The sequence below is a fragment of the Hippopotamus amphibius genome, chromosome 5 (assembly GCF_030028045.1).
Source record: "Hippopotamus amphibius kiboko isolate mHipAmp2 chromosome 5, mHipAmp2.hap2, whole genome shotgun sequence".
Classification (NCBI taxonomy): Eukaryota; Metazoa; Chordata; class Mammalia; order Artiodactyla; family Hippopotamidae; genus Hippopotamus; species Hippopotamus amphibius.
The window spans coordinates 138423387-138495475 of record NC_080190.1 but is presented as its reverse complement, the minus strand read 5'-3'; the positions used below and the strand labels follow the sequence as shown (position 1 = coordinate 138495475).

The 72089-nt window shown below is 39.6% G+C and overlaps 1 protein-coding gene and 1 pseudogene across 5 annotated transcripts; both read left to right on the top strand.

Annotated features, from left to right (window-relative positions):
- Positions 1 to 11679: 11679 nt before the first annotated feature.
- LOC130854062 (phosphatidylinositol N-acetylglucosaminyltransferase subunit P-like) lies at positions 11680 to 12103 on the top strand (annotated as a pseudogene).
- A 21097-nt stretch (positions 12104 to 33200) lies between these two features.
- Positions 33201 to 65840, top strand: YWHAZ (tyrosine 3-monooxygenase/tryptophan 5-monooxygenase activation protein zeta). Of its 5 annotated transcripts, XM_057734185.1 has the most exons (7): positions 35943 to 35958; positions 36396 to 36482; positions 37485 to 37789; positions 59465 to 59588; positions 60914 to 61077; positions 61157 to 61252; positions 63333 to 65840. In XM_057734185.1, the coding sequence occupies exons 2-7, from the start codon at positions 36419 to 36421 to the stop codon at positions 63390 to 63392; spliced, it is 813 nt and encodes a 270-aa protein (XP_057590168.1). In that variant the 5' UTR covers positions 35943 to 35958; positions 36396 to 36418; the 3' UTR covers positions 63393 to 65840. The 5 variants fall into 5 exon arrangements, with proteins under 5 accessions (XP_057590171.1, XP_057590170.1, XP_057590169.1 ...); XM_057734188.1 differs by lacking the exons at positions 35943 to 35958; positions 36396 to 36482 and adding an exon at positions 33201 to 33342; XM_057734187.1 differs by lacking the exons at positions 35943 to 35958; positions 36396 to 36482 and adding an exon at positions 34507 to 34640.
- Positions 65841 to 72089: the final 6249 nt, after the last annotated feature.

Genomic DNA, 72089 nt, shown 5'->3' with positions numbered 1-72089 from the left:
TTCTGAGAGATTTGCTAAATCAGCACCCTTACCTTATAGTCAAACCTTACAGACTTGCTGCAGAGGAAATCCAATCTTCCAGGCTTAGAGAATGATGACAAGAAGCAAATTCAAGAACTATCTTGCAACTTGAAATTGATTTTCAAATCAGTTAATTTTCTAATCGAATCATATTGATGTATAAAAATCACACACACAAAACAAAACAGGAGGAAATTTACCAGAACTTTAAGACTGATCTGCTTAAAGGGAATTTTATCCTCTGTTCCTTTAAAATTTACTTCTTGCATTTTCCACAATGATTACGTAATACTTTGGTCATCAAGATCAAAGGGGAAAGTTTGAAACTGAAAAAAAATATTTTTCTATCTGCACCTGTAATCCTTTTCCCCTGTGTGGTGGGATATCCTCCTAAACATTTCTGAGCTTGTCCAAATTCCACTTTATTGTTCTCAGTAGCAATTTCCTAGGCAAACTAGAAAAGAAATTGAGAAACAAAAAAATACAAACCACTTTTTGTAGCAGATTTCTCTCCACCTCTACTACAAAGCAATCTAAATACCACATCTTTATTCTCAACATTTTTCTGGGCAAAGAGAACCCAGATGTTCTCTTTTGTTTCACTTAAAGGGGGAAATGGTAGATGGCCTCCCCTCCCCCTTTGTCTCTCCCCCCAAGTAATTTGGCCTCCTCCTATCATATGCTGTGTATTTAAAGCTCTAAATGGTCCCCTGCCTTTTACCCAGGAAAATAATTTCTGCATTTTTAAACCAATTCTGCCAGCCAGTCAGGATAAACAGTCTTTTTAGAAGTTGGCCCCAGATTCTTCCCTCTGTCTCCCTTGGGGCGTCTTCAAGACAGGGAAGGGAAGGGGAGGGGAGAGGGCACACGACAACTTGGGGAGCTGCAGCCCTCTGGCATCTGAGCCCTCTGGCATCCAGACACTTGAAGAGGAGGAAGATGATTTCTTGGCCAGGTAAAAGGGCATCTGTCCTTAATCAAGATACATCCCAACCTTCTCCAGAAGTCTGCTGTGGGAGAGAAGAGGCTGCCTGGATTCCCTCCTCCTTCTCCAAATCCAGGAGACCCAGTGCCAGGATGTGACCTTGAGAAGTCTCTGTTCCAGTTCCTGGGGAGGGAGATGAACTGGATAATCCCCAATGCCTCAAAAAGCCTGTGATTCCAATTCCAGTTTATCCTAGTAGACTTCAGGGTATATGAGGACACATGGGAGAACCTTCTCTCTGGCCTCATTAGTGAAGAAAGTTGTGCTTTTCCAGGGCTGGTTTGTTTTTTTTATCTGAGAATTGTGACTCTTGTAACAGTTCCTGCTTCTTGCTAGGAGGCTTAGCAGCAAGTTTGTAGCCTCCCTGTAGCAAATATCTAGGGCTTTAAGGCATGTATTTTGTACATTAATCTCACTCTAGTTGCCAACTTCCTTTACTACTTTTATTTTCCTTTGTGTCATTTTTCTTACTTGTTTTATAGTACTGTTCTTACTTGTTTTGTCTTGTTACATTGTGTGTCCCTTTTAAAGCTTCTTAACATCTTTTTTGGAACACAGTAGAATAAAGTTAAATCAAATCCGAAAATATGGATGTTAGGGGTATTTGTTTTTCTCCTTATCTCTGTCTTCTTATCAGTTTCTCCTTAAATCCGAAAGTAGATCCCAACTCTGTCGTTCCAATTATGCAAATATCTTAAGCTACAAAAAAGTTAGTGTTATGAAATTATAAATTTCCAGCGAGCAGGGTGATGAGGGATAATGCAGCTGCGGTAGGAGGAAAGAGCTTGGGCAGGCGTTTTGTTTCCAGCTCTGCCCCGTACCAGGTGTCTGACCTTGGACAGGGCCCTTCTCTCTGGATCTCAGTTTCCTTGTTTATAAAATGAAGGGGTTGGACCAGGTCACCTTTAAAATCCCTTCCAGCTTTGAAATTCATTGACTCTCTGACCCATTGTGGGCGCTTAATAAATAACAAGCACAGAGAACCTCAAGAATGACTTGCATTTAGACACATCAGTCAACAAATATTTACTTAGCATTCACCTGGAATGTGGCCGCCTTGAGGGGCAAATCAGACACAGCCCCCTGGGGGTCCTGTGGAGACCCAGACCTAAAGGGGAGACCTAGGCACTTGTTTGTCCCCACTGCCTGAGGGTTCCAAGTTGTTACAAGATCACTTAAAGCTGGAATTCCTTACCAACATAAAGAAAAAAAGGCATGGGGTAGGGGAAGGGGTGGGGGGGGGCAGGAGTGGCATTCGTGAGAAGCAGAGTTCATCTACTTTTAGAGGAATGAAATTTTGTGGTCCTTTAGTGTGGAGGGGGATAGAGAAATTTTTTTAATTAAGTAAGATCATGTTTAATTTTAATATTAAGTCAAAAGTAACCTATTTAAGAATAGGAAAGATATGTGTAATTTAGTTTTGCCACAAACTATTGTGCTTCATATATTTTCCCTTTAAAATGAATCACTGTTAATTATAAATATGCTAATTGACTTGTATTCTAAACTCTTTGCACTTTTTAACACACACAGAGTTCTAAGCTGCTAATAGCATCTTTCAGGGTTTGCCAGTTTATGAGGAATAGAGTGAAGTAAAGGATAAACCATCAACACTATGAAAAAAAACTTGTGTCCATTAAGTGTCCTGTAATTATAAGAAGTACCCATCCAGGACTTCCTAGGTGGCGCAGTGGTGAAGAATCCGCCTGCCAATGCAGGGGACAAGGGTTTGAGCCCTGCCCTGGGAAGATTCCACATGCCACGGAGCAACTGGGCCCTTGCACCACAACTATTGAGCCTGTGCTCTAGAGCCTGTGAGGCACAACTACTGAGCCCATGTGCCGCAACTATTGAAGCCCACGCGCCTGGGGCCCGTGCTCCGAGGCGAGAGAAGCCCCTACAAGGAGGAGCCTGCGCACCACAATGAAGAGTAGCCCCTGCTCTCTGTAACTAGAGAAAGCCTGTGTGCAGCAACGAAGACCCAATGCAGCCAATAAATAAAAATAAATAAATAAATTTATAAAAAAAAAAGAAGTACCCATGCATTTTCAGAAAAAGGCAGAGAAAGAAAGGAAGGAAGAAAAAGCCTTGCCGAACACACTTTTTGCCCCACACAATAAATTTCTCATATCCCTCATTTTTCTAAACTATTCCAGGAAGAGTCCTAACACCAATTGCTTCATTTTAATCATCTCAGAGGATTTCTCTTAGGACACGTCTTCACTTTTCTAACGGCCAGGTTGTCGCGTTCTTCCTCGTAAGTATCTACCGCGGCAGATGCTTGTTTTACAGGGTAGACATGAGCGGTGTCAGTGGTGGAGCTGCGCAAAGGACCTGCATCCCAACGAAGGAGGGATGTGATTTGCAGAATCCCAGACCAAATATCTGGACAAAACACCTGAAAACCTTTTCCTGTCCTGCTCCATTGAAAACTATATCCACAACATCCGTGGCCAAGTGTGCTTTGTAATTCCAACAAACTCAGGAGCATCAAAAGGGATGCTCACGCCTTCTAATCCAAGAGCTTTGCAGTGTTCTAACTACTTCATGCCTCTTACTAAGCATTTCGATTTGCTTCCTCCCATGCTTCATCCCAGGTGGAAATGAACTTGAAGTCTTTTTTAAAAAATTGTACTTGTCAAGGTGATTACCTGAGGGGTAGCTGGCAAAGGGGCACTTGGCTTGAGACAGGGCCTCTGTGATATTAAAAAGGCTGGAAGCACTTCCATTCTTTGTTTTTGTTTTGGTTTTTTTTAATAAATTTATTTATTTTATTTTTATTTATTGACTACATTGGGTCTTTGTTGCTGCAAGTGGGCTTTCTGTAGTTGCGGAGAGCAGGAGGCTACTCTTCATTGTGGTGTGCAGGCTTCCCACTGTGGTGGCTTCTCTTGTAGTGGAGCATGGGCTCTAGGCACATGGGCTTCAGTAGTTGTGGCACATGGGCTTAGTAGTTGTGGCTTGCAGGCTCTAGAGCCCAGGCTCAGTAGTTGTGGCGCATGGGCTTAGCTGCTCCATGGCATGTGGGATCTTCCCGGCCCAGGGCTCAAACCCATGTTCCCTGCATTGGCAGGTGGATTCTTAACCACTGTGCCACCAGGGAAGCCCCACTTCCATTCTTTGAAGCTCCAGGTCTACTTCTCTTTTAATGAAGGCAATTGAAAATAGGGTACAAAATGGGGGTATTTTTTAAAATGCTTAGTTTTAACAAGGTGAAGCTTGAACACACAAGTGCAATGCAATCAGTAATAATATAATCAGTAATAAGTAATAATAAAAAAGCAATGCAACAAAATGAGGCTAGCTAATTACAGAATCTATTAAGTATTAATTCATTCTGGTGTGGTATGTTGTGTGCCTCCAGTCAAAGTTGTATGAAGATCATTTTGTTTTAATTTAGTCACAGGCATTTCTGTGACTGCATGTTTAACTTCATCTGAAGATAAAAGGGAGGCTCTTAAACATACACTTGAGGCCCCTGCCCCATGCTCCTCTCCGCCCATCTTTGGATTGTGGCATGAAACTGGCTTTAAAGTCCTCAAGGCCACCTGCAGACAACATCCTCATCAGGTACAGTGATCCTTAAAGCTAAGAAACTAACAAGTGGTCATTCATTCCTGTTTTCTTTCTTTTTTTATTTTTAATATTTACTTATTTTTTATTTATTTGGCTGCACTGGGTCTTAGTTGCAGCACACGGGATCTTCTTTGTGGCATGCATGTGGGATCCAGTTCCCTGGCCAGGGATGGAACCCAGGCCCCAGCAATGGGAGTGCGGAGTCTTAAGTGCTGGACCACCAGGGAAGTCCTCATTCCTGTTTTCTTAAATAGCCTCTTTATTTTTTAGAAATCCCTAAGGATAGAACCACACCTCTTCTATCAATTTCCTAGGGTTTTCAGTGACACTGTTTTATCCTATGCATGCTTTTCTTTTGAAGACAGCAACTTTCCTATGAATAGCTTTTTATATTGCTTATCCCTTTCTTGGATCTCCTGGAGCTCTGGAGAGCACCCAACTAGATGATGTCAGGAGGAAGCAAGTTTGGGCCACGAAAAGAGCATCCTATTGTAGTCTGCAACTCACTCTCCTCCCCACTCTCCCCCACTGCATCCCTGTTTCCTGCAGAGTCAGCAAACCAGAGTCATCTCTCCCTGCCTTTTGTGGGGCCTCCCACATTGGTGACTGATATCTGTGAACTTTGTTTGTTCTTCTACTCTCCGTGAAACAAGCTAGCCCAAACCTCCTTGGGGTGTTGGTCTCATATAAGCCATGACCCCTCTATCCATTCATCTGTAAATATTTTAAAAGATAACAAACACTCCACTAATTGCTACTTGAGCAGATTCCCTTCCCCATCGTTCTCTGACTCTAAGAGACTTTTCTCAGAGCCTGCCTGCTTGACAAACCACCACACTGATCTTAATAATTAAAGCACTTCCTGCCAGGATGCATTTTCAGTTGCAGACTGCAAGTGTTCCAGAAAATATAGATTGGTCTAGTCATTACCCCTCCCCCACTCCCTGGATCAGCAATGAAACATTGTTTGATTTCTTGAGGCTAATGATTAGATGCTCCTTGCAGTGATACTTTAAAAACAAAAACAAAGCAGCAGCATGGGAGTTCTAGATCAAGTACACACGGAAGAGATAAACCAAAATGCAGGGTATTACTCATTGAAAGGCTCTTTTAATCCTATTTTAAAATTTTATTTTGTTAGAGAAATAGATGAAAAGCTTTAAGAATGTCTCATATTGTGTTTATTATTTTTAAAATATGTCCGGGGGGGGGCGTCAAGGAAGGGAGGGAATATGGGGATATGTGTATAAAAACAGTTGATTGAACCTGGTGTACCCCCCAAAAAAAAAATTAAAAAAAAAAAAAATGTCAACACAAAACATCCCCCTTCCCCCTCGGCCTGCCCTGCTTTTTAATTTGGAGAGAAGTGCTTCAAAAACATGAAGCAAACAATCACAAATACTTCCCTGTTGTGTCTTCATCCTCTAGATGCTCTGCGTTCGCCCTCCTGTGAATACTGTGGAGCAGTCAGGTGTAGTCAGAAACACACAAGCAGAAAGGCAGAGCTAGGTTCACATTCTGACCCCAGCATCCTCAGCAGTGAGACCGGGAGTAAGTTGCTGACCACTGCATGCCTCCATGGACTCCTTGAGCTTCCGTGAGAAGGCAAAAGAAGAAAATACCTGGATTTACTGACATAAATTCATAGCAGACAGGGCTAATCCCCATCCCTCTGAGATGGTGAAGGTTCTGGAGAATGTGATGAGCTTCTTTAAGGGCCTTAGGTTGAGGTACCGTCGAAGGTACAAGTACAACCATGAGGAGGAGCCCTTGACATTTTGCAGTGGGTGCCGTGGTGCCCTTACCAGTGCCCCATCCCCATCTTCAGGTCCCTCAACCTGGTTGCCAACTGCCACTCACCTGCAGCCGCCAGGTACAGTCACTGGACATCTCTTCTCCGTTCCCCTCCCTGGGGTAATGAGGCGTCAGAGAGCAGGTGTGGTTGGTGCCGCCATGTATCGGTGGACAAGAACCCTCAACCCTGTAAGGCAGACAGGAAATATACTCAAATTATTATGAAATGGTTTTTAAAGGAGACCTCACTCTAGCTTTTGGATATTTCTGAGGAGTATTTTTAAGTAGAATGACCAAAGCTCTCCTTATAAACCTGATAAAATTTCATGTTTGCTAACTGCTGGTTTTCCACTGTTAACTTTCCTGAGAGACGACTCCTTTTAACCCTACCCAGAACCCTATACAAGCCCACGTTCACTGTGCGTACTGATCCCTCTGTCACATGAAAGTCTTGTCCGTGAGCTGCTCCTTTTCAAACTTCCCCCTTCTGATGTTAAGGGTGGTAAAGATGAATTAGGTTAGTTGTACTAGTGGGTGGAGATATAAGCTCTTATCAGACTCTCAGGGAGAGCTGCAATGTCAGAAATAGAAATAAATTGGGATTCTCTGCCTTGGGTTCCCTTCTGGATGCTTCCCCCTGCCCCACTCCCTTCTCCTGCCAATTCTCTCAGCCTCATCAGGGTTAGAGTTTGTGAATTTCTCCTACCATGGCTTTGGATTTTTCTACCAATTCATTCTCTTTTACCTTTTTCTCTTGTTGTTTCTTCCTTGTTTCCTTTCATTGCTTTTTCTTGTCTCCTTTTCTGACACTGGCATTCTTTCTTGCCTTCTGATTTCTCATTTCTCATCTCTTCCATAAAAGGAATAACCTTCATCGCTGCTGACCAAGTCTTTCTATTTTTTGTTCTCTGTGGGCTCGTGCTGAAGCTCTATTCAAAACTGCCAGTGTACACTGGGCCCTGATAAAGCCAGAGAAAGCCGAGAACCCACCCCAAAGATAAACAGTCACTTCCTTCTTGGAAGGGCCATTCGTAGTCCAACTAGTACGTCTTTCATCAAAAGCTGTGAAAAGCAAACTATTTCCATACCAAATGAGCTCCATAAAACCAGCCTCCCGTGTTCAATCAACAAATATTTCTTTAGCCTCACAGGGCCAGGTGGTGTGAAAGGTAAGGGAGGACTCAAGACACCAATATGCCTCGATTTCTGCCTTTGAGAAGACAGAGGAGTAAACAAATACTAAAAGACCCACCAATGCCACCCCTTCTCCCATCACCCCTGCCCTCTTCCCTGTATTATTTTTCTCCATATCACTTATCACCATCTCACATGCCCTATATTTTACCATTTTACCATCAGTTTCCCCCTAACTAGAATGTAAGCTCTGCGAGGGAGGGATTTTGTCTCGGGACACGTGGCTGAATCCCTAGCACCTGAATATTGCCCGGCATATGAAAGCTCAGACAGATATGCTTGAATGAATGAATGAAACACAACATGCTGTGTGCAATGTTAGAAATGCGGACGAAGAGTTATGGAATTACAGGGTCCCCATGGAACTGAGGGTCATTGTGTGTGTGTGCACACCCGTGTGCACGCCCGTGTGCATAAAAGTCAGATTCAAAGAGAAATTTGATGCTTTCGGAATGATGTAGGTAAAATATTAAAGCATTCAGAAGAGCCTTGGTCATCTGGTGCTGGGTTGGAGAGCTACAAGGGAGGGGGACATTTTCCACCCTTATTAAAACTTACTAAAGTGTTTGTTGCTTCATTGAGTTATATTAGAAATGCATACATTTCATTTGGAAGGAGAGGGAATGGGGAACATTCTCAGTGCCTCCTCAGGACACAAAAGGAAAGCTAGGTCACAGCGGTCAGGCAGGCAGCAAGGGCTTGAGAACTCAGGTGTGGGGAGTCCTGGTTTCTTCCGTGTCTCTGCTGTGGGTCCTTGAGCAAGTTACATGACATCTCTGAGCCCCACTTCCTCAAAATTTGTAATGACATCTAGTACATAATCCCTTGTAGAGGTGTCCTAAGTATTAAATGAGGAAATGGATATAGGGTGTTTAACATGGCGCCTGCCTATTAGGCTCACAATAAGAAGGTAGCTCTTCTTGCAGTAAGTTCACAGCAGGAAGAAAACAGAGCTCATACCCTCGCACAACCATACTGCTGAGGAGTAGGAACACCTCATCGCTAGGGGTCTATATGTAGTTTCGGGTAAGGTCTAACCAATTTTCCCCTGGCTCTTTATTTTTACATAAAATGGCACCAAATGCAATATAAAGTAGGGGCCAATAAAAATTAACACGCCCTCCTATTCCCAACTTTTTCCAAACCTAGTAGAAAAGAGGTTTCTCTCCTGCTGCTGAGGAGCCGTGATGACAGTCTTCCACTCAGACGATGGTTACGTGGGTGACTAAGTCATTATCCTGTTCCTCCCTCCTCCCCACACTCACCCCTTTCTCAACCCCCATTACTTCTGCTGAAAAAGCTTTTAGAAGAAAATTTTAGAAGCTGCTATAGTCATCAATTTAGAACCTTTTTTTCCCTTTCCTGAGTGCAATATATTTTCTAATATATTGAAGAAAACACCTTTTCTCTAGGGCAGCGGAAGGGAATAAAAAGGCACATGATGAAAGAGAAAAAAGGAAGGCCTAGGAAACAGGAAACCCAGCGGAATCCACTGGCTCTGGCTGGATTTCCTGGGGTGAGTTTCTGGGGGTTGAGTGGCTTTGCCTGTGTGTGGATCAACCTCTGGAAAAAACGGGGTTTGCTTGGCCAGCTTGGGCACTGGATAAAATTTTGGACCCATAAGGTAAACCTGAGAACTCTAGATTCTTTGTGACTGTTTCATCTGAGTCAATGTTATCACTTATAAAACTGAACTTCCTTATTGCTATTTTTGATAAGAATTATGGGGCTTCCCTGGTGGCGCAGTCGTTAAGAATCTGCCTATCAACGCAGGGGACACAGGTTCCATCCCTGGGCTGGGAAGATCTCACATGCCTCGGGGCAACTAAGCCCGTGTGCCGCAACTACTGAGCCTGCGCTCTAGAGCCCGAGAGCTGCAACTACTGAAGCCTGTGTACCTAGAGCCTGTGCTCTGCAACAGGAGAAGCCACCGCAATGAGAAGCCCACACACTGCAACGAAAGATGGCCCCCCAGTCTCCACAACTAGAGAAAAGCCTGTGTGCGGCAATGAAGATCCAACACAGCCAATAAACAAATAAATAATAAAAATCGTTCCATTGTTTATGTATGTGCCTTGCTACTTGGGTTTGGGAATTTTTACACATGGTGGACACAGCCATAATCAACCCAGATCGAGGTATAGAACATTTTCAATTCTCCAGATGCTCTCCTCTTGCCCCTCCCAAGTCAAAACACCCCACCCCACACCCTGAAGCCCTTGTTCTGACTTCTGTCACCATTGATTAGTATTGCCTATCCTTGAACTTCCTGTAAGTGGAATCATATAGTAGGTACTCGTTTGTGTCTGTCTGCTCTCACCCAGCATTATGTCTGTGAGATTCATGCAAGCTGGTGCATAGAGCAGTAGCTTGTTTGTTTGTTTGTTTGTTTTTCATTACTGTGTGGGACTCCTTTCTGTGACTACATCACAATTTACTTATTCTCCGTTGTTGGCATTTGGGTTGTTTCCAGTTTGGGACTACTATGGATAAAGATGCTGTGAACATTTGTCTACGTGTCTTGGACGGACTTAAGCACACTTTTCTCTTGGGTGTTAGAAGCTGGATTCCTGGGTGATAAAGGAGACACACATTTAGTTTTCAGTAAATCCTGCTGAACAAGTTTTCAAAGTGTTTGTCCCATTTCATGCTCATATCATGACTCTATACTACTTCCTGCCTTAACTGAATAAGGAGTAACTGTTAGTTATGAAACAACATATTCTTTTGGTTACTCTGCGTTCTCAGCCTCATGTACAAATCAAGATTCCACCAGTTACTATGAATAATAGTTTGTACCTGTTATTCCCTCTGCCTGGAACACTTTGCCACTGGGTATTCCCTGGCCAGTTCTTCCTTATATTCAGGTCCTAGCCCAAAGGATGCCTCCCCAGCAAGGTCTTCCCTGACTGCCCCGCTCAAGTGAGTGCCTCTGCCTACCGAGCTGGTCACATGCTATTTCCCCTCCTGCTTCAAGTCCTTTTTGGCACTTACCCTATTCATTCACCGGTTTAATTATTGTCTATCTCCTCTCACTGGGACTGAAAGCTCTGTGAGGGCTCGGTATTGTCTGTCACACAGTTTGCTTCACTCAATACAACCTGTACAACCAATAAAATATTGCCGACGTGACCATGTGTGACACCCAAGATTAGGGAATAAATCATATGGCATCTGCCCTGCTCTCTCTCAGATCACTTGCTGTGAGGGAAGCCATATCATGAGGACATTCAAGCAGCCTGGAAAGGCCTGTGTCTTCTGCCAACAGCCCACATCACGTGAAAGAAGAACCTTGGAGTCAGCACCTGCAGCCCCAGTCAAGCCTTCAGATGACTACGTCTTGGTTGACATCATGAGAGACCTTAAGCCCAGAGCCACCCAGATAAACCACTTGCAACTTCCTGACCCACAGAAACTTTGAACACATTCACATTATTGTGGTTTTAAGCTGCTAAGTTTTGAAGTAACTTGTACACAGTAATATGTAACAAATACCCACACTCAGCAAGTATTTGTTGAACAAATGAGTGAATAAATGAGTGAGTGAATTAGTGTAAGGGCAACATAACACATAGCCTCACACCATCTGCTTGAATCTGGTTGCAATGCACGTGCCACGGGCCTCTCCACTCTCCTGAAACTTTAGTTTAAGCTTATGATCCTAGAGCAGGGCTTCTCAACCTTAGCACTCTTGTTATTTGGAGCCAGAAACTTCTGTGTTTGAGGAGCCATACTGTTCATTGCCGTAGGATGTTTAGTAGAATCCCTAGTCTCCACCCACTAGATTCCAGTAGAAACTCCTCCTACAACACAATAGTCACAACTAAAAACGCCTCCAGACATGGCCAAATGCGCCCAGGGGTACAAAATCACCCCTACTTAAGAACTGTTGTTCTCAAGTAATCATTGAAGAGAGATTAGAAGTACAATACTAATTGGGTTCAGGGCCGGTACAAAATTTTACAATGCTTTTTAAGATACTTGATTTACAAAAATTCAATCAACACATAACTTATTTTTTCCAAAAACTAAAAAATTTTTTTTTCCCTCTCTTGCCCTCCTGCGGCTCCCTGGTCTGCCCCTGCACAGGGGACCCGGTGCTGAGATTAGCTAAAGCCACAGGGAAAATGGTGGAAAATTCACCATAGCCAGTGCCAGAAAGATCGATGTACGGCTTTGTTCTTTTCTTAAGCTCCCAATTTGGCTTCATACTTTATCTTTTGTGGGCTTTTATTCCTGAATTGTGGCTAAACTCCTTAGACTTAGCCTATTAGCCTCAAAAATACACAGGCAGTTGCATTGCCTGTGTGTGGCCTCATTACTATAGTGATTTGTTACGTGCTCTTATTTGGAACAAACGTGATGACTACCTCGCCACTCAACTCCATTCATACAATCACAGATAACTATGCCGAGAATCAACAGCAGAGGAAACACCAATAAGAGGCCATCCCAGCGTGAAGAGATATGCCTATTAGTGAAGTAAACCACATGTTCTTTCTTGCAGCCGAAGAACTTTACACCAAAAACTGAATTGGGCATAGACTAAGACCAAACATTTATTATAAATTTTTGACATAACAGTTTGGACCATAAAAAAAAAATGAAACAAAAAATAAATAAGAGCTTAGTTAAGCCAAGTACATCTATATATAAAACAATTCTTCCTTATAAGTAAATGGCTCAATTAACACATATTGTTGCTAGGTGTGAAAAAAAGACAACACCGTGACCAAGTCAAGTTCAACCTCTGGCTTTAAATAAAATATTGAGAAGGTGATTTGTCCTACAACTCTCCCTTTGGAAGAGGAACAGAAGTTACTCTTTTTTTTTTTAAGTATAGTTGATTTACAATGTTGTATTTATTAGTTTCAGGTATAAAGTGATTCAGTTATACGTATATATATATTTTTCTCGGATCCTTTTCCCTTATAGGTTATTACAAAGTATTGAGTATAGTTCCCAGAAGTCACTATTTTTTTAAATATTTAATATGTATTTATTTATTGGCTGCATTGGGTCTTCATCTCTGCACACAGGCTTTCTCTAGTTATGGCAAGTGGGGGCTACTTTTAGCTGCCACGCGCGCCGGCAGGCTTCTCATTGTAGCGGCTTCTCTTTTTGCGGAGCACGGGCACACAGGCTTCAGTAGTTGTGGCATGCAGTCTCAACAGTTGTGGCTTGCAGGCTCTAGAGTGCAGGCTGAGCAGTTGTGGCACAGGGCTTAGTTATTCCGAGGCATGTGGGATCTTCCTGGACCAGGGATCGAACCTGTGTCCCCTGCATTGTCAGGTGATGCCATCAGCGAAGTCCCCCACCCAGAAGTCACTCTTAAAGTAAAGCAGTACAAGAAACCAGTGTTCCTCAAATCTACCTGTTTACTTCCTGTTCCCTCTAGCCTGGAAGCATTCTTGAGAGAGCCCAATCTTTATCAATAGTACCCCCAACTCCCTGCAGTCTGGCATTCCTCATCCTGTATAGCAATTATCACCATCAGATATACTGTATATTCTGTTTGTCTTCAGTGTCTGCCTCTGCATCATTAAAATGTCAGTTTCAGAAAGGCAATGATGCTGTTGATTCTCTGCTGTACGCTTACACCTGCAAGTGGTGCCTCGCACCAGGCAGGTGCTCAGTAAATGTTTGTGGGATGAGTGAATGAGTGGATGTGGTGGATCAAAGGCCAAGGAGGGCTCAAAGTGCTCCCTTGGGATGGGACAGGGTGGGAGGGGGACTGCATGCATATTGTATTGTACTTTTCGCATTTTGAGTCGTGTGAAAATAATAGTTACTTAAAACAATTAAAAAGTGAAAGAAAAACGTGGTCAGTGCCCCTCTTTCACCAAATGGGGCAAATCAAGCCTGCTGCACTGTCTCAACATTACTTAACCTGAGTGTCATATGCAAAAGGTTTGTTCACCAGTCTCATTCACCTGCAGCGCAAAACTGGCTGTGTTGCTATTACTGTTTGCACAGCATAAAATGATGAATTGTTTTGGATACTCATTCCTCATTTGAGAGCCTCTTGGCCTCTTTTACATCATGCGTCAGTGTTTCTTCAGTTCTTTCAAGTATTTTCAGCCATATAAAAGGAAAAAAAAATCTATCACTATGTGTCCTGTACAATTTTGAAGAACAGTTATTTCAAGCATATTATAGCTACTTAACTTGATAGCTCCTTTCTGAGAAAAAAGAAGTGTAAATCAATGAGTTTAAATGCATCATGGAGATATTCTAAGATGATCCTGTGGTGAATATTTTTATTGAAAAAAATGAAAAAGAACTTACAAAAAATGAATGAAAGGACAGAATAAAGAAAAAATCCAATATTGAACCCAAGCCTCGTGATTTGTACCCATTTTTCTTTTTTTTTTCCCACATGATGGTTATTCAAGTGTTGAGCACATCTTTTGTGTTTTCCTTTACACATCTCCTCTCTAGGTAAAAAGCCAATAGTACTTGCCACTGTTCCCAGGGGGAAATATTAGCATCACTGGGATGGGTGCGGGATCTGGGGAGACTTTTGCAAACTCCAGAGCACGTCTTGTCTCGCAGTGGAAGCTGACGTACCTCAGGGTCAGGGGAACCTCACCGTTGCAGGTTAGGTTCTTTGGAAGTAGATGCTGAGAAAGACTTAGGGATACAAAACCTTTATTGGGAGGTAAGACCTATAAAAGGAAATGGGGAGAAAGCAGAATTGGGCAGGCAGTGCCGTCCAAAGGCCCTCAGACTTGACAGTCTGCCAGCCCCACGAGGAGCTCAGTCCAGGGGTTGCCTGCCAGAGGAGTCCTGCGTCGAGGGGACATGGCTAGGCTAGCACCACCATCTTGCTCAACCCTTGGCTAGGGATCCCCCCAAGAAGACGGTGACCTTGACTTGAAGAGCTGAGGCAGATCCTGAAGGAGCTGATAGCGGCAGGCTGTTAGACAATCACATGACCCGCGGCTGAGCAGCAAGTCATTTCTTGAAGAGGGTTCTGAGCAACCCATGTCTGTCTGCCCCGGAGGGAAGGAATGGGAGAATATGACAGATATTTTAGAGAAGTGTTGGCAACCCTTGATGATTGGTTAGATGTACAGAAAGAGGTTAAAGAGAACCCTGACAACTAGGACAGCACTGCCATCAATAGACATAGTTTGTTTGGTATATAATGTCTTCCCATCAGACCCACAGCTGCTTTTTACTGAAAGTAGCTCAATTATTTTTCTGTGTAAGTTGCCATGACCTGTACCTTCTGTGTTGAGTGACCAGCCATGCTCCTTAGCTGCAACATTTGGGGCTCTCCCGGGGATTGATCCAAGGCCCCAGAAGGCCACATGCACGGTGGGGGTGGCTTGATGTGAAACGGTCCTATTTTGAACTGGGATAAACTAACTCAATACTCTTGTTAGTTTCGAGGCGGGGTTGAAGCAAGTGCTCAGGCTGCATCCCAGAGGACACTGAGTGTTGTTTCCCTTCTCTCCTGCTGCACTGAGCTGGCCAGAGAGCAGTGGACATCCACCTTGTTGTTGCCTGAAGAGGCAACATGTCCTTTGGTACCCAGTATCCTTGTGGGCAACTCCTGTCATCACAGGTGATCTGGGGATGTCACTTCCTTAGAGCCTGTTCTTTGAATTTCAAACAGACAATGCAGATGGTTATTTCTTCTTTGCAAAAAGTGCATGAAGAGATGAGATTTGACCCTGAGACTCTAAGAACTGTCCCTTAGTTTTTGGTTTGGGCAACCTTCATAAACCTTGAGCACATCCAGCTTGCCTCCTCACCCCCGTGGTGGTTTTTCCCACAGCAGGAGCTGTCATGTCTCTAAATCCTGAATGCCAGGCTGATCTGCCTGCCGCATTCTTTACTTGCTGCAGGTGATACAAAGAACTGACTCTAAGAGTTCACAATCTAATTAGCAGGACCCTATCTCTAGCAGACCTTATTTAAAGCTATTCTGTATAAATAAAACAGAATAAAAAAGGTGAAAAAGAAAAGAAGAAATAAGAAAAAGTTACAAGGGTAATATTCAAACTCATTCATTTCTTTTCAATATGTTAATTAAAAATCAGAGTTATACCAACAAATACCGATATTCATTCTCTACACTAGTCCTTGGGAATTTGTGGATATTTTTAATTGAATGGAATAATGAGTTGGAAGAAGTCAGCTTCTAGATCTTAGAGCCTGTCAGGGAGAAAACTTAGAGATGCTAAAAAGATAACATATTGTTCCAGTTTATATGTGCTACAATTCCAATGACTAGATTAATAATATCTGCAATGATATCTGCAAACACAAATGAGGGGTTTAAGGCAAGATGAGATATAGATTAAGTAAGGATTAGAATGCAAATAAAAATAAAGATGGGAGGCAGGAGATCATAGTGGTTAAAATACCAGTGTCAGAATCTGGCTTTGGTTTGAATTCAAGCTCTGCCCCTTAACTAACTGAAGAATCCTGAGCAAATTACTTCACCTTTGTGGGTCTCTACTTGCTGTAAAATAAGAATAAGGAGCCGATCCAAGATATCAGCTTCCAGGGCTGTTCACGTGGACGAATGTTCTCCAATGAGTCTAAAACCAGTGTCTATGTCCCCAGGGTAAGCCGCAACCCCTCCCTTCAAACCCAGCCCCAGCAGAGGTTTTGCAGTTGGATCTGCAACTTTCATATCAAACAACAAGTGGATTACCTGACAGCAAGTGCAAAACCAGGCTATTAAAAATTTCCTGGTATAGAAGCATCCTGCTCTGGTCATTTCTTCAGGTCTCCATTCTCTTGTGAAGGCCCCCATATATATGTAAAAATTCAATAAAATTTGTATGCTTTTCTCTTGTTTAAAAAAAAATAAGAATAAGGAAACCTATCTTACATTAGTTTTGTGAGACTTCATATGTAAAGCACTTTGCACACAATTTGGCATGTAGTAGGTGTCCAATGAATGAAAACGATCTATAACAAAATGTAACCTAAAGTTAAAACCTCATCACAATGATCACTTCTAATTTTTAAGTGGTTAACTTGAGTTGTAGACTAGGAAGACTAAAATATGAGAATAAGAGTTATTATTTATTGAACATCTGCTATTAGCCCAGCATAGTGGCAGACACTATGTACATATCACCAATTTTTCCAATGATATATAATTTTATATCTGCTATTATTATCTCTCTTTATAGATGAAGAAACTGAGGATCAGAAGGTCAGAGGGGTTGCCAGTGACTCCATAACCTAATCTCTATTCACTCTGCTATATTGCCTCTAGGAGTCGTGATGCCATCAAATTAATCTATAAATAAGGTTAACTTCTTTTAAACAGTGTAACCCATTGCTGACTTCCATATCAGATGTGCTTGTCAGATGTGCTTAATGGACTCTGGCCTCGAATCTACTACTGGTCTTCAATCTACTGGATTGAAACGAAAAGCAAGATGGAAGTTTCCCCTACCCTCCATCCATCTCTAGTGCCACTACCCTACTGGATCGTGGCACTTACTGACATTCCTAGGAGAGGCATGCCATGGAACACATCTTTTGCAACACAGAGAGGCTTCTCAAAGTTAGAGGGAGGAATGATTACCATTGAGAAGGATCAGAAAAATTACTATGAAGACTTATTCGCTAAAATGCTACCATGCTGGCTTGCAGAAGTTAAGTCCTTTACATTCAGTTAGCAATATGACCACCAAAATATCATGTTCACTTTAATTCAATAAAGATGAGCAGTAAGCACTATGTTTTTTAGCTATTCTGTTGTATATCCTTTTTTTAAACAACTCAGTACTAGACATGGAAATCCAAATATATACACCAAATAAATTAGGAAAGTTGTTCTCTCTCTCTTTTTTTTTTTAATGAGTAGCGACTTTTGTTTTCCTAATGACATAATACCCTTTGAAGCTGGGAAGAAGCACTTCAGAATTCCTTTAAAGGTAAGCTCCCTCAAAATATTTATTTGGTGTTTTTTAAACATGTACCTAATAAGTAAAAAAAAATTAAAATGTGGAAAAGACGATATACAAGTAACAGGTAAGCACATGAAGAAATGCTCAGCATCATTAGTCATTAGGGAAATGCATTTAAAACTGCAATGAAATACCACCACACACTCACTAGAGTGGCTGTAATCAAAGAGACTGGCAATAGTTAAGTGTTTCCAAGGATATAGAACAACTGGGACTTTCATACATTGCCTGTGAAAACCGTACAGACACTTTAGAAAGCAGTTTGGCAATTTCTTGTAAAATTAAACATGCACCTACCATACGACCCCTCAGTCCCACTCCTAGCTATTTACTCAAAGGAAATGAAAGCAGATGTTCACACAAAAACTGGTATGTCAGTTTTCACAACAGCTTTCTTCATAACAGCCAAAAGCGAAAAAAACAACCAGATGTCTGGTAATGGGTGAATTGATGAAGAGACTGCGGTCTATCCATACAATGGAATACTATTCAGTAGTAACAAGAAATGAACTAAATAGACCCACACAAATTTGCCCAACTGATTTTTGGCAAAGGTGCAAAGGCATTTCAATGGAGGAAGGATACCGTTCTCAAAAAAAGAAAACAAAAATGATGCTAGAGCAATTTATCTATAGGCAAAAAAAGAAAAATGAATCTCAAGCTAGAGTCATAGAATCCATGACAATTATATAAAATAGGTAACAATTTTAGGACTATTTATGCCACTATTTGTAGGATTACATTTGACTGCAAATGATAGATACCCCGAATTAGCAGGGGCTTAATCTCATTAATGAAAGCAACCACAAAAATGCAGGTTAGGGCAAGTACAGCAATTCTGAGAAGTTGTGAGAGTCCCAGGCTCCTTCTGCTTGGCTGCTCCACTTTTCTTTATACTCCACCTCGGTCCAGGTTGGCTGTCCCAGCCCTCACTATGTTCACATTCTGGCCAGCAGGTACAGAAAGGGACCAAGCAGTGAGCATCCTTTCTGTTTCTGGACACTTCCCAGAAGTCTCACATAAAACATCTCTTTACATCTCTTGGCCGTCACTTATTTCCAAGGCCCGCCTAACTGGGTAGATGGTATGAAATGTGGTCTTTTTTCCAGGGAGCTCTGTGCCTAGCAGAATATCAGAAATTCTATTACTGTTTCTTGAAGGAAGGAAGAAGGTATGTTAGAGAAAACTTGCAGACTCTTTCACAGGCAACATTTACATTTGTTTCTTCAACGGTTCTCAAGCCTCTATCTTCTTGAAAAGGCTGAACAAAAAATATGACTTTTTTATAAAAATATAAAACACCCAACACATTAATTGATTCATCATTCATTCTATAAATATACTTTCTCTTTTCAAGAAACTGTGCTAGGAACTTCCAGGTCGATGAACACGTGGAGATTTGGGCAGAGTTTTGGGAGTGGAGAGGGCAAGGAGACTTCCTGCCCCTCCCCCATACCTTGCCCTATGCATCTCTTCCACTGGGTGTTCATCTTCTGAGGCTTGGACAGTCTTCTATAAACACCTCTATCACCAGGACAAGCAACCCCAAAAGTTTGGACAACCATGAGGAAACAAAGAAACACCATGCAGGCAAAGGAGCAGGAAAAAAACCCACCAGACCAAATAAATGAGGAGGAAATAGGAAAAATGCCTGAAAAAGAATTTAGAGTCATGATAGTAAAAATGATACAAAATCTCGATAACAAAATAGAGAAAGTACAAGAAACAGTTCATAAGAACTCAGAAAAACAAACAGCAATGGATAACAAAATAACTGAAATTAAAAATACTCTAGATGCTATAACCAGCAGAATGACTGAGGCAGAAGAACGAATAAGTGAGTTGGAAGATAGAATGGGGGAAATAAACGCCACAGAGCAAGAAAAAGAAAAAAGAATAAAAAGAATAGATGACAGTCTCAGAGACCTCAGTGATAACATTAAGCGTACCAACATTCGAATTATAGGCATCCCAGAAGAAGAAGAAAACAAGAAAGGGTCTGAGAAAATATTTGAAGAGCTTATAGTGGAAAACTTCCCCAACATGGGAAAGGAAATAATTCACCAAGTCCAAGAAGCACAGAGAGTCCCATACAGAATAAACCCAAGGAGAAATACACCAAGACACATATTAATCAAACTAATGACAATTAAACACAAAGAAAAAATATTAAAAGCAGCAAGAGAAAAGCAACAAACAACATATAAGGGAAAACCCATAAGGATAACAGCTGACCTTTCTACAGAAACTCTGCAGGCCAGAAGGGAATGGCAGGATATACTGAAAGTCCTGAAAGAGAGAAACCTACAGCCAAGAATACTCTACCCAGCAAGAATCTCATTCCGATTTGAGGGAGAAATCAAAAGCTTTCCAGACAAGCAAAAGTTCAGAGAATTCAGCACCACCAAACCAGCCTTACAACAAGTGCTAAAGGAACTTCTCTAAGTAGGAAACACAAGAAAAGGAAAACACCTACAAATACAGACCCAAAACAATTCAGAAAATGGTAATTGGAACACACATGTCAATAATCACTTTAAATGTAAATGGATTAAATGCTCCAACCAAAAGACACAGACTGGCTGAATGGATACAAAAACAAGACCCTTCTATGTGCCGCCTACAAGAAACCCACTTCAGACCAAGGGATACATATAGACTGAAAGTCAAGGGATGGAAAAAGATATTCCATGCAAATGGAAGTCAAAAGAAAGCTGGAGTAGCAATACTCATATCAGACAAATTAGACTTGAAGTAAAGACTATTAAAAGAGACAAGGAAGGACACTACATAATGATCAAGGGATCCATTCAAGAAGAACATATCACAATGGTAAATATCTATGCCCCCAATATAGGAGCACCTCAATACATAAGGCAAATGCTAACAGCTATAAAAGGGGACATCGACAGGAACACAATAATAGTGGGAGACTTGAACACCCCACTTACATCAATGGACAGATCATCCAAACAGAAAATCAATAAAGACACACAAGCTTTAAATGACACATTAGACCACCTCGACTTAATTGATATTTATAGGACATTCCATCCAAAAACGACAGACTACACTTTCTTCTCAAGTGCACACGGAACATTTTCCAGGATAGATCACATCTTGGGTCACAAATCAAACCTCAGCAAATTCAAGAAAATTGAAATCATATCAAGCATCTTCTCAGACCACAATGCCATGAGACTAGATATCAATTACAGGAAAAAAACTGCAAAAAATACAAACACATGGAGGCTAAACAATTCACTCTTAAACAACCAAGGAATCGCTAAAGAAATCAAAGAGGAAATCAAAAAATATCTAGAAACAAATGACAACGAAAACACAACAACCCAAAACCTATGGGACGCAGCAAAAGCAGTTCTAAGAGGGAAGTTTATAGCAATACAGTCCTACCTTAAGAAAGAAGAAAATGATCGAATAAACAACCTAACCTTACACCTAAAACAACTAGAGAAAGAAGAACAAAGAAACCCCAAAGTGAGCAGAAGGAAAGAAATCATAAAGATCAGAGCAGAAATAAATGAAAAAGAAAGGAAGGAAACCATAGCAAAAATAAATAAAACTAAAAGCTGGTTCTTTGAGAAGATTAACAACATTGATAAACCATTAGCCAGACTCATCAAGAAAAAAAGGGAGAAGATGCAAATCAACAGAATTAGAAATGAAAAAGGAGAAGTAACAACGGACACCTCAGAAATACAAAACATCATGAGAGACTACTACAAGCAACTATATGCTAATCAATTGGATAACCTGGAAGAAATGGATACATTCTTAGAAAAATACAATCTTCCAAGACTGACCCAGGAAGAAATAGAAACCATGAACAGACCAATCACAAGTACGGAAATTGAGGCAGTGATTAAAAATCCCCCAACACACAAAAGCCCAGGACCAGATGGATTCACGGGCAAATTCTATCAAACACTTCGAGAAGAGTTAACACCTATCCTTCTCAAACTCTTCCAAAATATTGCAGAAGGCGGAAGACTCCCAAACTCATTCTACGAGGCTACCATCACCCTGATACCAAAACCAGGCAAAGATATCACAAAAAAAGAAAACTACAGACCAATATCACTGATGAATATAGATGCAAAAATCCTCAACAAAATACTAGCTAACAGACTCCAACAGCACATTAGAAAAATCATACACCATGATCAAGTGGGGTTTATCCCTGGGATGCAAGGATTCTTCAATATACGCAAATCAATCAATGTGATACATCATATCAACAAATTGAAGGATAAAAACCATATGATCATCTCAATAGATGCAGAAAAAGCTTTTGACAAAGTTCAACATCCATTTATGATAAAAGCTCTCCAGAAAATGGGCATAGAAGGAAATTACCTCAACATAATAAAAGCCATATATGAGAAACCAAAAGCCAACATCATTCTCAATGGGGAAAAACTGGAAGAATTCCCTCTAAGAACAGGAACAAGACAAGTGTGTCCACTCTCACCACTATTATTCAACATAGTTTTGGAAGTTTTAGCCACAGCAATCGGAGAAGAAAAAGAAATCAAAGGAATCCAAATTGGAAAAGAAGAAGTCAAATTGTCACTCTTTGCAGATGACATGATATTATATATAGAAAACCCTAAAGACTCTACCAGAAAACTGCTAGCACTAATTGATGAGTTCAGTAAAGTAGCAGGATACAAAATTAATGCACAGAAATCTCTTGTATTCCTATACACTAACAACGGAAGAGCAGAAAGAGAAATTAAGGAAACTCTCCCATTCACCATTGCAACCAAAAGAATAAAATACCTAGGAATAAACCTGCCTAAAGAGGCAAAAGATCTGTATGCAGAAAACTTTAAGACATTGATGAAAGAAATCAAAGATGACACAAACAGATGGAGGGACATACCATGTTCCTGGATTGGAAGAATCAACATCGTGAAAATGACTGTACTAGCCAAAGCAATTTACAGATTCAATGCAATCCCGATCAAATTACCAATGGCATTTTTCACAGAACTAGAGCAAGAAATCTTACGATTTGTATGGAAATGCAAAAGACCCCGAATAGCCAAAGCAATCTTGAGAAGGAAAGACAGAGTTGGTGGAATCAGGCTCCCTGACTTCAAACTATACTACAAGGCCATAGTGATCAAGACAGTATGGTACTGGCACAAAAATAGAAAGGAAGATCAATGGAATAGAATAGAGAACTCAGAAGTAAGCCCAAACACATATGGGCACCTTATCTTTGACAAAGGAGGCATGAATATACAATGGAAAAAAGACAGCCTCTTCAATAAGTGGTGCTGGGAAAATTGGACAGCAACATGTAAAAGAATGAAATTAGAACACTTCCTAACACCATACACATAAATAAACTCCAAATGGATTAAAGACCTACTTGTAAGGCCAGACACTATAAAACTCCTAGAGGAAAACATAGGCAGAACACTCTATGACATCCATCAAAGCACGATCCTTTTTGACCCACCTCCTAGAATCATGGACATAAAATCAAGAATAAACAAATGGGATCTCATGAAACTTAAAAGCTTTTGCACAGTGAAAGAAACTATAAACAAGACTAAAAGGCAACCCTCAGAGTGGGAAAAAATAATTGCCTATGAAACAACGGACAAAGGATTAACCTCCAAAATATACAAGCAGCTCATGCAGCTTAATACCAAAAAAGCAAATAACCCAATCCACAAATGTGCGGAAGACCTAAATAGACATTTCTCCAAAGAAGACATACAGATGGCCAACAAACACATGAAAAGATGCTCAACATCACTAACCATCAGAGAAATGCAAGTCAAAGCCACAATGAGGTATCACCTCACACCAATCAGAATGGCCATCATCACAAAATCTGGAAACCACAAATGTTGGAGAGGGTGTGGAGAAAAGGGAACTCTCCTGCACTGTTGGTGGGAATGTAAGTTGGTACAGCCACTATGGAAAACAATTTGGAGGTTCCTTCAAAAACTACAAATAGAACTACCATATGATCCAGTAATCCCACTACTGGGCATATACCCAAAGAAAACCATAATCCCAAAAGAAACTTGTACCATAATGTTTATTGCAGCACTATTTACAATAGCCAGGACATGGAAGCAACCGAAATGCCCATCAACCAATGAATGGATAAAGAAGATGTGGCCTATATATACAATGGAATATTACTCAGCTATAAAAAGGGATGAGATGGAGCTATATGTAATGAGGTGGATAGAACTACAGTCTGTCATACAGAGTGAAGTAAGTCAGAAAGAGAAGGACAAATATTGTATGCTAACTCACATATATGGAATCTAAAAATGGTACTGATGAACTCAGTGACAAGAACAAGGATGCAGATACAGAGAATGGACTGGAGAACTCGAGGTTTGGGAAGGGGCGGGGGGTGAAGGGGAAACTGAGACGAAGCGAGAGAGTAGCACAGACATATATATACTACCAACTGTAAAATAGATAGTCAGTGGGAATTTGTTGTATAACAAAGGGAGTCCAACTCAAGGATGGAAGATGCCTTAGAGGGCTGGGGCGGGGTGGGGGGGGGGGACTCGAGGTGGGGGGAGTCAAGGAAGGGAGGGAATACGGGGATATGTGTATAAAAACAGATGATTGAACTTGATGTACCCCCAAAAAAAAATTTAAAAAAAATGCCTTTAAAAAAAAAAAAAAAAAAGAAAGAAACTGTGCTAGATGCTAAATGATTAGGATAAAGACACACTCAAAGGAAAAAAAGTCCTTTATTATTAGTAGCAAACAAAACAAAACACCCAAAATATAAAACAAAACAAAAAAAAGGTATAGTTTCTTTAGCTATACCTGGTTTAAAAAAAAATTCTATAACATTGATCTAACCAACAAGGCATTAAATTTTGGCTTTTAAAGAATACTAGATTTTTGTCGTTATAGTACTTTATTTGTATATTTTTCAGAAATAGACTTGAAGGTGATATTTTGATTCTAATAGCCCTTTTTAAATTTGTCTTGAGTCTGTCCCCTGAATAAAGTAAGTATTTCAAAAATGACAAGGTTCATTTTATTTTCAATATTTACACATGACTGGATTATCCAGGTCTTGTTTCCCTTCTCATTTTATTCCCCTATCTTATTTCATCACTAACATAAATCTCTCTCGGGGTCCTTTGCAGACAAATGAACATAAAGCAAATTTACTCAGTTTTTCTTAATAAAGAAATACTTCCTAGTATTTCTGGGTTTAAAAATATACTGAGAATGTGTTTATCAGTGAATTTCATTTATTGATGTTATTATTCATATGCAGCAATATTAGAAATCTCCAAAATGCTAGTCTCTTTAAAAAATCCATTTATTTATTTATTTTTCCTCCATTCAACCAGTCTTCACCAATTACCTACAAAGAAGTGGCTAATGTATTTGTCTTTCCCACCGAAACGTAACTCTATTGTGGTCCAGAAGTGTCTTTTTTGGTTTCCATCTTTCCACTCTCAGCACCTGTTACATCTGGTATTTAAGTAGCTATTCAATAAACATCTGTTCAAGAATGAAAGAAAGAATAAATGTGGCCTTTCCAGACGCCAGATCTGTTGATGGTGTTCTGTTTTCCTAAAGACAATGAAGACACCCAGGATGATGTTGAGTGTTGCACTGACATTCCAGAATCCCCTGGTCCTGATATTATTTACTTGCTTTCCAGAAAGGCCCTTGAGATGTTTCAGCGAAGGAGAACAGTAGGGTACCATCTGGAAGGCCTCTCTTACGACACGCTCTCCATTCTCTGTCTCTCTGCAGCAGACGTGGGGCACTTTTCCTGGCTTTATATTCCTTCGAATTCTCAGTCAAGTGCAACACCCACTTCTCCCTGACCTCCGACTCTCAACTTACTCTAATAAAACAATCAAGTCTTCTTTGTCAGCCGCTCAGGGTTAATTGTTCTTTCTAAAGCTTGACCTTAGTACTGTTTCTAATCCCTGCCCTCTCCTATCTACAGCCGCTGCCTAGCAGATATGTTTTGATTTATTTATGCTGCTTGCATGCATAAGCTATTGCTAGCTGCAAGCTGTGATAGGAAAGTCACAAAAGGAAGGTGACCTCATCTTATAAATTGTTTAGATACATCTTTTGGCCAATGGTGGTTTAGAGAAACAGTTCAGCACATGTGTCCTTTCCTTCTACTGGTCACTTACCAATTTAAATGTTCCTACAGTTGTTACTTACTCATTTTTTAATTGACCAAGCCTGAAGCCTGCTGACTACACTAGCCTGACTAAAAAATCAATGTTTAACAAATAAGTGAGGCATAAACTGTGTGAAAGTTATTCATGTCAAAAACATATCTGACTGACCCAAAATTACCATCTTATGTCCTATAGAGTGGGTTTGGTTTAAATTTCCTATCAAGTTGCTGAAATATTGAAATTTTTCAGGGATTCCTGAGGATTTCATGGTTAAGAAAGTGTGTGAACTCGTCCTAAAAATAATTTCAAGTTGAGAGCAATTGTCCCAGAGGAAAGACCAGGGAAACTAGAATATAGAAATTCTGCTCTTAGGTCCAGAAAAAGTTTATACCAGGTCCTAGGAAAACTGCCAGAAATTTACATTGCCCTTGATTCCTTTTCCAGATGCCTAAAGGGGGGATTTTTACTTTAAGTCTTCTGATATATGTATTCTTACTGTATTTCCAACTCTTAATGAATTCCAAATGTTCCCTTTGCTTATTCTTGGGTACTCAGGACTGAAATACAGGCAAGAAAGGAACAAATTCTTCTTCTGACCTTTCCACTCCATGATTACTTTTGAATTGTAAATGATGCACTTTTGAAACTGTGAGTTCCCAGCTGCTTTCACCCACCTCAAACCATTGCCAAATAGTGGCAAGCTCCAAAAGATGATCAGACATGGTGGTACCTGTACCTTTTTTCCATTTTGCTTTGTACATATGAGTACCTCTCATACAAAATGATTCTTGAATTCAGAAAACATTTCTGGTAAGTATCATAAACCAGCACCTTCATTGCTGGGCCACTAATCTCAATGGTAACTTCCAAAATTTATTTTAATGCTTAACATCAAATTAAAGCTTTTTTTTTAAGACTTCATAACAGTTTTTTAAATAATACGTTTTTTTTGTTGTTGTTTTATTTTGTTTTTTAAATTTATTTATTTTATTTTTTATTTACTAGCCACATTGGGTCTTCGTTGCTGCATGCAGGCTTTCTGTAGTTGTGGAGAGCAGGGGTTACTCTTCATTGTAGTGCTCGGGCTTCTTATTGCGGTGGCTTCTCTTACTGCGGAGCACGGGCTTTAGGCTCTTAGGCTTCAGCAGTTGCAGCATGTGGGTTTAATAGTTGTAGTTCTCGGGCTCTACAGTGCAGGCTCAGTAGCTTGGTTCATGGACTTAGTTGCTCCGTGGCATAGGGATCTTCCCAGCCCAGGGATCAAACCCTTGTCCCCTGCATTGGCAGGTGGATTCTTAACCACTGCACCATCAGAGAAGCCCGAAATTAAAGTTTTTACCTTTGCTTACAAAATAGAAAAATATATTAATAAATATAATCGAACAAGAGGCTGAGAAGGCAAGCCACAGACTGGAAGGAAATATTTGCAAAAAACTGATAAAGGACTGGTATCCAAAATACGCAAAGAACTCTTAAAACTTGACAATGAGAAGACAACTGGATTAAAAAGTTGGCCAAGGACATCAACAGGCACCTCATCAAAGAAGATATACAGATGGCAAATAAGCATATGAAAAAATGCTCTACGTCATACGTCATTGGGGAAATGCAAATTCAAACAAAAGTGAGATAACACTACCCACCTATTAAAATGGCCAAAATCCAGAACACTGACAACATCAAATGCTGATAAGTTCCATAGAGGAACAGGACTATCATTCATTGCTGGAGGGAATACAAAATGGTATAATAACTGTGGAAGACAGTTTAGAGGTTTCTTACAAAACTTAACAAACTCTGACCATAAAATCCAGCAATGGCACTCCTAGGTGTTTACTCAAAGGAGTTGAAAACTAATGTCCACACAAAAACCTGCACGTGAGTGTTTACAGCAGCTTTATTCATAATTGCCCAAACCTGGAAGCCACCAAGATGTTCTTTGGTGGGTGAATGGATGCATCACAGTTTTGTGCTACATCCAGACAGTGGAATTTATTCAGCCCTAAAAGGAAGAAAGGAAGGAAGAAGGAAGGAAGGAAGGAAGGAAGGAAGGAAGGAAGGAAGGAAGGAAGGAGAAAGAAAGAAAGAAAGAAAGAAAGAAAGAAAGAAAGAAAGAAAGAAAGAAAGAAAGAAAGAAAGAAAGAAAGAAAGAAAGAAAGAAAAGGAAAGAAAGAGAAAGAAAATCCAGAGGACTTCCCTGGCAGTCCAGTGGTCAAGACTCCATGCTTCCACTGCAAGGCGTGCAGGTTTGATCCCTGGTCAGGGAACTAAGATCGCACATGCCGATGGACATGGCCAAAAAAAAAAAGGAAAAGAAAAAAAAAATCTGCAGAGGAAAGCCATGAAAAGACATGGAGGAAGCTTAAATGCATATTACTAAGTGAAAGAAGCCAATGTGAAAAGGTGCTACTGTATAATTCCAACTTTATGACATTCTGGAAAAGGGAAGACTGTGGAGACAGTAAAATGATCAGTGGTTACCACGGGCTGGAAGAGAAATAAACAGGTGGAGCAGAGAATTTTTAGAGCAGTAAAACTATCCTGTATGACACTTTAATGATGGACATATGTCATCATACATTTGCCCAAACCTGTAGAATGTACAACACCCAGAGTGAATCCAAAGGTAAACTATGAACTTTGGGTGATAATGATTTGTAAATGTATTTTAACAAAATACCACTCAATTTTAACAAATTAATTTTATTAATTTTAACAAATATCTCACTTGGTGGGAGATGTCAAAAATAGGGGAAGCTATGCATAAGTGGGGGCTGGGGCTATATGAAAATCTCTGTATCTTCCTCTCAATTTTGTTGTGAACTTAAATTCTACTGGAGACAAAGGTTAACATGTTAAAATGGTGCCAAGCTACAATCTTTGCTACACTGTTTCCCATTTTCCCATTAAAATATCATGAAAAAGTTTTTGAAAAATAGGAGTCAACCATTTGCAAGAGGAATTTCCATTGACTACAGTGCAGAGGAAACTAAACCAAGAAACTTTATCATGAATACTTTTTCCTCTGAGAAAAAAAACAGCAAAATTCATAGGATGAAGTTAAGCCTTCACACTGTTATTCAGTCAGAATCTCCAAATCCCAGGAGAAGGCATAGTAGAATTACAGAGGACCAGGGAGGCAGGGGTGGTTGGTGGATAGACCCCTGGCACAAGGAGCTGCAGATAAAGCATGCGGGGAAGAATGCTGACAGCCCTCAGTATTCAAGACTGTAGTTTTTCCATTTATCACAGCTGATTAAAGAAGAACCCCAGATACCCTCTGATTCTTGACAACATAAATTCTCCTCCTTGCAGACAACTGGACAATGGGTCAGGGGAAGATCCTGTCATGGCAGCTGCTCAACAGGTGATAAATGTAAACGTCTGCTGCATTCCAGCATTTGGGTAGGTGAGTGTGTTCCTCCACTCTCCCTACAACTTTAGAGCTATCTGTTTTAAAAAAGGATGGTAAAGAAAAGCAGAGGAAATTTCATGTGCCAGTTGGCCAATTCTGAGACTGGAAGGAACTTCCCTTATTGACATGTAATAGGAAAACAATCAACCATTACCACCCCAACATAGGATCGAAAAAAATTCTATAGAACAAGGAAACAGAGTGCTATCTGAAGACTCCAAAGAAGAGCATACAACTGAAGATGATTTACTATAGGAAAAGAAAACTTTAAAAAATGTCTCTTTGTGTACTTAATAAGATGTGGGGAGATATGGTGTCTATCAGTCACTGGCAAGTTAAAAATGTAAGGAAGCTAAAAATTTCACTGTGGATTTAAAAATGCCATTGGAGGCAAAAAAGCAAAATTGACTCTGTTGATGATCAAATCAGTAATTTATAGGATGAATATGAGTTTTTTGAGGGGTGGAAACTTCCTCACTTCCCATAAACAGTGCTTGCAGCTCAGATTTCTCAAAACACAATCTGCTTAACTTTATATGCCCTTACGTCACCGTGCTTCGCTGTAACTGCATTTGGGGTTTGGCTCTGTCCCTATACTGTGCGATCCTTCAGGGAGGGAGCATGACCCAAGCAGTTTTATTCCCTTCAAAGCAGCATAATCTCTGACCAGTGGGCCCTGGTTAAGTGCCTGGTGAAGGTATGAAATGAGAGCTCACAGTCAACTTGGCTTTCTTATTGGTTTACATTTTTGTTTTTTTAATCAGCATGCAAAAAACCTAGTCTGTGACCAAAGTATCATAGAACACAGGGCTACAGTGGGGGGATGTGGGGACAGAGTTAAAAGGTATGGACTAAAAAACACAGTTTTTAAGAAAAACAAGGGTAAAGTAGTAGACAAAAGAATGAGGATGGCATCAAGTAAATAGTAAATTAAAAAGTAAAGTAGTGAGACTATTAGATTGATTTAGAATTGAGAAAATATTACTTTTCTAAGGCCATTCTAGAAGTCAATACATTAGATGCGAATACATAAAATACCTTTTATCACAAGATCAAATTCCCTTTTCTTACTCTCTCATTTCTTTTCCCTCTCACACCCACCCGCCTTTCTTCTTTCCCATTTTCTCTTTAAAAAAAATCTTTACCATGCTTTGGATTTGCCAATGACATCTACAGACATCACAGTGCTAGCTGTTGTAACAGATTAAATCCCAGTGGCTTAAAAAAGAGAAGATACTCCTCTCTAAAGTTCAAAATGTTCAAGGCCAACTTTCAAAGGCCTTCAGGGACTCAGCCTCCTTTCATTTTACAGTCCCCCTCCTCGAAAGCCTTGAAATCCTCTCCATTTCAGGTGGGAAATAGAGGTCCATTAAGGGACCGAACAGAGGTTCAAGCAGGGAGGTCTTTATGGACCAAGGCCACAAGTGGAGCACATTGCTTTGGTCATATCCCATTAGTTAGTGCTCAGTCACATGGCTGCATATAATTGCAAGCGAGACTGGGCAATGGAGTATAGCTGAGGCTCTGAGAGAGAAAAATGGGTTTGGTGAACAACTAGCCTGCCTCTACCACAAAATCTAGGTTATTCCAATAATAGATAATTGTGATAATAGAGCACTATGTGTAGCTCTCTCCTTACTCACTTATCCTTGCAATAATCTGATGGAATTGGATATTAGTATGTCCAATTTAGTAGCCTAAGATCATGTAGCTCTGAATGACAAACCAAAATTTGTATTCCATTCTGATTCCAAAGCCCACTGCACTGTGCTGTATTTCTTCACTTAAAGCATAATGTTGAAGTGAGATTATAACCTGACTGAATTGTGATTCAGCTGAAAAGATCATGTAATTGTCACATCATCAATATAGTCCATCCTTTAAGATGTTTTTCCAGTTAGAATGATGAAGTTATACTAATTCACCTGAATGCTTTCCCATTTTAATGTATAACATAGATCTGAAGAGATCTTTGCAGTCCCTTGTACAGGAATGGAGCAATAGTCACTATCCTATCACTTACTCCTCCTTTGTGCTAACAAACTTAAAAATTTGCATTTCCAGAGTGAATACCTTTATACCTCACACTTTTCAAAGACATTTTAAATATATTGTCTCATTTTATCTTCACAACCCTTTGAACAGCAGAGACATCAGATACATCTATCTACAAATGAATAATAATAGCTAAGTTAGCAGGGAATGCTGCTAAGCACTATGCATATAAAATACATAATATTGTATATATTGTAATAAGGATAATTAAGTATAATATATATCTATAATACATATAAGATATAGATGACTTATACATTATTATGCCATTATACATATTATGTATATCTCATATTTTAAGATTATAATTACTTATATAATTATATTGCTTATATAAGATACTTATACCTTTATTACACATTTATATATGTATGTATAAATGTATGCATGTCTTTATATGTATATAATCTTCATTTATTTATTTTTAAAAATACTTATTTGGCTATGCTGAATCTTAGTTGCACACAACACCTTCGTTGCAGCATGTGAACTCTTAGTTGTGGTATGTGGGATCTAGTTCCCTGACCAGGGATCGAACCTGGGTCCCCTGTGTTGGGAGTGCAGAGTCTTAGCCAGCGGTCCACCAGGGAAGTGCCCTATATATGCCTTCATTTAACCCTCAACACATTTTAATGACTTCAGTGTTTTTATTACCAGTACTTCATTGATGGCGCTCTCAAGGCACAGAAGGTTAAGCAACTTGACTGAGGCAACAGAGTTGAGCAGTGAAGAAAATAAAACAGGTTAGGCTACTAGTGAAAGTCTCTAGCTACTAATTGTCCTAGAGGTCAACTTCATGGGTTCTACTTCTTTGTTTTCAATTATCCTTGCCATATATTATTCCTATTCCTGAAAATACTTATCACTTGGGGCTTTCATGACATTCCCTATTCTTGCTCCCCTGCAACTTCACTCATGAACATGTCGATCCGAGTTATGTAAAACCTAATAGCTCCTGTTGTTTCACCAAAAAAGCCTTGCTATTTAAAGCAGGAGGCAAAAACCCAATTTAGTTGTTTCCTAAGGTAAATCCACAACTTATTTATGCAGAGAAATCCCTAAACTTCCTCTAAAACAAAGGGCATGTGTTCTATCTAGACACATATTTGAGACATTAAAGAAACATCAGTGGGGGGAGAGGGGTTTACAGGATCTCAGCTCCCTGGCCAGGGATGGAACCCAGGTCAGGGCAGTGAAAGCCCGGTAATCCTAATCACTAGGACATCAAGGAACTCCCATCAATTTCCTTTTAAGACAGATCTTTTAAACTTAGTCTCTTCTGTCAAATTTCTGGTGCCTAGCACAAAACGGGAGACAAAAAAATTTTTTAAAGAAAGCTTTTGAAATATTAGTCATTTTAAGTGAGTCACTCCCTAAAAGAATTTGCTTGGGAGTCAAAGAAAGGTGACGTTAATATCCCAGAAACAAAACCCTGATCAATTTGTTCATCCATTCAGCCTACTATGAATCTGTTCCGATGGGGAAAATAAAATACACTGAAACTGAACTGATCACTAGAAAACTCTCTTCCTGGTTTATATTTTACTATCTAAATGCCACTTGGAACTTCAAGGCAAAACGTCATTTGTAGAACAATCTTGTGGTACAGACACTGTATCCATCGTAGAGAACACGACAAGGTGCTCCGAAGCACCATGTTGGAAGAGTGAGGAAACGTTTTGTGTGTCTGCTACAAATTCAATCCTCTGCGAAACTTGAGGCTGAACTCCTGTGAGGCTCCTTTGTCGGCTGTGCCTAAAGCAGGGCCCTAGCAGGTGCTCAATAAAGAGATGTTGGAAAAGTCAATGAGGCCAAGATGGAGTTTACACACGGGTAGTAGGAAAAGCTCTTGGTTTTATAAACTCCAGACCACTTTTGCAACTGGTTTTGCAGGTCATCCGGGCACTAATCTCTTCTAAGCTGTAACACATTTAAAGGAAGACGGATCAGAGACACTGCACACTGTGAATGCGTCTCTCAGAACTTCCTTAAGTTGACTGGGTGGAGGCCCTACCGTTTTAGGTTGGCACGTTCATGCGGCACCTGCAATTTCCGCCCTTCTCGTTCCTCTCTTCCTGGCTCCAGGTCCCCGCTCCTCACCCTGCCTGCCGCCCACCGCCAGCTGGCTCAATCCGGGCCCTGGGAACCACCGCGTCCCTCGGACCTCGCCTCAGGAGAAAACAGGTAATCATCATCATGTTTTAAACCACTGCAGCATGAGGTCTTTACGTGAAAGCTTTATTCGGACAGAAAAATGTAGCCTACGAGAAACGAGGCTATACGGTCACACCTCTTTCTCTGCCTCCCTTCATGTGAAGGCCTCCACGGCCACCTGAAAGCCTCCGTCGAAGGAAGCTGTCTTGTTCCCTCGGAGGTTTTCTGAGAGCCTCCTTCCAGGCCTCACCTCCCGCCAGCTCCGCCCGCCCGCCCCACCTCACCCCCGCTTCGCGCCCACCCATTGTCCCCTCGCAGCTGTCCCCGCGCGCCGATCCCCAAGTCCCGGTTGGAAAACCATCCCGTCGCTCAGCCCACACTCTGGGGCCGGACGCCTCCCGCTCTTCCGAGCCTTGAAAGGCCTCCGGTCGCTTTCCCCGAGCCAGCAGGTAAAGCCGCGGCGGCGGAAGGGAGAAAGGGAGGGGCCGCGCGCCCGGGTCGCCCCGCCCGGCCGGGGGGGAAGCGGCGGGCTGGCGGGCTAGCCGGCCACACCGCCCCTCCCCGACCCTCCGACCGCGCTCTCTCACCCCCCCAAGTCCAGATCATAATGCCCGCGCCGCTGACCCGCTCTCGTAATCCTGCCCCCCGGATGGCCCCGGGGGCAGTTACCACCGCGAAGCACGGAGCGCGGGGCGGGCCCGGAGGCTGGGAGGGGGTGGGGGGGATGTGAAAGGTCCCGGATGTTACTGAACCGGAGCCCCTTCTAAAGGCAGCAACTGGCGCAGGCGCAGAAGGGTCGCACGGAAAACTAAGGTGGGGGTGGGGAGAAATTGCCTCCTGGCTGGTGTAGAGGAGTGAGCTGGCGGAGGTCGCGGGGGGTCCGAGGGGAAGGCGAGTTAGGGGTGGGGGTACTGGTGGCCAGGAGAAAAAAAAATAGAGCTTCCTGTTCAGGCGCACTCAGGACAGAGTAGAGGAGCTGGAAGCCGAGCGGGCCGAGGAAGAGTGTTGGGAGCGGAGTGAACGCGCGCTCCTCCGCTCGCCCTCTAGCGCGGGCGGGCAGGACGGCCGCGCGCTGGGGAGCGGCGGTTGCTCTGGGCCCCCTGAGCTGTGGGCACCAATCAACGGTTGCCATAGCAGCGTTTGACGTCATCGTGCGTGTGGTGCCCCTGCTGCCGGGGCTGGTGATTGGAGGAAACCCCGTGTCTGCGGAGCGGCTGTAGCCTGTGAGCAGCGAGATCCAGGGACAGAGTCTCAGCCTCGCCGCTGCCGCCCAGAGACTGCTGAGCCCCGTCCGTCCGTCCGTCCGCCGCCACCCACTTCGGACACAGGTGAGGGACCGGGCCGCCGACGCCTTGCCCCGCTCCTTCCTGTCCCAGACCAGCCTTTCGAAAGCGCGGGGGTCGTCCCCGCTCCGCATCCCCTTCGCCCCCCTCGCCCGGCGGGAGCCGTGCTGGGCTGAGGCGGAGTCTCTTCAGGCGGAGACGGGCGGCGGCTTCTCTTCCGCTGGATTCGGGCGGGCGGCTCGCGGCTGCCTCGGGCTATTCGCTTCCGGATCGACGCCTCGGCCCCGATGAGCGCCCGGTCCCGGTCCAGGTCCAGTCCCCGCGGGTGGGAAGGGCGCCCGCACGCCAGATCCCCGGGGACCCGCCCGGGCGCCGGCGGCCGCGATCCGTTCCCACCCGCGCCCCCGAAGCGCCCTCCTCCGCGCCGCCCTGCTGCCCGCTTCCGCCCGAGGTAATGACTGGGCGGCTGCGGGCATTGCAGTGGCGCAGGTGAGGCCGCCCCCTCCTCCCCGCCGTCCCCCCTCCCCTCCCCCGTCTCTCTCTCCGGCTCCTCGGCGCAGCCTCCGCGCCCCGCGTTGCGGCGGCGGCGGCACCCAGCCCTCCCCCACCCGGGCGGCGGCGCGGCGGGAGGGCCGGGCGCGGGCACCGGGCTGCGAGCCGAGGCGGCCCGGAAGCGCCCGCCAGGTGGACCCGGGCGAGGCTGCGCTTCGGGCGAGCCGGCTCTGGGGTGGGGCTCGCCCGCGACCTAGAGCCGAATTTCCTGGGTTCCGTGGGGGAAGGACTTGAAGATTCCCGGCGGGGTGGGGGATGGGACTGGCTTTCTGTCTCCGGGCGGAGGGGGCTCGGGGCCCAGGTGGGGGTAGGCTTGAGCACGCGGAAGACGGGGGCCGCGCGTCTCGCTCGCCTCCCGCGGGGTCTGGAGCTGGACGGTCCTTGCCTGGGTGTTTGTTAGATGGGGACCCCGCTTCGCGGGCCGGGTGCGCCGGAGCGTAACAGCCGGCAGCGGCCCGGCCCGGCTGGGTGTGGCTCGCCCCCTCCCCCACCTGCTGCAGCTGTCGGGTCCCCGTAGACTAAATGAGCACCCGCGGTGTCCGGTGGCGGACGGACGCCGGCGGGAGAGTGGGGTGTGTCCGCGGCGGGCTGGTCCTGGTTCCTCTTCTGCGGGCGGCGCTGGCGTCCGTGCCCCCGGCGCGGGCGGGCGGCTCCCCCTCCCCAGCTCGGGCGGGGGCGCGTGGCTCCTCCCTCCGGCCCTGGTGGGGGAATTAACACTCGGCAGTAGGCTGGGCTCCTTGACACAGATCCGCCATGACAAAGAGGGAGATTCGGGGACTCGAGCGGAGGCACCGGCTTGGGCGGAGCCAAGGTGGGGGGTGCGGACGGCGCGGACGGCAGGGTTTGCACTTTAAAGTCACAATCGGCCCGTTTTCGTTTTACTCAGCTCGATGTTTTACGTCGGTTAAGGGTTAAGTGGGTGCGGCGAGTCCTTGGAGTGCTGATTATTCTCTGAGAAACCCAATCCACTTCCCGCTTGTACTCGAGGGGTTGGGGACCGAAACCTTTGTACTGGTTTTCGATAATTTTCATTAGCAGCACCGTTAACCTGAGGGCATTTTTGAGTTCCTAAGAGAAAAATTATAATTTGAAGAAGGGGGCAGTGGGGAGGTAGGGCGATCACAAATTTTAATTTTCACGTTGAGACAGTATACTTCCCATTCAAGCTAGCTGATTACTTGTTTAAATACAGAGGACCTGTTCCGATTTGGTTTTTTTTAAAATGTGGAATTTTTTTTCCCTGGGAAGGTAAAGAAAGGGAGTCCGTTCCCATGGTGAGTGACAATGACTTTTCCGTTCATCATAAATCGTGTACCCTGTGGGACCACTGTATGGGTTAGTATCTTTCTGTGCTGCTTTAGGACCTTTCAAAAGGATATCTTAAGGAATAGTATAACGGGGGAAATTGAAAGTCGGTGGAACTTTAAAATGAGAAAGAATTAGGAAGTCATGATAACGGCAGCTTGAGTGATAATATATTCAATTAAATTTTGGTTACTAGAAACAATGCAGTAATTTTGCATTTTAAACAATGACATCAGAAACACTGGTCGTACTGGGAAGCACAATACGTACATTTTAGTGCTCACAGATAGCAAGAATTGAAGTTCCAGGATTCATGGGTATGTTTTTTAAGCCTGTGTGCATATAACAAGGTACAGATAAATGAAGCCTTAGGGTCAGTTATGTATTGATCCTTGGTGGTGTTTTTACATTCACAGTATCTTAAAACAAGCAATTTGGTCATTTCTCCCAGAAAATTGACATGCTCTGATCAGCTGTTGCAAAGATCAGTGGACTTGGGATGGGGATATCAGGGTACCAACTAAAATGTAAACACTCCTGACAAGAGTGGCTATTAACAAAGTAAGACCATATGAATTACACTCAACTGACAGGAATCGTAATGCTGGAAGTATGATAGTGTATTCTTCGTAGGTGGTGGTTTCACTAAAGGAAAGCTGCTTAATTTTGGATTACTTAGTAATATTTGAAACGAGTTGAGATTTTGAACAAGTAAGATAGCAGTAGTTTTTTGAGGCAGCCCCTTTGTCAAATGTGCTTTGACCGTATGTGAAATGAGGATCTTCTGAACAAAGATGAGGTAATGCAATTTTAGTTTCGCTAAACCGATGGCAGTGGCTTTAAATGTACCCTCTGTATGCTGAGTGCTGCCATTTTTTTTCCTTAGCATCCTTTTGTGAGGCTGCGTTAAATTCCTCATATAAAGAATCTTCCTTTGGTAATTAGGTTTAAGGTGTTAACATAGCTTGTTTACAGAAGGTGTAATTTTTTAATGGAAAAAAATATCTAAATGCTACTTTTTTTTTCCTGCAGAACATCCAGTCATGGATAAAAATGAGCTGGTGCAGAAGGCCAAACTGGCCGAGCAGGCTGAGCGATATGATGACATGGCAGCCTGCATGAAGTCTGTAACTGAGCAAGGAGCTGAATTATCCAATGAGGAGAGGAATCTTCTCTCAGTTGCTTATAAAAATGTTGTAGGAGCCCGTAGGTCATCTTGGAGGGTCGTCTCAAGTATTGAGCAAAAGACGGAAGGTGCTGAGAAAAAACAGCAGATGGCTCGAGAATACAGAGAGAAAATTGAGACCGAGCTAAGAGATATCTGCAATGATGTACTGGTGAGAATCAAACCATTCAGTCTAGCATCACTATAATACAGTGTTCCTATAATGAATATCAGTTATGTTATGCTCAGCTTTTTCTCTCTTTGGTTTTCCTTTTCTTTTAAAAATGGGGTGTTCTAGGTTTCCAAGTCTTTCAGGTTGTCATTACTAAAAGATGTTAAGATAACTATAAAATAAATGTAATGATGATTATCAGTTCAGATATATTGGTAGTGTATTTTGTTCTGAAAAGGTAAAGTAGTAGTTTATCATTTCAGTTATGGTTAGAATATTTGTAGTAGTTATTGAGCTGGTTTTCTTTCTTAAAAGTACTTATATGGATGCAGGAATTTTACATATTTTGTTTTATGTAAGAAGTAATAGGAGACTCATTGTAGACCTTAGTAGCCTTCCCTGGGTTAGCCACTATAATGTTAATGTGATGAGTCAGTCGTGCAGGAAACTGGCTTCACAGTTACTTTTGCCTCTTCTGCATTTAAGTGTTGGAAGTCAACTTTGAGCACTGACAACCACAGTAAAGATTTTGAAAAACTCAAGCTTGAATTTTCCAGGTTCAGTCAAGAAATATTTTAAGTATACAGTATCTATTATGTTGAAGCACTGCTTCTCTAGATAGCTTAAAAGAATCTTAATTTTAAGATTTTCTTACAAGTGATGACCTTCTGTGTCAGACAAGTTTAAATCTGAGGATAAATTGGTAGAAGATCCAACCATTTAGCATATAACAGCCTATATACACTAATACTTTCCCTTTTTAACCAGGAGTTCTTAGAATAATATTAGAAGTGAGTTTTACTAAATGATTACTCTTATATTACAGGACTTCAGGTTACACATTGGGTCTCAGTATGGCAGGGCTCTGATATATAGAGAGATGCAGTATTCCAATTCTTCTGAAAATCGAGCTGCACTACCTACTATTTGAACCTTGTTCATGGAAGAACTACTGTAACGAGCAATATAGAATTATTTCTTATGTTGTGGGTTTGGAGTTTTTGTTTTAATGGTATTATGATTCCCTTATACTGGCCTAACATTAGTGGAATAGCTTCAGTTCCTAAATTATGAGTGTTTTTCCCAAATGATAATTTTCTTTAGGCTGTCTTTTTAAAGAACAGCACTTTTAACTTAACGTGAGTACACAGTCTTATGTGGTATCTGTCTTGTGTGTGGTTTGTGTTTGGCTACTTGAAATCTTTACATTGATAGCTATCAATTCATTTCTAAGATGAGAGGGGAATTCTGGCTTTTATTGAGAGTAAATGACAAATGCTCATCTTGTGATTTGCTAAAGTAATAAGAATATTTAAAATTTGAGAATATCATGTTTTCCTATAATAGAAAACATGTTGGGCTTTTCCTACCTTGCTCTCTTTACTGATTAGTACTTGTGTACATGTTATTGAGTTTTGTAAACTCTGATGTTTTTCCTTCAGTACCTAATGGATCAAATAATTTTTATTTTGGTTTCAAAGAGTTTGTTACAAGTTATAATTTCCCTTAAGACAAAAGTCAACTTTAAGAATAAATGGGGATGTGGTAACATTTATCCTCTACTAACAGCTTATTTGCGATTCCAGGTAGGTATTTGCATGTTTTCCACACAAGAAGTATAAAAGCTCCTGTCATTGTGAGGATTTTCCTAGGAAAAGACTGTAGCAGTTTTAACTACTTCCCTTTGGTTTCCTTATCAAGGAAAAAAAATAGGATCAGTGGGTGAGAATAACTGGATTAATCTCTAAATAGCTTCTCCTTGTTGATATGATTAGTAAGGGGGTTTGATACTGGTCACTACCCATGTTCTCCTTCAGAATAGCACTGGCTTCTCACCAAGTCTAAATGAAATTTCCACTTCGAAAGTATAGATAAATGGAAGTTTAATTCCTTCACTATACAAAAGACTCAGAGAATTCTAGACAAACTTTTGCTTCCAGCCTTAGTCTTTTCAGAAGTTAAAGCTCTATTAGTGATCTTTGCATGGCTCATGCCTCCTAACATATAGTAGATTCTTCAGTATTTGTTAAGTAAATGAGCAAAAAGACTTCTTTTGGAAGAGAGGATAATAGAACTAGGTCAGCAGCAGTGCTAATTTTCCAAGCCCTTTTCTGTTTCAACTTGGGAAAATTCGATATTTACAGATACTGTGATTCTTTACAGGCAGGCTTCTCTTCCTGTCATGTTTTCAAACAGGTCATGTTGACTCTGGAAACATCTTGCATAAAATTCCTTTCCCCCTTTTTAGTAAAATGGAAGAATAAAATATAGCAGAACTGTTATTTCTCCTAGAGAAAAAATTATTTGAACCGATATACTTGGTGATTAACGAAAGTGTGCCCAGTTATATCTCAGTATTTTACTTATATGATAAAAATATAACCGGTTATAATTTTTATTTTTTCTGAACTTTGACTTTTAATTTGAGGAAAATAAGCAGGTAATTCCTTTTTTAGAATTAATGTTATTGTCTGGTGGCATCAGTGATGAACCAGACTTTATTGTTCTGTTGAATACCTGTATCATCCTGGCTAAGAAAATATCCTCTTTCTTGCTATTAGTGGGAACTAACCTCCACAGTTCAAAATTTTTCTGCCGAGCTCTCTAGTCCATTATTACATTACTGTCATTCTGGTTATGTGCACTTATCAGGTGTTTGCTTAATTTATACCATTTACTCAAGCAGTGAAGGAGTAGGGACCATGTTACTTTGTACAAAAGTTTTAAGAGCATTACTGTAGAAAATGGTCACTGGCTGTATTCTTTACAACATGGACTTCTCTTTATGCAAAATAATTTGCAGTTCTTCTTTCTTACATTGTTAAATTTGAAATTGCAGTATGTGAACTAGTGCAGTCTGCCTTTTCTACCAGAGCTTAGACCAGAACCTCTGGTGTTAGTGGGAGAGGGGTTAACACCTCTTCTCCCTAAACTCACATGAAGCCCAAAATTGGGTAGTTTATCTTGAACATGATGAAATGGAAAATGAAATGAGGGTATGCATACTAGATTAAACCTAATTCAAACCCAAAAAAGAATGTAGTGGCATAAAAAGAGCTCCCAAGTTTTGAGTCAAACCAACTTTTTACCATGGAATAGCCAAGTTATCTAAAGAAATCATTCATCCTTCAGAGAAAACTGAGCTCAGTTAAATGGGAATAATGTCTACCCCATAGGATTGTTGTCGAGAAAGAAAATCAGGTAAAGCTCTTAGTGCTGCATTTATCTCAGTTTTGGGCTTCTGTTTAAAGCAGTGACAATAGTACACACCTGCCTCTAATAGTATAGAGGTCTCTTAACTCAAGAGTCCAAGAATGAGATTTAAAAGATCCAAGAAGCCTTAAAAATTGTGTATTTTTCTAGGGCAGAGGGCCTATACTTGCCAGCACATTTTCAAAGGTTTCATTTAAAAATTGAAAGCCACTGTTAAATAGGGTAAAGAATGGCTTCCTTTCCTTATTAGGACACAAATCAGTAAAATCATGAGTCTGCCATTTGTAACAGCTGGCAACAGTAGTCGTGTGATTCAGTTAACTTGACTGAGTTCCATTTTATTATGCTTCTCTACATTTTTAAGGTGTGGTTTTTAAGGTGTGGTTGCTGGGCACTGGTTTTTATCTCCAGCTCAAAGAACTGCCATTAACTAAGAGCAAGCTAGGAAACCAGGCAGCTTTGGGGTCCTTCCTAGTCTGAATATATTAATATTTTTGACCAGAGACGTATTATGGCCACAGGTATTAGTTTCTGCAAAAATCCCCCAGTCAGTAATGTATAAATACGTGTCTTGGCCTTTAAAAACTGCTATATAGAGTTTTAAGTTGAAAATCACTAGGCAGTTCATTTATTGGAATAAGGGCTTCTCAAAAGAGTTCTGCAGTGTTATATTCATTTTCACAACTGTATATATTTACATGTTTTTGTCAAATAACTGTTTTTGGTATGTTTCAAAGTATAAAGACTTTATGTGACATAGTGGGTAGCAACAGTCCCTTCCAGGAAGGAGTACATTGGATCGTCTTTTGGGTAATAAAATTCAGTAGTCTTTTAAAAAAGGTTTTCATGATAGCCATTAAATATTGACCCTGGTGAGGTATTTTGTATATTTGGGAAGTCTGAGGTGTACGAAGTGTAAATAAAAGAAAATAAAGGAACAAAGAATGGAAAGGTAGGTGTTTGCCATTTGGTGGAGAGGGGAAGAATGACAACTTGATCAAGAGCAACAGGTTACCTATCGTTTTTCAGCATAGCAATACTTAGATAAGAATTAAGTCTTTCCTGCCTGTTCTAGGAAGAGATAGATGACCTAGAGATTTTTAGTGATTACATGAGTTGTGAAAATAGTTAAAAGTGAACTGGGCTTCCCAGGTGGCTCAGTGGTTAAGAATCCACCTGCCAGTGCAGGGGACATGAGTTCGATCCCTGCCCCAGGAAGATACCACATGCCGCGGAGCAACTACGTCTGTGCACCACAACTATTGAGCCAGTGCTTTGGAGCCCATGAGCCACAACTATTGAGCCCACGTGCCTAGAGTCTATGCTCTGCAACAAGAGAAGCCACAGCAGTGAGGAGCCCACGCTCGCCCCAACTAGAGAAAGCCCGTGTGCAGCAATGAAGACCCAACACAGCCAATAAATAAATTAATTAATTAAAAAAAAGTGAACTAAGAGGAAAAGATTAAAGGACTCAACTGGAATTAAAGCAAAAACCTGAATAAAATCTTAACGTATAGAAGGAACATGCACACTTAGGAACTCTTCAACTCTTCTAATCTGCCCAGGAAAGAGGAAAAAATTCTTTTCAGCCCTAGCAGAGGCATTTGAATTAGAAAGGAGTGGGAAGTAAAGCTACCTTAGCGTAGTAATAGCTTACCAAGAGTAATTTTGCTTTTCATTTTTTCTTCTAAAAACCCAGCTTTATCAATAAAGAAATCTTATTGGTAACACCTCAATAGTGGTACAGTAGAAGATCCAAGTTAGTTGATTAACTGGAAAGTAGTTCAAGTATGTGATCATACTTGGTCTAAACATTTATTAAAACAGATGTTTATGTCCATTTGCCCATTGCTAATGTGGGGCTAAGATATTTCTTTGAATGGGCATAGATCCACAGTTTGGAAATAATTTACTAAGACACCCCTAAAATAGATGCATCATTTATAGAATGCAGTTTGAGTTTGCCTAGTAGAGTGAGCACTTAAAAGCTGGAAGAGTAATCAGTTCAGAATCCTAGAAATGTGCAGTCTTTCTAATCTTTTAGTTTGAATAACTCAGGTGGTATGTGTGTTGAGAGTGTGTGACTGTCCTTTAAAAACTAATCGTTCCAAAGCATTTAGCTTAATTTTCATAGGAACACTTCTTTTCATACTACGTTTCATAACACTTAAGTAACACCATTTTAAGTAATTATAGCCAAGTATAATGACATAGTTTGAGGAACAAATATGGGACTCTTAATAAGGATATAACTGCTGATAGAAGCTGAAGGGGATTCCAGAGAGTAGCTGAAAACCTATCTGAAGTATTTAGCCCAGTCATGGGCATCATTGATGTTTACTTAGGAATGAAAGGCCTAGCGTAAAGCCAGTCTGTTAGTCAAGCGGGATTTGGTTAATCCAGCAAATTGTGATGGTTCATTCTATCAGAACAGTAGGTGGGCACATTGCTTTATTTAAAAACCTTTTCCAGTAATTTTGTAAGAGATGAAATAAGAAGAGAAGAGGTGTACTGGTTAATTATGAAGAATCTACTGTGTTATAAATTAAGGAATGTGGGACTTAATGGCCATGTGAAAACTTCAGGCAAAGGAAATCACACCAGACTTTTGCCTCTTAAAAGGTGTGTTGATAGACCTGCAAAAATAATTCTGCTTTTATAAAGAAAATCAGAGTTTTTGACTTGACCATTTTTTTTGATTTCTGATAATCTGGTTCTGTTCTTTGGACTAACTTTCTTCTTTTATTAATATCAGAAATAGATTCTCAGTGCCCTCCATCATAGTTTATCACCATTTATACATTAACCTTGGGGTTTTTGCTTTTGGAATTAGGGCTTTAACCTGTGAGAGACGTAAGGGGTTTTTTGCGACATGAATATAATACTTATTTTCATATCTGATGACTGGTTCTGCCACATAGAGGGAGCCCAGTATATGAAATAGTTCATTTATAATATTGAATTAAATGTTATTGGACCATTTAGATTAATTTGACCACAAGTTTTTTGTTCCAAAATAGGTGATCTTTGGCACATTTATATTGAAGAATGTTTATGAGAAATCTTTTAAAAGTCAAAATTATGGATGTTCTGATGTCAGCTAAGTTAAAAAGCTTAAAGTAGTCCATTGAAATTCTGATAGGCCTTGGAATTTTTTTTGTAGAATTCCTGAGATATCCCTATTATAATTTCATCCTGGTTTCCATGGCTCGGTCTTTATTATGGTTTTATATTGAGAATAAACACTGCTCATTAGGGCATTTAGAATTGCCGTCAACTTCAGTATGCTGCAAGTAAGAGTTCATCTTCCTTTTGAAACCACCTATCCTTTCTCACCTCTTAATTTTTAGCACATATTCTAGACTTGATCAAAATGACATCATGGACTCAACTTTGACTTGATTTTCTGAGCAAGTTATTGCTGTGTTGCCTATATCATAGATTCTCAACCCTTTACATTGTTGATATTCATTTGTATGATACAGTCCCATGGGTAGTACACTGGATTATTTGCCATCGCCATTGTACTAGTTAGTAGTAGTTCTGCCTCTTACTGTCCCACTCAGAAGCATATTGGCAAGAAAGTGATGGTGTAAGGATAAACTTGACCTAATTTTAGTGGAGAGAAGCAAAATTGTAAACCTTTTACAGCTAGTGGTGGTCATTCACTTGGACTTGCTATCTTTACTGTTCTTTTCCCAGTTCTGTGCTACATACAGACAGCTCTTACTCTTACCTTTTTATAAATCAGTACTTTCTTTCTATCCGTTTGTTCAGTCTTTCCCCAAAATACCCTGTATAAAGTCTTTGGCTCTAGTTTGGTCTTACTGTGCCTGACACAAGTCATTGCTAATTCCCATCTTTATGGCCTGAGGATTTTACTCTGATTTATAACTTATTTTACTTTTTTTAATATATATATTTTTGAACTTTATTGTTTATTGGCCACATTGGGTCTTCATTGTGGTGCGTGGGCTTCTCATTGCAGTGGCTTCTCTTGTTGCGGAGCACAGGCTCTAGGTGTTCAGGCCTCAGTAGTTGCGGCACATGGGCTCAGTAGTTGTGGCGCATGGGCTTAGTTGCTCCACAGCATGTGGGATCTTCCTGGACCAGGGATCAAACCCATGTTCCCTGCATTGACAGGCAGATTCTTAACCACTGCACCACCAGGGAAGCCCCTATAACATTTCAGTTTTGATGTCTACATTGTTTTTGAACTGTAGAGGATTGGCTCTTTTTCTTCATTCCCCTTAAAAACAGGACTATTGACATTTGTGGTATTTAATTTGTAAAGTATGCTGAAGGAATATAATACGCTTAATATTTAGGTGGCACAAATTTAAATTTAGCTTGGGAGAAATGGCATGCTTAGCCACCACTTTCTTATCAGTTCCCATTGTACTAAGTACATTTCTTTGCAACAGGTCATTCTCCATTTATTCTCTAGTGAGCATTTCCCTATAATGATTAAAAACTTGTATCTGTAAAAATTGCTATGCAGTAGCAGTTGCCATTTGTCATTGATATAGTTTTGCATTTTCTGATAAGGCATAGTGTATGTAAGTAGTAACGTGATATAAAATAGTCTCATATCTTGGCAGATTTCACTAATTTTTTTCTGTTGACATTCTTTTGCTGTAGTGTGGATCTTGGGCACAACAAAGCGTGGTTGAATACATCTGACTTGTTACCAGTGTGGTCCCGTTATACGGCACGTCCAAGTTTGTTTGTACCAGAATAGATAACTGAAAGGTTTCAGCATGTAAGCTTTTTCTTAGTTTCTTTTGACAGAATTTGTGAGCTTTCTTCCCTTCTCCCCCAAATAAAAATACAGTTACAATGATATTAGTTATAGGTAGGATGGCGAAGTAAGATCAGTCAAATGTTAATCTTATAGCGTTAAATAAGTCAAACTAAGACTTTGACCAGTGGGTTGACTTGTATACATGTTCATTCTTTTAAAACCTAAAAAAGGTGCAGTTTTTTGTAGTATTGGCATTTCATTTATTTGAATTGCTTAAAGAGCTGGACATCATTAGAGAAGGTAGTAATATTTTAGTGGAGGTTAACTTCCATCTTGCAAACAAGATTCGGGATCTAGGAAATTTTTTTACTTAGTATTAGAAAGGAACCCAGTGGTGAATTGAATGTTTCTCATCTAAGTGATTAAATACAAATGTGTTTCTGAGAAAGACCTAGTTCTCTCATTGACCCAAGACTCATGAATTGTCAGCTCATGATTATTTTTGCTTCTTAAAACATATTAAACACCATTGCCCAGAATTTCAAAGGAATACTTGGACCACATTCAACCAAGGGACACTTGATGAAAATCCTACTCAAAACACATTACGTTTAAAATGTGATTCTGTGAAATTGACAGTTGAACAGTATATAGGTAGACAGTAGTATACTTACAAGAAGCAAGTTCTCAAGTCAGTAATTTAACGAGTATTTTACTACTGTGTTTAGAAGTTTGGAAATATGACATCAAACAGTTCATGCTCTTTGTTAACAGTAATGACTTCCTTTCAGTTTCCCATTTGATAGTTTCCATTTGATAAGAGAGGATTATCATCAGACTTAATTGGATCATAGGGTTAAGACTAGAAGAATGATCTTGTGTAATAGTTCTAAAAAATAAACTAAAATGTGTACTACTTTACTTTAAAGGGGTGACATAACCTAGCACAGACTACGCAGACTTTGGGGGTTTGAATTTTTTTTATTCATTTTATGACTTTGGGCAAGTATTACATCTCTGTGACTCTTATTTCCACATCTTCAAAATGGAAATAATAATAGCATCCAACTCTGAGATATCTTATATAGAGTTAATACTTCCCTGTGGTAATAATAAATAGCAAATATACTGCTTACCTTTTGTGCTTCTTTGATATCATTCATTGTGGCTTGATTTAATTTTGAATTAAATTTAAGAGAATTTTAATAAACTGCTTAAACTTTAAATTTAATATTTATTGATTACCTGCTATTTTATAAGCCTTGTGCTATACAGAAAAACATAATAAATATAAAAAACCTCTGCTCATAAAAAAAATCTCAACAACCTGGAGGACAAAGTACTGTGTGTTGGTCAAATTCAGAAGAGCTGGTCTTCAACATACTTTTTTAAAAGTGGCTGTGATAAAATCTGGTCCCACTAGGGAATTACACATAATTCGCAATGTGTATGTGCAGGTTTTAAAAACACTATTAAAAATGAGGGTTTTTTTTAAACAAAAAATGCTTTTGTGATAGAAATATTGGGAAATGGGGCCTTGATTTGTGAGAAACTTCAGCACAGGTCAACATTAATGCCAACTTTTAAAAGGGCTCTGGGGAAGGGGAGAAGGAAAGCCCCCTAGTGTGAGAGGCATTTTTAGCAGTTATCACTTAATGCTCAATAAGTTCTTTTGGGTACCTCTCACCATCTTACTTTTAATCTTTAGGAGGTACATTTTGAATATGACTAAAACATTAATTTAAAAAAATTTTAGAACACTCCGGGCTTTCTATCAGCATCAAGTTTTTATGTGGTTATCTTTTGTTTCATTTTCGGTAAAATCGGAACCAACTACTCTGGCTTTTAACAGGAATTAAGATGAAATTTTAGGCTGGTTTCGACATTTTCTTAAACACCGGGGAATGATGTATCTTGGCTTTATCAAATTCCTTGTTGATATTTTAAAAGTTAGTGCAGATTTGCCATCTATTTCTTATTAATGGAAAATGCATTCAGTTACATGACTGGTCAGTCCTCTGTGATTCCATCCTTGAAGTTAAGCAGCTCTGTCCCTTCATATCTATATGACCTTATTATTTATAGAACACCTAGAATTTTACTTTGTGCCAACATTGCACAGAAAGGTGAGTGCACAAAAAGTCAGAAAGTCTGCAAATACCTGCCAAATTAGTTCTTGACACCATCTAATTCATTTGCAGTGTTGGTGGAGCACTTTTGGAAGCAACTGGTGAAGTTGCAGTTGAAAGAAAGGCAGGCAATCCAGCCACAAGAGGGAGTAAGAGAATAATTTCCAAATTAATGGGCCTCTATTACAAGAAAAATAGCTGCTTTCTTTTTAGAATTTTGAGACTTTAAGAATGATAAAAGTCTGAGGGGCTCTACAGAATAAAGTGAAAGTTCAGGGAAAACTCTCTGTGTACCAGGAAATTGTGCAAGACTAGAATTTTGAACTTCTACACTGTGCTGTAGAATTTGAATTAAATTTTATATTGAGGATATTATTTTAAATGATATTTTGTGGGGCTTTTGAGTGTCTAAATTGAATAATAAAATAAACTTGGAGGTGGATTTTATAGAATTGCTGGATTTGAGGCTTGAAGAAGCATCTCCCCTAGCTTTTGCATTTTCACAGGTCAAGAAGCTGCAGCAAAATAAGACTTTGTCCCGTTGCTTGACCTGTATTCATGTTTTGTTAATCTAGGAGAGATCCTATTGTATTTAATTTGCAAGGAGTGCCCAATTTTTGTTGCATTGGAATTTCATGTATTTTAATTGTTTAATGAGTTGGACATTAGAAAAGTTAGAAGTGTTTTTTGGTGAAGGTTAAATCCCATCTTGCAACTGGAAAAATTACCATTTTGTTTAATTTCATTAGAAGTGATGGCTTTAGTTTAAGACTATGTTTTAGTATTCTGTACTTAAATGAAAATAACAAGAATCACACTCGAGGGCCTTGTGCCTCAAGTTCTTGGCACCTTTTTCCATTTCAGCCATTGGCATTTTTTTGTGCCTGATTGGTATGAAAGCGTAATATGTATATCCTGACCTTTTTTTCCTTTGTTGTGTTCATGGAAGAGGGTCATGATAGTACAGTCTAAAACAGAGGAATGGGTTGTGGAGGCTTGGTCTTTCCAATGCACACATTTGGTGAAGTCAAGTCAAAGGTTTGCCTAGCTATATTTTCAAATTAAAATCCGTAAGTGTCTCATTAGAGGTTGATTCTTTTGCTTTGATATTCTGGAACTGTTTACTATTTGCTTAGTGACTTTTCAATGTATATTATTTAACAGTATGACCAGTTGTTGAAATACTCTCTAAGACAAAATGGCAACTTCCTCTCCACCCCTCATATTTTTATTTACAAGTGCATCACTTATTTTTGTGACGTTTTTCTCCTAAGTACAAGTGTTACCAGCCCAATAAGGAAATTTGAAAAAAACAGATGTGCACAAAAAGGGTATAAGGGTGGAGAGCAAAACTCACTGATAATGCCTTCTTCCAGAAATAATTACTATTAAGAAGGTTTTTCTTTAAAACTTACTTTTATGTAATAATTGTAATATTAAGTAAGCAAAAGGGAAAATAGCCTCTTCTACATATGGTAATTAAACTGCCTTTCTAACCACTTATTTTTTAACTTTTTATTTTGAAATAAGTTCAAATTTTCCCATATATCCTTTACCTGATTCCCCAAATATTAGGATGTGTAACTACAGTGTAATGATCAAAATCAATAAATTAATGGATGAAATAAACTATTATATAACCTGTAGCACTTACAAATTATATCACTATAATTGCCTAATTCTGGTCCAGAATTCAATCCAGGATCACAGCTTGCATATCATTGTCATGTCTCCTTACTCCTCTTTAATCTGAATCAGTTTTTCTGTCCTTGCCTTTTATGCTCTTGCCACTTTTTTCAAGAGTGCTAGCCAGTTGTTGTGTAGAATATCCCTCAATTTGGTTTTGTCTGGTGATCCCTCCTGTGAATTTAGATTGTGCATTTTGGGGAAATTTTTCTGGAAATGATACTATGCCCTCCTTGGTGCATCATATTAAGGGACACATGCTGTTGTTCTGTTTACCGAACCATTATCTTTAGATAGGACCTTATATTTTCTAATTTAAACAGCAGTGAGGACTTCTTTCAGAAAACACCTGTGGTATAAAAGTATCATTTAAAAATTTTTTTAAGATAGATCCCTCATAAGTATGATGACTTTATCAAAGATCAGAACTAAATATAGTTTGCCAAAGTCCTTTCTAAATGGGTTATGTCATTTTATAATGAATGGATTACTTTTTTGAAAAGGGGAAGATATGCCAGCTCTATAACTTGTAATTTTCCTTGGAAATATATTTTCATTAATTGGCTTCATGTATTCTAATTGACAAGCCAAATCACAGCCCCTAGCCTGTGATTAAATCACAGTGATTTAATTTGAGTGCATAGTGGCAGGTGGTCATTCCTTAGGGCTGAAATAAATATATAAACACTTCACAGTGGGTTCTTGTTAATTTTTTAAAGTTTAGTCTTAGGACCCTCAGTCTATACATTGATTCCCATTTAAGAAAGAAGGGAAAGGAAAAGCGACTTCAGATTTAAAGAAAATCTGAAGAATAGTGGTGGGGTGGGAAGTGTTCATTGTGTTAGAGAAGCTCTCCTAGGATGAAATTTGGAAGGAAGGTTTTGAAATGAATGCTACTGTAAAACACAAGATTGAATGAGGAGGTGAGTCATAATTTTGTGTTTGAAACTCCCAAACAAATTTACTCTGCCTTGCTGCTTCAGACTGTCCTCGCACCCTATCTCTGGTGAATTGTTGTTGTCTGTCTCCCTTAGTTGCCCTTCTGGAGTCATTACATAGTACCTGGAGCTTATCCAGAGGTCCTGAAAGCATATTAGGATGTACCTAGCCTGCCCTTTGGCTACTGTTTCTGAATATATGTGCTTAATATTAGTATAGCACCCAAACATCTGTCATTTTTGAGCAATTTCTAGGTCTTTAAAAGAAGCAGAACCTTGTTTTTCCTCTTTGAACAAAATACTCGTTATCTAACCTATAATATCAACCTCAATTTTTATTATATTTTAACCACTTAGAAGTTTGGTTAAGATGGTGAACTCTTGATAGTCGTCACGATGCTAGGCTTTCCTCCTTTAAGATTAAGTTTCCTCTGTTATGTTTAAACGAAGCTGGGGATTTGATATTTGAGTGCCTGATATGTGCAAAACATTTGTCTTTAAGGAGCCTATAAGTAGGTTACGAATACATATGTGGAAAGTCGAAGGTGCAAAATCATGATTTTATTTTAAATTGTACTTGCTCTGGATGACAGATGTTAATAGAGCATAGGATATACAGTTAAATAAAACTTTTGACATCATCCCACTTCCTCAGAGGTAATCCCTAATCTTTTTTGTATCCTTTTGGGAACTTGCAGTGCCCATGCCAACAATTCTGTCCTTGAAGAAATACACAAGTAGGATCATATGCAAACTATTCTGTAAGTTGAACCCACACACACAACACTTTGATGTATATCTTATGCTTCGTTCCATATTGGCACACACCTCATTCTTTTTAATGTTGGTATAGTGTTTTATGAGTGTAAAAATTTATTTAGCTAGTCCATTGTTGATATTGACAGAAGTTAGAATATTTCCATTTGTTTTTCCTTCAGTTGAAAGCTCTTCACCAGACCCGGGATATACAGAAAATGTAGACTAAACTGAATATTTTTGAGAATCAGCTTGAAGGAGAACATAGTGTTCGAGCTAGGTATATTGAAAGGTGGAGATGGGTACAGATTACTTTAAATCAGTCAACAGTTCTTAAAAGTGATCCGTGGACCCCTGGGAGTTCTGTTGTGGGGATTCATGCGGTCACACCTATTTTCTGTCTCTTTTACAGATGAGAAACCTAAGGCCCAGAGAAATTTCAGAACTTTGTCAAGTTGACATAGCTAGTAAGCAGTGAACTCCGATTTGAACTTAGGTAGTAAGCAATATTTCCATAGTTTGTGCCCTTTACAAGTCTGCCGTAAAAAGAATAAGTACTAACGGAAAATGTTTACTTTGTCTTTTTGTACTTTGATATAATTTAATCCTGTGGGTTTGTTTTTTGTTTTTTTGTTTTTTTGGTTTGCTGTTATTACTTCAGTTTATTCTTTTACCAGGACCTTCAGGAGGCGCCACAAAAGCAGACTGGGAAGCCCAGAGCAGGCAATGAGGCCCCGCCGTCTTTAATCCTCTGTTTTTATTTATTTTTTTTTAATTAATTTATTTATTGGCTGTATTGGGTCTTCATTGCTGCACATGGGCTTTCTCTAGTTGCGGCAAGCGGGGGGCGCTCTTCGTTGTGGTGCACGGGCTCCTCATTGCTGTGGCTTCTCTTGTTGCAGAGCACGGGCTCCAGGCACGTGGGCTTCAGTAGTTGCGGCACATGGGCTCAATAGTTGTGGTGCGCAGGCTCAGTAGTTGTGGCACACGGGCTTAGCTGCTCCACAGCATGTGGAATCTTCCTGGACCAGGGACCGAACCCATGTCCCCTGGGTTGGCAGGCGGATTCTTAACCACTGTGTCACCTAGGAATTCCTAATCCTCTGTTTTTAAATGAAAGTTTTTTTGCTCATTACTTCACCACTCTTAATTAGATATACAAATTTTTCATTACTGAACCCAAAGTAAAGTCCTAAAATTGAGAGTATAAGCGCACTAAAGCAGATTTTTGGATGTGGAGATCACCATGTCTTACCATGTCTTATATCTGAGTGGAGTACATACTTTTTCAGAAGCTGTGATTGGTGCTTTCCTGTTTTAGACTCTCATTTAGACCTCAAAGCAGCCTTTTGAAGTAGATTTTCATTTTAATCATTTATACATATATTTTTTATTAAAAAAGAAATCATTTTTCAAAATTAAATTTCATTTAATTTTTTTATAGATGAGAAAATTAAGGGTCTGAGAGATGAACTTGCCCAGGATCTCAAAGTTAATGATTAGAGTGGGATTTAAGGTCTGCCTGATTTTAGTTTATACTGTTTCTATTATACCAAGCTGTTGCTGTAAGAAATGCTTAGATGCCCAGAGATTAGGTCCTTGCCACCAGCTCAGGCTGCAGTTTTGGTGTTTTAGGTAGTTTCTAGTCTTGATTGTTCCTACAGATTTGATGTTTGACTCTTCTCATTTCCAAGCTGTAATCATACTGAAGGACAGTAAGAGAGATATATTCCTAGAATAGAGATGGATTTTCAGTTTACAAACCTTTTATTTAGAAGTATGTGACCACAGTTAGAATTGAATGTTTATGTAAATTCCTAGTGGCAGCAGGTTGAGCCTACCTCAAGGGCAGTCAGAACTAGATACCTGTCAGTTTATGTAGGTCCTTAATTTTAATACACTGCGAAGTCAAAGCATTGATGTTATGTAGACCACTTTGGATCAAGGCATGTATTAGAAACTGTTGTTAATATATTCTACCCTGGGTAAATTGACTGGCTTGGGGGAAAAAAAGTCATTACTTGACCCCCATAAGTGTTTTTACAACCGAAGAGGTTAATTGTACATGATGCTGTAGAGAAAAAAAAAAATCTTTTAACTCTAAAATCTTGAGCTCTAAAGAATTTATCCATTGATTAGGTTAAGGTTTAGCACCCTCTCCAGAATTGTATCATGTATTTAGCTCTGGATTATGAACCATTTACAGAGACATTTCAGATGTGGGCTTCATGCTTCCAACCCCATTTAACGTTATTGGGATAACTACTGTATATAAAGTCAGAATATGCATTAACTCTCATTCAGATTAATTTTAGGTATTTTTTAAATGGCCATGATTTTCTTTAAAAGACAGTAGCTGTTATCAAAAACAGATTTTTTTAACTACTTGAGGAACTACTGTGAATCTAAATCAAATTCTATTTCAGCAAGATTCATATTGATACTATATATAGTACAACCACTCTTCAGACAAGAAACTACTCCCTCCCTGTTGTTTGATAACATTTTAACATTCATATTTAGCATATAATGCTGGTGTGAAATTAAAAAAAAATCATATAGGTAGTGATTATAAAAAGATTCAGCTTTTAAATTTTTTCTACAAAAAATTCATAATGGCCCATTTTTCATTTTCACTACTTTTCAATTTCATAATCAATACCAGTAGCTAGGAAAAATGGTTCCTTCAGTTGTGTATCAGAAACTGTTCACTAAAACTGAGGCTCCCCTCTTCGTCTGCACACAGCTGGACCAAATTTCCCAGTCTCCCTCTTAAATGCAGACAAGTGTCTGTTTTTACCAATGGAATGTACATGTGGGCAGTGGGTACTAACTCCAGGCTATGTGCTCTTTCATGTTATTTTATTCTCTGGCTGGCTAAAATGGAGATCAGCTCAATATTAACGTTGTAGTTTCAGTGAAGTGCTTGAGTGTAAGATGTTATTAAAGTTTGTATTTGACCTGAAAATCCTTTTCTTTTATAAGTTACTTTTAGATTAGAAAGTCAGTGTACTGTGTTATATGGAAAACTTTACAAGTGGAAGGTTCATGAGTAGTCAGCCTAACCTCTAACCTTCATTTTATAAGTAGAAATTGTGACACCTTGTTTGCTTCTTTCCTTATATTAATGCTATGTCTCCTTTTAAATTCAGAGTCTTGCTATGTCCCAGAGTTGTCATCACCTTCACTGTACTTCTGCACATGAATGAAGTATAGGAAGTTGTATACTTGGCTCAGGATATTCTCTGAAGTTCTTGTATGTTTTGAAAATTGCTATTCTTTCCTTCTTCATTTTCTGTTCTCCAGTTTTTCATGTCACTGCTGCTTTCTGGTAAGCACTGCTTCCTTTTTTTCCCCTCTGTTTTTATTTCCTTCATGGTCTTCTCCTTATATTGCCTTTCTCCTCTGGTGTTTAAATCTGGAAAATTGAACTTTTATCTTTCTTTGGTCAGTTTGATAAATTTACATACTTAATCACCTCTGTAGTGATTATATCTTCCATATGTTAGAGTTGAATGAGACCACATCCTATTTGTGAGTCTCCTCTAAAAAAATAGTGGTTTTCTCATTTCTCTTTAAAATCTCTGTAAGAAGAGTAGAACTTGCTATCTGACAAGGTGGCCTATTCCAAATTTGTTTCATAAGTTTTCTCATACTGAGCACAAATCTGCCTCTGCCTGAATTTGACTAGTCTTGTCTTCTGGAGCTATTCATGTCATATTCTTTCAGTTTTCATGATTGTTTCCAGTTTTCATCAACACTCTTGCTTTTCTGGATACTCTCCAGTTTCTCAAAGTCTGTCTTGATGCTTTTGGATGGGTGGGGTGCCACGTGGCATGCGGGATCTTAGTTCCAGGGATCCAACTCTCCCCTGCACTGGAAGCATGGAGTTTTAACCACTGGAACTCCAGGAAAGTCCCTCTTTTTAAAGGAACAGTATACTCTAGATTTGCTTTCCTCAGCACAGTGTAGAACTGAATCATCATCCTTAATTTTGGTTTCAATTAATATTTTGGAATCATATTCTCCTTCTTAGTAGGCATATCTTGCTGAGCCAGAGAAAACAGAATAACGTAGAACAGGTCAGATTTCCTAGTTGGAGTTGTACCTTCTCAACTTAACTGTGGTTTTGAGCACATTACATTGCTGGGCCCTGTTCGTCGTCTTCTATGAGGTGGGGATAATTGTAGTTTGTACCTCATAGGTTAAGGTTATGAAAGGATCAGATTGATCCACATGAAGTGCTTAATTTTGTCAAAAATGTCATGTTTATTATTGAAATGACATTTTTATTATGTTTCTCAGTTGTCTATTGGCTGTATAACAAACCGATCAAACTAAAACAGTGATTTATTTTTTGTCACTCTGTGGCTTGTCTGGATTCTTTAGGACAGTTTTTCACATGGCGTTGGCTTTGGTCACTCATTGCTGTCTTCAGCTGGAGCTGAAATATCCAAATGGCTTCACTAAACATGACCCATAACTGGGGCTGACTTGACCCGTCTCTCCAGCAGGATAGTTTGTTTTGTTTTTAATTCTGGCTTGGGGCTTCAAGAGGACAAAAGGGGAAGAAGCTGCTAGTCTTCTTAAGGGTTAGGGCTAGAACTGGAAACAGGAGCCATTTTCACCGTATTGCGTTGGTGAAAGCAAGACAACAAAGTTAGCCGGAACTCTGGGAGAAAGGAAATGAATTCCACCTCTTGACAGGATGAGTGGCATACATGAACAGAGATGGTAGGGGAATTGGTGGAGGCCATCTTTGGAGAGTCTACTACAATTTGGTTCTTTCATAGATAGCTTTTTGAACCAAATTTAAATTTAGTCTTCAGTCCAGTTTTTCTTACTATTTTTTTTTAAATCTTAATGGTTCTTACCTTTATGTCATCAGAAGATTTTAAAAGTTTGTCATCCCTTTCTTAACTTCTTTTATTTTTAACAGCTTTATTGAGGTATACTTCAATAATTATATATTGTATAATTGACATACAAAGAACTGCACATATTTATTTAATGGGTACAATGCGACAAGTTTGCCTTTTTCAACTTCTTGTAGTCAGCATTTTACCAGAAACTTTTGCCACTGTTGATACTTGGTACTTTTGGTCTATCATTAGGCCAATAAGCAGCCTGACTACCATTATCTTGCCTTCTTGTTATTTGTAGGTTCTGGTTAATAGCTTTCGAGTAGTTTTTATTATTGTTATGTTTTAATCAGATGTTGTGGCTAAATTCAGTGTTCATCTTGGGGGAAGAGGTGCTTAATTGCTAATTTAAAAATTCTCAGTGTGAGTTACCCCAATGTAAAACAGCGGTTTTTAGAAATACAGAAGTTACTACTCATAAAAGATGGATTACAAATTCTCATGACATTTGTTGACACCTTGCTTAAATAAATACTACAAGTTTTCAGATGTAACTTCAAATTTTTACATTTTAAGTGATTCACCCTTAACTAACTGTGGCCTTCATCTACATATATACAGTAGGTTAGATAAAAGTCATTGAAAAATGAAGGACATGATGAGGCAGTGTTATCCTTAGTTTCTGTTGTCTTCCCTGCTAGACATTTTATCCTCAGACCTAGAGGCTGTCTTGCTCGCGATTCTCAGTGCCTAGCACAGTACCATTGAAGTATTGGAGAATAAATGAATGTAAAAAATATGTTGGAGCAGTCAAATATGAAGTGGAAATGCCTAGGTAGAGAATTGATTTCATGGTTAGGCTTTTACTTGTTGTCACTTCTTTCATTTGAAAATATTCTTCGTATAATCTTTTTATGTATTTATTGGCTGTGTTGGGTCCTCGCTGCTGCAAACGGGCTCTCTCTAATTGTGAGCAGGGGCTACTCTTCTTGGCAGTGTGTGGGCTCTTCATTGCTGCGGCTTCTCTTGTTGCGGAGCACAGGCTCTAGGCGTGTGGACTTCAGTAGTTGCAGCACGTGGATTCAATAGTTGTGGCTCACGGGCTCTAAAGCACAGGCTCAGTAGTTGTGGTGCACAGGCTTAGTTGCTCCGCAGCATGGGGGATCTTCTTGGAGCAGGGATCGAACCTGTGTCCCCTGCACTGGCAGGCGGATTCTCAACCACTGCGCCACCTAGGAAGCCCCTGTATAATCTTAAATATACATAAATGAGTCAGAGAGCAGTTCACAATTGAATTGTATATGGAATCTTTAGATTTATATATATTTTTCCTGCTATTTAATTTGAAGTTATTTGTGAATTCTGGTTAATCACAATACACTTTTTCTTTAGTTAGACTTCATAGCTTAACCTTTAGCCTAGCCAATCAGAAGTGGAATTTATCCTTCCAAGTGTGGAGTGCCACAGGTTAAACCTAGACTGACTCCAAAGCAATTATGCTATACTGTCTCCCATAGTTGAATGAATAATGCATTTTGTATTAAGATATAAAACTTGGAAAGGCCTCGTCATTTGTTTAAGTTTAAAAAAAGAAAAACACACACACTTATATGAAATGCAGCTGTGTTTTGCTGTTCAGGCAGATCCCCAAAGAGCAGCCATAGTGTTCACAGAGTGTTCATGCATCAAAGACGATGATGGTGTTTAAAGGACAAAACGGCGGGAATTTTAAATGTTGCCGAGTCTTAGGTTGTAGGCATTCCTTCTTCGGAGGAAGCAGTGGTCTTCCTGGCCAAGAGGATTCCTTTATTGCAGTTTGAGTGAGATTTCATGCTAGAAGCTGCCTCAAAATTTAAATGAATGAATGAGTGAATGAATGACAAAAGACTTTTGCAGCTGAGAGATCGTTGGGTGTGGTGTAATACGAATTTGTTATCCTAACCAAAGTGCTTTTCTGATTTCAGGCCAGTGGTTTCAAATATCAGTTAATAATCACAGGAAACATTTCAGGTTGAATTCTCTCACCTCCAACCCTTTCCTGTAATGCATTGCAACCTGGTCCTACTGCCAGCTTGGAACTGCCCACTTCATCTGGGTATCTGTTGTCTTAAGTTGTAGAAAGTGGGAAGAAGCTGGGTTAAAGCTTACTTACCAACTCGCCATTTGGAACATAATAATGGGGTAAACATTACAAAGTTAGAGTTATTATTTAAAAGCATTTTTCAGACTGTTTGGCATGTAAGTGGGTGCTATATACACTAAACCACTGTCTGACTACCAGAAGCGTAGAAACCAAGAATTAGATACCCCTTTTCCTTGTAAAAATTAAGACTTGTTTGGGGCTAAGCCCAGTTGAAAATTGACTTTCATCTTAATTCCTAGAGTGTATTTAGTAGAAAGAAGTGGAGTATTTAAAAAAAGAATTGCCTAGTTCTATAACTGGAATATTATCCTTCTCCCCCTTAAAAACAGTCACTAGTGTATTGTGCCTTAGCTCCCTAATACAGTAGAATCATGTTTTTCTTTAAATCAGTTGTAGAATGTAATTATTAGCATGTTAGGATTTACTTAATTTAGATTGTTATAGTTTGGGACGGAAGTATATGGGATGGATGAAGTTTTACTAGTTGGGGGTGATCGGTAAACATGTATCTTATTAGCCGAAAATGACTTTAATGAAACTAAAGATTTACTGTTCAGATCTTTAATTCTCATACTCCTACCAGTGTCTTGATTAGTTAGGAAAAATAAAACTTTTACTTTGAACAGGCTTTTACTATTGTGAGGTATTACTTTAATTTTAATCTCATAAATGAAGTTTTGTTCTTTTCATTCTGCTTCCTCTGTCATGGACTCTAGTAGTGTCTATCATATTAACAGTTTCTGCTTAAATCATATATTCCTCCAGAGTCCCAAAAGGTTAACCTCTTATGTTCTTTCCATTCTAGTGTCATGACTACCTTGAAAATGAAAAGTTTGCCGTTTTGTTAAATAATATAGTAATAAAACATAATAACACGTAATAAAATATTATATGCTTCACATTGATTGAAACATGCAGTCTTTATCATCATGTAAATTGAGAGCACTACTGGGGAGAGACCAGTATTCAAATTTCATCCTTAAAAAGCTGAACACTAATTTCAAATTTTAAATATTGCTTGTCCAAAGCATTCTGCTTTTAAACCACAAATCTGTGAGCCTGCTGCATTCAAAAGTTGTATTGTTGGCAGTGACTGGATATTAAAGTTTTATAACTTAGGTTGTAGTATGCTCTTAAGAAATACAGGTTTTTTCAGTTTTTTAAATATTTTAGTCTTATTATGGCTGTTTTTTTTCTTCTCAAGTCTCTTTTGGAAAAGTTCTTGATCCCCAATGCTTCACAAGCAGAGAGCAAAGTCTTCTATTTGAAAATGAAAGGAGACTACTACCGTTACTTGGCTGAGGTTGCTGCTGGTGATGACAAGAAAGGTATGCTGCCTCAACCTATTTGCTGGACACTTATAAAATAATATAATACGAAAGTAGTCTCTTCTGAAGTGTAGAGAATTGTTTTGTTGTTCTTTTAATTACTTAGGGCATTAAATGAAGAGCAATAATAGACTTCTCTTTCTTCCTTCCTGCCTTCCACCCCCCCTCCCTCCCTTTCTTGTCCCGAGACTAAACAGTTGACCCTTGAGGGACACAGATTTGAGCTGTGCGGGTCCATTTACACAGGAATTTTTTTCTATAAATACTGCAGTACTGCATGATCCAAGGTTGGACGTGAAAGGCCAACTATAAAATTATACTCAGATTTTCGACTGCATGAAGAGTTGGCATCCCTAAACCCCTTCTTGTTCAAGGGTCAACCACATACATGAGTGAGTCAAATATTATCTGCACTCTGGCTGTAGAATTTATTTTAAGTTTTAGAAAAGACAAATACATCATTTTTTGAGATAATCTTCTTGCTTTTCAATACACTTTGTCCATCTGTCAACAAGCTTTTGTATTCCCTCATTGAAAAATGTTTTAGGCTGAGCTGCAAGCCATGAATGCACCGCTGTCTTCACTTCATCAGAGGTGAATCCAGCTCTTTCTTGATGGCTAACCCTTGTGCGACCTTCCTTGAACTTCTCTAACCATTCATACACACTTCTTTCGCAACAAAACACTTTTTCTCCATGCTCTGCACAGTCTTCGATAAAGAGCAGCACCAAGTACACCCTCAGACGGTAAAAAACGAATCACTTGCATGCTGCTCTTTTGTGCAGATCATAAGTGGGGCATCCATTTTTGCTCACACCACACTTACAAATGAACTGATGTAACATGTTCACACCTGCACAGCAGTGACTGGGGAGACTAGTCTTGAATGGAAAACGCTGGTAAGACAGTGCTGCCAACAGAAGTTTTAATATAACCAGAGTGCGGATAATTTTTGACTCACCCTCATATCTTCTGCCTGATAATTGGTATTCTAAAATATGTGCTTGCTAACAAGTCAATTTTATATGTAGGAATGTTTCCTCACAATTTTAAGAAATAGTGGTTACAACATAACTATAGAGCAGTACAAACTAATTACTAAAAATAGTACCGAGATGGTTACAGAGTTATTTTTGTCTTGATGTTGATCAGTGGCTAAGTAGTTTTCCAGGAGAAGCTTACTTATTTATTTATTTAGGAGCCTTAGTTAAGATTGCTACAGCTTAATATTTCAGAGTTTATTATTGGATGGTAAAGATTTGGTTTGAGGGGTGAAGGTGAAGTGCAAACTTTATCGATATATTTTGGTGCGTTTTATTATCCAGGGATTGTGGATCAGTCACAGCAAGCATACCAAGAAGCATTTGAAATCAGCAAAAAGGAAATGCAACCAACACATCCTATCAGATTGGGTCTGGCCCTTAACTTCTCTGTGTTCTATTATGAGATTCTGAACTCCCCTGAGAAAGCCTGCTCTCTTGCAAAGACAGTATGTATTTTTTACCTATTATGTGGAAATTTAGTAATCATCATTATTTGAGCATTGAAATGTATTTTTTTTATCTTAGGCATTTGATGAAGCCATTGCTGAACTTGATACATTAAGTGAAGAGTCATACAAAGACAGCACGCTAATAATGCAGTTACTGAGAGACAACTTGACAGTAAGTACCTAACAGCATCATGAATGGTTAACATGATGAAGAGATTATAGGCATACCTCTTTTATTGCACTTCCCACCTAGTGCAAGTTTTACAAATTGAAGGTTTGTTGCAACCCTGGGTTGAGCACATCTTTGGGTGCTGTTTTCTCAAACGCATTTGCTCACTTCATGTCTCTGAGCCATATTTTGGTAATTTTCAGTGTTTCAAACCCTCCACCAGCCAAAAGTTCACCTGCTGAAGGCTCAGTTGATGATTAGTGTTTTTTTAGCAATAAAATATTTTTTAGTAAGGTATGAACATTGGTTTTTAAAAACATAATGCTGTTGCATATTTAATAGACTACAGTATGGTGTAAACAACTTTTATATACACTGGAAATGAAAAATTCATGTCTCACTCTATTTTGATATTTGCTTTTTTTTTTCATTTAAGTTCCTATCTGCTTTTAAAACTATGATGAAGATGAAAACCATCTTACAGAAACTGAAATATTAGACTAATCACTAAAAATGTGCCCTTTCATTAGTTACATATACCCATTGTTAAAATTCTGGTTTTTAAAATAATTTTGTAACTCATGGGTTTGGACTTTTAATTTCATAAGCCATTTTATTTTTCATTTCAATATAGGTGATTCTGTTTTTTCCATTTTAGTCACAGAAGACTTTTGCTTTTATTGTCTGACATACGCTTAAGTTCTCTTCATATTCAAATTCCATTAAAAATGGTGACCATAAAGTTGCCTCTATATTTATGTAGCTATGGTAGGGCATTAATAACTTTAGTTATAAATTTCAGATACTTCACAGAGGCCAAGTGGACATCTATTTTGCCTAGTCTCTTAGTAAAAAAAAAAATGACTTACTGTGGCAGGTCATGATTGTCCTTCTTGGGTAGACTCCAGACTAAAGCGAACGAACAAACAAAACCGCAGTGCCAGTATCACACTGAAAGAATATAAAGCTAATTCCTTAACAATATTAAATTTCTAGCATTGTTACCAGTTGTCTTTTTTGGTTTGTTTGTTTCCAACAGTTTTTTATTTGCATTGGGATCCAAGTAGTCTACATAATGCCGTTGGTTGATGTGTCCCCTTGGTCCCATAGGTTTTCACATTCTTCTTCTTAACATAAATATTAAATTTGAAGTTTTTAGGCTTGGGTGAAACAAGTATCAAGTATCTGCCATGTGCCAGATAAAGAGCTAGGAATGAAGATTATAGTTTAGTGCTACCTCTAAAAATCATTGAATGCTAACACTTGTTTAAAAAAAATGTTAATATTTGAAGCAGCTGAGATAATTTTGAAATCATCTTTTTAACCTGCTGAAAACCTATAACATTAATCTAAAAATTAATCGACTCCATAGTCCTACCACTATGGGACAATTCAGTTTTTACCTCTTAGAAGATTTGGTTCTGACTGTACTGTTTTGTGTTCAGCTATTTATTTTGAAGCAGACAAAGTCACAAAGATATGTTTTTCTAAAGATGTTAGATAAGTTAAATATGTATTTTAGTTCAGATTTGATCCTGGGTCTTCAATTTCATAGTGTGAGATTCTCTTTAGAGTGGGAGTCTAAAGTCTACCAGCGGAAGGTAGGCAGCATGAGCTCTTTGAGCATGGACCAAATTTGATGATTCTGGTTTAGTTGCACTAAAATTATACATCCGTCTCTCACTGGGGCTTTTGGGGACAGTCTATATTCTGATAGCTATTGATATTTAGAATTGTAGCACTTCTATGATTTTTTGTTTTTCTTTGCCATCTGTGAATAACCAAGAATTTTCTGTATCTGACTTTATTTGAAGTCAACTCTGCTGTGTACTTAACTGTGCTTACAGAATGATTAGGGAGGAATTAAATGTATTATATTGAGGTGTTTTATGTCGTTTTTAAAAATTTATTGAAGTGTAGTTGATTTACAGTGTTGTGTTAATTTCAACAAAGCCTTCCAACAAAAACTGCTTACATTCTGGTACTTTCGTGTATATATTAAGGTGTTTTTGTTTTTGTTTTTTTTTAACTGAAATATACTAAAATTTCTCTCTCTCTCCCCTCCCTCCCCCCTTTAAACTAGTTGTGGACGTCGGATACCCAAGGAGACGAAGCTGAAGCAGGAGAAGGAGGGGAAAATTAACCGGCCTTCCAACTTTTGTCTGCCTCATTCTAAAATTTACACAGTAGACCATTTGTCATCCATGCTGTTCCACAAATAGTTTTTTGTTTACGATTTATGACAGGTTTATGTTACTTCTATTTGAATTTCTATATTTCCCATGTGGTTTTTATGTTTAATATTAGGGGAGTAGAGCCAGTTAACATTTAGGGAGTTATCTGTTTTCATCTTGAGGTGGCCAATATGGGGATGTGGAATTTTTATACAAGTTATAAATGTTTGGCATAGTACTTTTGGTACATTGTGGCTTCACAAGGGCCAGTGTTAAAACTGCTTCCATGTCTAAGCAAAGAAAACTGCCTACATATTGGTTTGTCCTGGTGGGGAATAAAAGGGATCATTGGTTCCAGTCACAGGTGTAGTTGTGGGTACTTTAAGGTTTGGAGCACTTACAAGGCTGTAGTGGAAATGGATATCCCATGGATATTACATGTTAAACCATGTGTTATCTGTGGCATACTCGGTCTCAGTGTGCATACCACTGACTACAGCTACAGAAGTGTTCCTTTAGTTGTGACCCAATTTACTCTGGATAAGGGCAGAAACGGTTCACATTCCATTATTTGTAAAGTTACCTGCTGTCTTGCTTTCATTATTTTTGCTACACTCATTTTATTTGTATTTAAATGTTTTAGGCAACCTAAGAACAAATGTACAAGTGAAGATGCAGTAAAAATGAATTGCTTGCTATTCATTACTTCATGGATATCAAGCGCAGCAGTAAAACAAAAAAACCCATGTATTTAACTTTTTTTTAGTTTTTTTGTTTTTGTTTTTTTTTTTTTTGCTTTTGTGATTTTTGTTTTTGTTTTTGTTTTTTTTTTTTTTTTTTTGATACTTGCCTAACATGCATGTGCTGTAAAAATAGTTAACAGGGAAATAACTTGAGATGATGGCTAGCTTTGTTTAATGTCTTATGAGATTTTCATGAACAATCCAAGCATAATTGTTAAGAACACGTGTATTAAGTTCATGTAAGTGGAATAAAAGTTTTATGAATGGACTTTTCAACTACTTTCTCTACAGCTTTTCATGTAAATTAAGTCTTTTTGGTTCTGAAACTTCTCTAAAGAAAATTGTACATTTTTGGAAATTTATTCCTTATTCCCTCTTGGCAGCTAATGGGCTTTTACCAAGTTTGAATACAAAGTTTTATCATAACAACAAAATAACTACTAAGATAACTACTACTGTTCCCAACCATGTCCCATTCTCCCTCCCTCCCCCTGAAAAAAAAATTTTTGTTTTTCAGAGGCAGGGGGGATTGATTGAAAAAAAAAATGTGTTCCATTTAAAATTTTGGTATATGGCATTTTCTAACTTAGGAAGCCACAATGTTCTTGGCCCATCATAACATTGGGTAGCATTAACTGTAAGTTTCGTGCTTCCAAATCGGTTTTGTTTTTAAGAATTTCTTGATACTCTTATAGCCTGCCTTCAATTTTGATCCTTTATTCTTTCTATTCGTCAGGTGCACAGGATTACCTTTTTTAAGCCTTCTGTCTTGTCACCAACCATTCCTACTTGGTGGCCATGTACTTGGGGAAAAGGCCGCATGATCTTTCTGGCTCCACTCAGTGTCTAAGGATACCCTGCTTCCTTTGCTTGCATCCCACAAACTATTTCCCTCATCCTATTCACTGCAGCAAATCTCTCTCTAGTTGATGAGATTGTGTTTATCTCTCTATAAACCCTACCTACCCCGAATGGTCTGTCATTGTCTTTGCTTTTAAAATCCTTCCTCTTCCTCTCTTTGAATAATGATGGGGCTAAGTTATACCCAAAGCTCACCCTACAAGCTATTTCCTCAGTACCTTGCAGAAAACACCAAACAAAAATACCATTTTAAAGGAGGTGTACTTTTTTTTCTTTTTAGAATGTAAGCTCCTCGAGAGCAGGGACAATGTTTTCTGTATGTTCTATTGTGCCTAGTACACTGTAAATGCTCAATAAATACTGATGATGGGAGGCAGTGAGTCTTGATAAGGGTGAGAAACTGAAATCCCAAATTCTGTTTTGTTGCTTGTTTTATTATGACCTTAGATTAAATTGGGAAATATCAGCCCTTTGGGACAGTTGTCCCAAATATTACATTCAAATAAAAGTGCAATGGAGGCCTTGGGGTCTTTTTTTTAAGAAAAGAAGATCTCTTATGCATTTGGGACAACATAATAATGCATCTTCACTCACAGATCTTTTCTTTTTCTATTGATTTCTCCTGACCCCCAGGCCAAGGACGTGAAATAATCATTTTATAGCTACAGAAAATGAAGTTAGACTGAGGAGATGGATCTTATTCAGTTAAGTTATAAATAAAATCTAAAGCTTGTCTCATTTGTCTATTAATGTGCCTCAGTCATCTACTAAACTAGTTTGATTCTGAAATAAATTGTGATAGTACTTCATTAATATTAGCTGTTAATGTTTCTACGTAGTAGTGCCCAGTAGATAAAGGAAGATTCCAACCTGAGATTTTTTTTTGCCTTTGAGATTCGAATAATAAATTTTTTTATAACATTTCTTAAATTGCCCCAAATTCAGGCTTCATGTCTGTTTTTGTCAACAGTTTCAGAAATTTGGAGATTCCAACAGTGTAATATATTTGGTGTGTGTGGTGTTGGAGTTACATGTATATACACCCACTTCAGAGTCATGCCTTGAGAGTGGGCAGCAGTGTCATCTGTTAAAAGGATGGATTTTGCTGCCAGTTTGGCCTATGGTCTTGGCTTTCCCAGTTAATAGCTCTGTTTTTCATGCCATAAAGATCAAAATTGGGGTGGGGGTGTGCGGTAAAAGAGGATTAAAAGGATGTAACGTCAAGTGGTTTAGTAACTGTGGGAGCTCATTTTTCCCTCCTGTCGTCCCTAAAAATAGTCACCAGTCCTCCAGTGCCCAGAGTGTATTTTAAAACTAGTTAAGGCCAACTTGTAATCTGAAATTTATTTGTGGTTAGGTCTCAACTTGATTGAGTAACTTGGAAACTCTATCAGTGGTGAGATGTTTAAAAATCTTTAGTTGACTGAATGCAAATCTAAGAATTTGACACTTCTCGGTGGTGGCAACATTTAAATGGCTTATGTCTCTATTAGAAGATAGCAGTCTATCCGGATGCAAGTACATCATAGTCACTGCATGAAAGCCTGCAGTATGTGAGGAACTGGTGCTGTGTGCTCAGACATACACACCTTTACCTGTAGGTAAAGGTCAAGGAATCATGAAATAAATTGTTTATTATATTTGGTCATATATAGGAAATTACAGTGGTGGAATGGAAATATTTACAGTGTTAGACTGGGCCCTTTAAAGACTGGAGACCTAAACATAAGATACTGCTGATTCTTTGTAGGGTTTTTTTTTTTTTTTTTAGAAACTTTACAATAGGCCTCTAAGGAAACTGATATTCTTGGATGATGAAATGGTATTCAAGAAACCCGTCACAGTGGTAGATCTGCTTGAAAAGTCTGAAAACTAACCTTAAAAATGTGGCTTGTGTACATCCAAGTCTGGTTATGCTACTGACGGGTTCTTTGAAGTCTATTTATATATGACTGTCAACCCCCAAGTATTTCAACACTTGAAAGTTAATTTGAATAGCAAAACTTGATGGTAGACCAACTGTTTGGAAGACATCTGCTTCTGACCTGTGTACCATAATTACTCAGTTTGTAAGAATATCCAACTATTCTGCCTTTAAAGCAAGCATGTGTGTCTTTTGGATGCAGAAACTAAGAATGTATTGAATGCATATAATTCTAGGCACAGCTATTATCAATCCTAGGTGATGCAGGGATTCAGTTGATAATGAGTGCTTTTTTCTTATAAGTCCCGTAAAATTTCTGAAAGCCCAGACTGAACTAATGTTAATTGAAGACTTGTCAGTAGTAAATTCGTTTCCAATTCAAGAACTTTTAAAACTTAACATTTCAGTAGGTGCTTACATTTTTTAATACTATCGGAGGTAGGTTAGGGCCAGCCACTGTTCTGAGTGTTTAAAGACTCTTCAGAGAAGCTTTATGTTTGAGTCAAGACTTGCAGAATGGATGGTATCCAATGGAGTATGTACAAAGGCATCAAGACAGGAGGAGAATTTAGACAACTTGCATGCAGTCACAAGTGAGGAACTCAGAGTGTAGGACGAAGAAGAAGGCTCTGCTTTCTAAATAACAGGCAAGTGGCTTTCACTTTTAGTGCTCTTGTTCAAATCAGGGGACCTTGTTTAAAGCATTTATTCCCAGCACCCAGTCTCAGGGATTCTAATTTCTTAGGTTAAATCCCAGGGGTATAAGTTTAGTTCATGAGCTGTAACTTAGTGTCCACACTGCTGAAATCTGCAGGAGGAGAAGAAACATGTAATATTTGGGAAAACAAGGATATGAAAAACCATTTTGACCCCGCCCGCAAAATAAAAGCTATCTCTAAAACTGAGAACTTCTGTCTGCAAAACAAAAGTTTGTGGATCTGCTCAACAGATCGTGTTTCCCAAACAGAGATTAATTACAGATAAAGTTTACCTGTCATAACAGGTTTTTCACATTAATGACCCTGGTTTAGTTTGGGAACAGGTACTTCAGAACTTCCAGTGTGTCAAGAGGAGAAAGGTAACAGATTTTTTATGGATTTTTTTTTTTTAATGAATGTCATTTCTGCTGTTTTTCTGAACTGCCATGCACAGAAATCAAATCCAGGGAATTCCCTGGTGACCCACTGGTTAGGACTCACTGCCAAGGATGCAGGTTCAATCCCTGGTCAGGGAACTAAGATCCCACAAGCCACAAGGTGTGGCAAAAATCAAATACGGAAAAATGAAAGATTTAAAAGCAAACTTTGGAGTGTTCATAAGATGTATGTGGGTAACTTGCTGGCTTTGAAGTTTGTAAGGAAAGATCTTTCTTAAGATGGACACACAAAACAACTAGAAAAATTATGTAAATTCAAGAATCTTAATATATGAACCTTAATATAAATTGAACTGCATGGAAATTTTTATATCTGGAAGGGGAAAGAAGGAACTGAGAAAAGACAACCTAGTGGACAAAAAGTTGGTATAAATATATAAAGAATTATAAAAATAGAAAAATGAACAAAGATTTTGAACATGCATTTTTATGGAAGAGATATCTGATCAGTAGATACACGAGAAGAGGCTTAACCAGGAAAATGCAAACCAAGAACATAAAATTACCAGGGACTTCCGTGGTGGCACAGTGGTTAAGAATCTGCCTGCCAATGTAGGGCACACGGGTTCAATCCCTTGTCTGGGAAGATCCCACATGCTGCAGAGCAACTAAGCCCATGCGCCACAACTACTGAGCCTGCGTGCTGTAACTACTGAAGCCCACAGACCTGTAGCCTGTGCTCTGCAACAAGAGAAGCCACCACAATGAGAAGACAATGCAACTCAACGAAGAATAGCCTCCACTTGCCACAACTAGAGAGAAACCCTTGCGCAGCAACAAATCCTATGCAGCCCCCCCCCCCCGCCAAAAAAAAGTAAAAAAAAAAAATGAAATCAGCATTTTACCCTATTTGATTAGCATAGTTTGGAAGTCTGGCCATGCCAGACATTAGATATGATGTGGATGGAAATCTCTCATACACTGCTGGTGGGAGCTTAAATTTGTACATCCCTTTGGAAAACAATTTGGCATTATCTTTTATGTGAAGTTGAACTTTCACATCCCTACAACTGACCAATTCTCTCTCGAGCATATCTCTGGAAATACTTGCATGTGTGCCCCAGGAAGCTGAAAAAGAGCTGCACTATTTAAATTGGAAAAAACTGGAGACAATCCAAATGTTCACTGAAAGGAAATGGATAAATATTTTCCCGATGACATAGTCTTCATTTGTGAAAATAAGTCAACTATAGTCGTCAGTAACATGAATTTTAATAACAATATTAAATGAAAAAACAGCCCCGGTAAACTATATAATACAGTACAATATCTTTACTAAAGTTTAAAACATGAGCAGAACTTTACATATACATATATATACATACATATATGTGATAAAACTCCTTTACCAAGGATGTGAATGATAAGTAGGAAATTTAGAATAGAGGTTAAGTATGGATAAGGAGCAGGGGGACAGGCTAGGACAGGAAGACAGGTAAATGTAAGTTATCAGCTTGCGAGCAGGGGGGTGGATTCACAAATACTCATTAGAAAGAGATTCAAGAACAGGGATGAAACAAGGATTATGATTAATCCAGTTCTGGGCATTAGAAGTCACAGAAACAAAAGGAACTAAATGGAAACAAAGTACAGTGGGCCAACAAATTCATCAATCAAAGGCTTGCTTGAATGGTAAAAAGATTGGCACAGTTTTAAAAACATGAAAAATAGCAAGTTTGATGAAACTGAGCGTGTGAAATTGTCAATAGAGACTTAAAATTGCCACCCCATACATCACACCCCAAAACTGTCCTACCATCCTATCCATTTAATTCTGCAGGAGCAGAAAGCAAGAACCAAAGATTTGGTCAGAAGAATGACTGAGCTGGGAAGGCTGTATTAGGAAATACTAACACAAGTGAAAAGTGAAGGGTCTCTAAAATGAAATAGGAAAGTCTTCAAGAGCTTTTGGTAGCACATTCTGAGTCTATCCTTGTGGGGCCTGAAGAATTTTGTCATACCAGTCAAGCCACTTTCAGCAAAGTCAGCCTGTTTAAAGTTCCTCACTTTGTAACCTTTAGAGGAAACGCACTGCCTTCAGTCCTAAATCACTGAGGCATCTCCTATCTCACCCTATGTATAGCCAAGTCTTAAATTTTTCAATATTTTTTCCTCATCTTCTCTTGGATTCTTTAATTGGTTTTTGTCGGGAAAGTCTACTGCTTGATGAGTTTAAAGTACAAAATCTACTTTTTTATGATCTGTAAACAGTATTAGGTCAAATAGAAATATTGTTATTGGTCCTTTATTTTCTTTTCTTTCCCAGGATTTGCAAGAGAGGTGTCCAGGGAGTCATTTTTGGAGACTTTAGTCCATACTTGGAGGGTCTTATGAAGGATCAAAGTTGAAGAGCTGGAAAAATTGGAAATGAGACAATTTCTTTGGAGAAAGCTTTAGAGTGCTGGGCCTGTGCCTCCACCATCACCTGCCTGCTCAGTGGGGGACAGGAGGGGACACTTCACAAACTAGTCTGGAATCTAATGAATGACGCACAGTGAAGCTAGGCTCACTGGAAATTCTCAAGTTGAGATAGTGTCTAGCTGGCAATGCTGATGGCAGAGTGGGGAGAAGTAACTGCATTAGAAATGGTCTGCTCTCTCAGGGTTTGGGGAGGCAAAGGATGTGAACATGTTTCCAGGAGGCCAGGATCAAGACCAGGAACTTGGTCTAAAAGGGCCGCCTGGATAGGATCCCTGTAGCATAGTCTGAGGGGCAGAGCAGTGGCGGCCGATGGTAAGAGTGCTCAAGGTCTCATCTGTGACTCATCTCCAAAGGATTGGCGAGTGGCTAAGAAAGTGGGCTGTAACATCTGTCATGGTCAGAGGAGAGCAATGCCCAGTTTTCTTCAGGTCCCATCCTATGGGGCCTTTTCTGCCCCCACCTGATGCAACCCCGGTGGGGCCAGGGCAGCCAGCCGCTGAGGGAGGAGCGGGTCAGGTAAGGACATGGAAAATGAAGCTACCCACAGGTCCCTCCAGCAGTGGACCACAAAGGAAAGCAGCTTTCACAGGACGTGCAATTAGATCTTCATTCCTGCCTATAGAACCATCCCAGCTCTGTGAAATGACAAGCAGGAGTCTGCACACCAAACGCTTGAGCGAAAGAACCATCTGAAAGAAACTATAGAATGTGTTTGATGTGATTAAGAAGGGGAAAGAAAGAAGAGAAACCAAAATGAAAAAAATAAGACACTGAAAAAAATGAATTGAACAGGTAATTGAATAATCTGGCAGGTAATCTAATTTACAACTAAAACCCAGCTCTATAAACTAAGAAAACATGTTCCTATTTCCTACTTGATTTTTGTTTTATTTTTTTTTCTTTCTTTTTTTCTTTCAAGGAACTTTAAAGCAAAACACTAACAATGAGGAATTTTACTTTACCCAGGAAATAAAATCTTTTCTGCCTAATGACACAAAACAGCAACCAGTCTTTCCTGAGTTTTATTGTTTTTCATGAAGAAAAGTCTTAAGAAAAAACATTTATATATTAAGATTTTAATATACCCTGTGTATCATTTTAAAAACCTTGATTGTATCATTTAGCAAAACTTGAGGGTGGCCTCTCATCAAAGAGATAGACTCAACATTGTGGAACTTTAAGTGATTTGGAGTTAAAGGTCTTTTTTGGTGCATATTCCTTTTTTTTAAATTTTTGGCTGCATTGGGTCTTCGTTGTTGCGTGCAGGTTTTCTCTAGTTGTGGTGAGTGGGGGCTACTCTTCGTTGTGGTGCGCGGGCTTCTCAGTGTAGTGGCTTTTCTTGTTGGTGAGCACGGGCTCTAGGCACACGGATCTTAGAGCACTCAGGCTTCAGTTGTTGTGGCACACGGGCTCAGTAGTTGCAGCTCGAGGGCTCCAGAGCGCAGGCTCAGTATTTGTGGCACAGGGGCTTAGTTGCTCCACGGCATGTGGGATCCTCTTGGACCAGGGATTGAACCCGTATCTCCTGCATTGGCAGGCGGATTCGTAACCACTGAGCCAC

Bases quoted from the DNA above. Each gene is read 5' to 3' on its own strand.
- YWHAZ (XM_057734185.1), top strand. From the start codon at position 36,419: ATGGTGAGTGACAATGACTTTTCCGTTCATCATAAATCGTGTACCCTG. The intron at 36,483-37,484 runs GTTAGTATCTTT...TTTTTCCTGCAG, and splicing joins CCTGTGGGACCACTGTATGG to AACATCCAGTCATGGATAAA. The intron at 37,790-59,464 runs GTGAGAATCAAA...TTTCTTCTCAAG, and splicing joins ATATCTGCAATGATGTACTG to TCTCTTTTGGAAAAGTTCTT.